This window comes from Microtus oregoni, unplaced genomic scaffold (genome assembly GCF_018167655.1).
Source record: "Microtus oregoni isolate MIOR12 unplaced genomic scaffold, Mior012 000050F_001, whole genome shotgun sequence".
Taxonomy (NCBI): domain Eukaryota; kingdom Metazoa; phylum Chordata; class Mammalia; order Rodentia; family Cricetidae; genus Microtus; species Microtus oregoni.
The window spans coordinates 272,604-344,692 of NW_024543225.1; the positions used below are offsets into that span (position 1 = coordinate 272,604).

At 38.9% G+C, this 72,089-nt stretch overlaps 1 protein-coding gene across 1 annotated transcript; it reads right to left on the minus strand.

Annotated features, from left to right (window-relative positions):
• Nucleotides 1-14,328: 14,328 nt before the first annotated feature.
• On the minus strand, nucleotides 14,329-38,715 carry LOC121436654 (PWWP domain-containing DNA repair factor 3B-like). Its single transcript, XM_041636664.1, has 5 exons — nucleotides 38,620-38,715; nucleotides 36,039-36,151; nucleotides 22,225-22,353; nucleotides 19,084-19,267; nucleotides 14,329-18,261 (listed from the first exon to the last, which is right to left on the minus strand). The coding sequence occupies exon 5, from the start codon at nucleotides 18,047-18,049 to the stop codon at nucleotides 15,929-15,931; it is 2,121 nt and encodes a 706-aa protein (XP_041492598.1). The 5' UTR covers nucleotides 18,050-18,261; nucleotides 19,084-19,267; nucleotides 22,225-22,353; nucleotides 36,039-36,151; nucleotides 38,620-38,715; the 3' UTR covers nucleotides 14,329-15,928.
• Between the last annotated feature and the right edge of the window lie 33,374 nt (nucleotides 38,716-72,089).

Consider the following 72,089-nt stretch of genomic DNA (forward strand, 5'->3'; position numbering starts at 1 on the left):
GAGCACCGGACTACAACCCCAAGGTCCAAATCAGGAGCAGATGGAGAGAGAGCATGAGCAAGGAACTCAGGACTGCGAGGGGTGCACCCACACACTGAGACAATGGGGATGTTCTATAGGGAACTCACCAAGGCCAGCTGGCCTGGGTCTGAGACTCCTTTCTTTAAAATATTTTCAGACCATTCATTTTATTTTGTGAATGTTTTACTTGTATGTATATGTGTGTATGTGCACCATGTGCATCCCTGGTGCTTGGTGCCTGCAGAAGCCAGTGGAGGATTTCAGATACCCTAGAAGTGAAATTATGGGCAGTTGTAAACCTCCATTTAGGTGCTAGGAATCAAATCTATGTCATTTCTCAGAGCAACAAGTGCTCTAAATAGCTGAGCCATTCTTTCAGCCTCCTTTGAGAGACTTTCAAGCTGTCTTTTAAAAATTGTTTCCTATGATAAATCATACTTCAGTGAATACATTAGTATAGATATCTCCTGAAGACAGTGATTTTATTTTCCTTGTTATGCACTCAGATATAGGTTTGCTAGATCATAAAATAATCTATTTTCAATTGTTTTGGATTCTCATAGCATTTTTCCAAGCGGTCATTCTAAAGGTTTTCTTCCTTTCACATCCTCATCAGCACATATTATCTCCTGTCTTTTGGGTTATAACTAACATATGCCATATGATGCTAAATTTGTTGTATCAGTTTTTATTCACTTGATTAAGAGTAATGTTGAGTGTCTTTTCATAAACCAGTTGGCCATTTCTGTGTCTTCTTTTGAGAAATGCATGTACAAGTCCTCTGACAAAGTTGCTTTAACTCTTTTTATGTTTTGAACATTAACCCTTAGTCAGTGGATAGCTTGGAAATATTTTTCCATGGATTCTGGTCTCTGTTGATTATTTCTTTTCATGTGTATTCTTAGATTGTAGAGTATTTGATTTTAATCTAAAAATGATATTGGAAATTATCAAATGAGGTTTTCTACATCATTAATTATTACTATCGCATGTGTTTTATTCTTTTGTTCTGTAAATGGGTATTTTGTATTGACTTTTGAAAATTTGCTGTCGAGCCACCATGAATTCCTGAGATAAGTCCAGTTGGTAATGATATTGTGAGTTAAAGTGACAGAGCCTTTTCTGTCTTGCAGTTTGCATGTCTCATGCAGTGTTAACTTGTAGTAGGAAGGGCATAGTAGAGCAAACCTGTTTTCATCATTGCCAAGGCATGAAAAATAGAGTCAGAGGAAGGGTTGGATCCTATCATAGCCTTCAAAGGCAAGTGTCCAATGACTGTAGTACCTCTCACTAGGTACACAGTTCTGTTCCCCACTACCTCCAAACAATCCCAAGACAGGGACTCAGCCGTTAGTAATGAACTTTAGAAAAACATTACATATCCAAACTGTAGCAGTCATGATATATGATGCTGTAAATTAGCCATTTTATTCAGTTTCTTAGTATCGTCAGAATTTTTATATCTATATTCATAAAGTACTTGCATGTAGTTTTCTTTTCATTTTTTATTTTTTCTGGCTTTAGGATTACAGTAAGAATGGCCTCATTGCCTGTATAAAGAATTATTTTATTGATAAATAATATCTATAAAACAGTAATTTTTAAAACGTAAATTTTACTGTTTTTAAACACATTTTGTTCCATATTTTCAGGAATATAAGAATGCAGGTGACCCCTAACTTATAATTGTTCATTTTTCATAGTATGTGAGCAATATATGTTCATAGAAATTATATTTCATATTTTGAATTTTTACCCTCTCAGTGCCGGAAAGTGGCAGTGGAAATAGCTGATATGCTACTGTAGACTTTATTGCTAAGCTACAGTGTTCGGTAAATAGGGGGCATGAAATGTACTTCTGAATTACTGTGTTTTCAGGTTACAACACTTTTTTATAAGGGCAATAACCCCATCACTCTCAGAGGATCCTCTGAACATGTGTATAGTAAAATGGTTACTCTAATGAAACAAGTTAGTATATCCATTGTCTCCCCTAATCACCTACTTTTCCTCACTTGCAATAAGGACAGTTAGTGATAATCCCTCATTTCAGAAAAATACTGAGTACACTTAATATTAGGTCTAGGTATCATGTTGGACATGAAATTTTCAATGTTTTATCATACATATCTGCTTATTATGTTCCATTTTATCAAAAGCTCCCCATCTCCTTCTTGCATTCTAACTTTGGAGTCACAGTTTTACCCTGTGTTTCCACACTTAACCTTTGTAGAAACCTATTGTATGTTCTTGGTTGCTTATCATTTACTTTCTCTATTGTAACCACTAAAAAAAATCCTGCTAGGATAGGTAGTCCAGCTCTCCTTTGCTTTCCCTCCCTGGGGTTACTGTTGTGTATTGTACTTGTTTGTTTACTGACTTTAAAATTGTTTTTCGTTTTGTTTGTTTTTTGAGACAGTATTTTTCTTGGTGTAGCTCTGGCTGTCTTGGAACTCTCTCTGTAGACCATGTTGTCCTTGAACTAGCAGAAATCATCCTGCCTCTGATTTCCAAATGCTAAGATTAAAGATTTGTGCCACCACACCCTACCTATTTAATGACTTTTATTGTTTATTTTTATAAAGAGTAATGAATTACATTCTTTCTTGTAATATCATTCAAGTCTTTTCTACAAGATTTCTAAGGAAGACTTGTGATTTGAAAATATTTTTTAATTATTTGAAGCCAATGAAAATATATAAAAGGAAAGGGCAAAAAGAAAAAGACTATAAGAATCCTTGTCTTGGTCTTTGTACTCACTGGGTCTAAGTTGGTGTACTCCTCCGTTTAGTTGGTTCATCAGTAACTCAGCCATAGATTTTACTACTTGAACCTGAAACCTTATGATCAGGCAGAATAGAAGACTTTAGTTTGCTGAACGTGTGTGCATATATGTGTGTGGATGTATGTGTGTATTATAAATCTAACTTGATGCAGCTCTCAGGTATAACAAGTGAAAGTGCCTTACTGTTCTTTTTCCCCAGGTACTCTTCTCTATCTTCTTCCTCCCCTGTCCCCTTGTTCTTTCTTTGGTTTGTCTAGTACTCACTCAGTCTTTTGGAATTTTTATAATGACTTTTATGTGTATGGGTGTTTTACCAATACATGTATCTAGGCACCACATGTATGAAGTGCTCACATAAGCCAGAGGAAAGCATCAGATCCCCTGGTGTTGTGGGAGCTGTGGGTTGCTTTCCTGCCACCAGCTCCTGACCACCTGGCTAGCTTATGTCCCAAAATAATGACACACAAACTGTATTCATTTAAATACTGCCTGGCCCATTAGTTTCAGCCTCTTAACCCATTTCTAATAATCTGTGTAACACCGAGGTGCGCTTACCAGGAAGATTCTAGCCTACTTCCACCCTGGGTCAGAGCTTCATCACATCTGCCTCAGAGAGCAGAGGCCTGGCATCTGAGCTCACTTCCTCTTCCTCCCAGAATTCTGTTCTGTTTACTCCACCCACCTATGTTCTAACCCATCAAGGCCAAGCAGTTTCTTTATTAGCCAATGACCTTCCTCCATCACCCTGGAATGGAAATTATACATGGTTGTTAGTCATCATGTCTGCTGGGTCTTCTGCAAATACAGCAGGTGCTCTAACCCTTCGCTCTCTCCAACCTCAGTTTTTTATTTCTTTCACAAATTAGTAGCTTGTTTATGTGTTTAATGATGCTGGCAAAGGTCGCCAAGGGGTTATTGAATCCTAAAGTTCTAAAGGAGGGACTCAAAAACACTGTGCAACCATCTCCTCTCTCTCTTTCTCCCTGTCTCTCTTCACTTCTCTCTCCTTCCCTCCCTGCCACTCTACCTTCCTTCCTTCCTTTCTCTCTCTTTCTCCCTCCTTTATTTCTTCCTTCCTTCCTTCCTTCCTTCCTTCCTTCCTTCCTTCCTTCCTTCCTTCCTTTCTTTCTTTCTTTCTTTCTTTCTTTCTCTTTTTTTTAAAGAAAAAAAACAAGGTTAGTGTAGTACTTTTAGTATTATCAGGCATTTGAACTGACATCTTAAGGTTAGTTGTACCCTAGGGGGTAAAGGATGCTAAGCAAATAATAATGCTTCGATAATCTACCACGATGCAGCTTTCTTTTTTCCCTAATGGTATCTCTTGGTGGTAATATATAGATGCTACTTATCTATTAATTATGGTTAAGAAAATCCACAAAATGATCACCTTAAGCATACTTAAGTACACAGTTCATTATTTATGAAGTATATTCATGCTGTGAAGTACATCTCCAGAAAATTTTAATCTGGCTAAACTGTAAGTCTGTTCTGCTAATAAATAATGCGTTTGACAGCTAATAAAAGGACTTGCTGTAAAGCCTGGGGACCTGAGTTTCATTGTGATGTCCCACATAGTAGAAGAAGTGAATTGAATCAACACATTATCTTCTAACTTCCACACACATGCTGTGATACATGGGCACTGGCTTCCCATACAACATAAATAAAGTGCATAAAACAAACCAAACAAGCAAAACAACCACCTCATTCCTGATCTCAGTCTCTGATAAGCGTCATTCTATACTTACATGGATGAATATTTTAGATTACATGTATGAATGAAATCATTCATCTGGTTTTATTTCATCTTGAAATTCATTTTTCATTTTTTAGCATCTGACAGGAAGCCTCCCTTTTAAGGCTGAACAATGTCCTATTGTACATATGCAATTTTCATCATTATTTTAGAGTGTAAAAATTGTTACCTGCTGAACAGTTGCAGACAAGTACTTCAGGAGGTATTTCAGAATTCATTGCCACCTTAAGCAAGTTCTTCCATTTTACTATGCACTGGGAACTTCCTGAGACAAGTGGAGGTGGAAAACTTGATGACCCTAATTCTGTGTAGACTAAGGCTAATGTGTGTGTGTGTGTGTGTGTGTGTGTGTGTGTGTGTGTCCTTATGTTTTACCAAAAAATAAAAGTAAAAAAAAAATAACCGAACATTTAAACGGGAAAAAAAATCTCCCTGAAAAGGAACACAGAGAGCAGATACATAACATGTATGTTTGTGTTTTGACTAAAGCACAGAAACACAGTTTGGATTTTGGCCATTGTATATTCAAGCATATTGAAGTTACCTGAATTTACTTTTACTTTATAAGTAGTTTTTTTACTTTAGTTAAACTTACTAATATATCCTGAAATATACTTTACAGCCAATTTTTGTTAATTTGGGTTCATCATAATGGCTGTGGTAGTTGGCACACATTTCACTAACCCAATCATAGTATGATCAGTCTTTACTGCTTGTTATCAATCTATAGTGTTTACTGTTTAATTTTTATCACTGCTTTGGTCTGTGGGGATGTGGTTGAGCAAAGTGCGCTAGTGCCTCATGGGCTTGATACCTGCTCCTTTTGAATTCTCACTGGAATGTAGCTTCTGTGTAATCTCATTAGAACCTAATAAAAGGACAAGAATAAATCTATATGTTTACAGAGCTAGAAAATTGCATGGGGGTATTTTCAGTACTTTGGTTTATATATTTAGCTATGTTCATTATCTAGAGAAAGTTAAAATATTTGATAAACCAGTTTGGTAGTGCATGCCATTAATCTCAGCACTCAGCAGTCAGAGGCAGGTTAGTTCAAAGCCAATCTGGTCTATGTACTAAGTTCTGGAATAGCAAGAACTAGACCATGGCTCAAAAACAAAACAAACAAGCAATTTATGAGTTAGATTAAAGCTTGCTTCTTATTGATGTCATAATTGAAGGTTGTAGTTAATAGGATTATCCTAAATTAATGAATATATGAATTTTCTTGTTTGCTGATCTAGTTGGCAGCATGAACCTGGGAGAACAAAGCATAAAATGAGGCAGACTAAATTCTCATGCAATGGACAACTTTATTCAAAGCCTCAGACAATTTATACTCTGAAGGTTAAGAAAAATCTCACGGACAAGCTGCATGATGTGGGATTTCCCTCTGTATGCTCGAATACCATTGATAAATAAAGAAACTGCTTTGGGTCTATAGCAGAGCTATAGGGGAACAGAGCTAGGCAGGGAAAACTAAGCTGAATTCTGGGAGAAAGGGCAGAGGCAGAGAGAACCCATGGAGCCACTGCTGGAGATAGAGTGCTGAAAATTTGGTGGTAGGCCATGACCTCATGGTGATGCACAGATCACTAGAAATGGGTTAAATTAAGAGGTTAGCCAATAAGAAGTTAGAGCTAATGGACCAAGCAGTATTTTAATTAATATAGTTTTGTGTGGTTATTTTGGTTCTATGCGTCTGGGATGAACAAGCGGCCTCCTCCTACAGCTGCATGCGGCAAAAACGTGTTTTCCCATACAGCATACATATGACAACAGGTGAAGTGAGCTCACTCCTGTCTTTCCTACCTGGGAGAAACACAAAAACACATTTCAAGAAAAATTTGGTGTTTTGAAGAAACTGAGGTCAAAAGACTCTTGTTTTCTTGGGGGTTTCTCACAAGCACTCAGAATTCCCCTTGCATGACTCCATTCCTGTGTTTCAACAGATTTTTATTTTAATGGTTGATCAACATAAGCATTTATATAATATTAATATAAGAATACATCAATGAGTCTAGAGATTTGAGGGAATGGTCTGAGGGGTTACAAGATTAATTCTGCATGTATGAGGTGTATCTATGTGGCCTGTGAGTGTATGTGTTCCTGTGTCCTAGTTTGCTTTCTGTTTCTGTGATTAAACATCATGAACAAAAGCACCTTGGCGATGAAAGGGTTTATTTGGCTCACACTTCCATGTCGCAGTCCATCATTGTGGGAAGTCAGAGCAGGAACCCAAATTGGAGCAGTGGCAGCAACCGTGGAGAAATGCTGCTTACAGGGTTTTCTACCTATGGCTTGCTCAGCCTGCTTTCCTATATATCTCAAAGGTCACACCACCCATTGTGGGAGAGGCGTTTCCAAATCAATTAATTATAGAAAATGTCCAACAGACTCACCTGGAGGCAATTTCTTCAATTGGGATTCCTTCTTCCTTGGTGTCAAGTTGACAAAATTTAACCAGCGTATGTTATGCATGTATGTATTTGAAGTGCTCTTGTGTAAGTGTGGACTGGAAAGCTCTACTGTCCATTAAATATAATGAGTTATCACCTAATGTTTTATGTGGTAAATTCATTTGAAGTTCATCTATGAGGGGATAGACTGTAAAAGGTTTGATAGCACTGCTGAATCTCATAATCCTTTAAATCAAAAGATAAAAAAGGATACAAACAACAAATCCATGACACCGTGTGTGATCATGTGATGATTGATTCTTTATGTTTAAGGAGAACATTTTATGGGTTTTTAATTAAACAGTCCTGAAAACATCCATTTATAATTTCTGTATAGAAATACTAAAAGGAGTTTCTGATTTCACACTGGTTGGTAGATTAGGAAAATCCACATTTGAGATGATAAGATTGTTTATAAGAGTTGTTTTGATTTAATGTACAATGTATAGTCAATAATGATTATGCCTTTTTTATTAGCTAAAAATGACTAATTAGTGTTCATGTAGAAAAGGATCCTATGTGATAGAAAAATTTAATGAATTTTGTACTTTATATAGGTTTATGTATATGCTTTGATGGACAAGAAGTACATTTTTTAATTTTATTTTTACTCATGTGTATGTGTGTATATCATAAATGTTTGGGTGCCTGTGGAGGCCAGAGGAGTGTATTAGATACTTTGCATTTGGAGTTACAGGTGGCTGTAAGCTGCACCAAAAGGGTGTTGGTAACTGACCTTGGGTCCCCTGGGAAACCTCAAAGCCTCCCCCCAGTTACACACTTTCTTCAGCAAGGCTATACATATCATCCTTCCCAAATAGTTCTACCAACTGGGGTTCTGACATATAAGCCTACAGGGGTCATTTTAATGATAATGGCACACACAATACATAAATGTATATGGGAACAAAATACTTACACACATGAAATAAATAAGTGTAAAAAGTATTTAAATTTACAAAACCCATAAACATTCTGGAAGTGATAGTGGGAACATATGGGAGCTGTTGCATTATAAAAATGGTGATTAGATGTGATCATATTTCTTTGCATAGGTGTCTAAAATTCTCAAGAATATAGTATAAAAAATAAGAGCCCATGTACAGAAATAAATGAAGAATGTGGAAGTTCCATTTGTGTAACTATATAGAACAGTTGAACCATGATTTACATCTTGACAAATGTGAGATACATGACAAAAAGCAGTTATCATGTTTGAAGTATAATATATACATAGGGATAATCTGATTATTCTTTGGAAAACTGACCACAAATTTGTGTCTAATAGCAACAATATTACCTACAAATTTATTTAATAGGGCTGTGAAATTAATTCATAGTTTATTTTAATTTGTAAAGACAGATTTTTTGATGTTAATCACAAATGCTCTTATTCTTGAAAACCATTGATTTTCTTAATTTCATTATTCATGGTTTAATTCCATGTAAGAATTACAACATGTTTCATATTATGTAATCTTCATCACCATTATTTTTTTCTTGTTTTATAGAATTTTCTTGAGAACAGATTTATTAGCATTTTTAGATTAATTAATGTAAAATTAGGATTATTAGTGGTAGAACTGGTTGTGGGATTGTACTAAATTTTGATCTTTTTAACTTTTTATAGCAGGATATTAGAATTCTTTGAGTATTCTACACTAACAGCTCTTTGGTATCCTGAAACTTGCAGTTCTTTGTATTCATTTGTGATTCATACTGTTCCGTCTTTTAATTGAACTTGTTATGGTTATATGAATAAATTGTGAGACTGAAAGTATTGTTACCTTTAAAAATGTGAATGTTTTATTTCTGGTTTTAGATATTTTATTGTTTCTTTCACAATTTTATGTAATATATTTTGGTCATAGTCACATCCCTCCTCCAACTTCTCTCACACATCACCTCCCCATTACCCAACTTCCTGTTTGGATTTTTGTTTGTTTACTCCTGGAATCCAATTTGTGCAGCTCAAATACCCTTGGGTATGGGGCTGGCCCTGGATTGTGTTTAACCTACCAGAGAGCTGATTTTCTCTTTCCTGGCAGCTATTAGTTGCCAAAAGCTCTCTAAGTAGAGGTGAGAATTCATTCCTATCCACTCGCATTCCATGATGGTATTTTGCCTGACTCGAGCTTGTGAAAGTCTTATGTGTGTTCCCACAAAACTTATGCATTTATATGTATGTAACATCTCTTATGAGACTGGAAAAACTGTTTCTGTATAGTCAACCATCACCTCTGTCTCTTACAATCTTTCCACCTTCTTCTCCAAGATGATCTATGACCTCGGGGAGAGTAGTGTGATAAAGATGCTTATAGGTTTCTCTAAAAATTAGTTACTTCAAATTGATTTTTATTGTTTTTAATTATGTAGGTTTGTATGTCTGCTTATGGGTATGTGAACATAAGTGTAGCTAAAGTGTATAGTTTGCATGAATATTACAAAAGTGCACTATCATATTTGAGGCCTTCATGTTCCCTCACTACTGACTCATTCCCTCATCCAGGGCAATTTCTAGTTCCCAAAAGATATGCCATTTATTTGTTATGGGAACTCCTTCAGCCAATAGTCTTTAAGATACTGGCCCAGTTTGGGCATGATCTCGTATCCTATAAATGCGGATGAAAAGCAAGCATGTCTCTCTTTGCTGCTGGATTCAGTTCCAGTTCCCAGTATATGCAGAGGACTGCAGATTGTTACCTTTACTGTGAGTTTATCCCCAAATAAATGAACCTTTGTTATACTCCATGCCGGGCTATTGTGGAACTCTTTGGTATGACAACAAACTAGTGAGTTATTTTGTCATATTGTATACATGTAATAGTGAGGCTGCTTGTTTGTTCCTGGCTGCTTAGCCCCTAAATAATCACCCAGAAACCATATTACTTGCAATAATGTTTGGCCAATAGCTTAAGCATATTTCTGACTAACTCATATCTTAAATTAACCCATTTTCATTAATCAGTTTATCACCATGAGGCTGTGGCTTACTGGGCAAAGTTCTGGCGTAGGTCTCTGGTGGGGCTGCATGACGTCACTTGACTCTGCTATTTTTCACCCAGCGTTCAGTTTAGTTTTCCCTACCTACCTCTGTCCTGCCCTGCTACAGGCTCAACTCAAGCCAGCTTTTTTTATTCATTAATTGTAATCACAGCATACAGAGGAGAATCCCACATCATATGCATGTATGTTTCTACCTCTGCTTAAGATATTTTGTATATTGCTGCAATTTTAGGATATATTTATCATATTGCACTGTACATTACTACCTCTGATCAAGATACACACACATATGTGTGTGTGTATATATATATATATATATTCTGCACATTTGTTTAAAGATTGTTCAATATTTTAATATGAAGCCTTAGTCTTTAAGCTATATAGGTATTAAGACTTGCAGGTCAATAGTCATCCATGTTTGTCATTCTTATAGACTAGTCAGGTTCTTTAGATGCATAGAGATTGTATTCCTCATGGATAGGTAATTTTTAACCACTTCAAAGAACTGTACAATATGGCATTTAAGTAACTTAGGATTCTGTTGATGTGAGACACAATTGCTCCTGGTGGTACTGATCTATTCCTGAGAGAATGTTGGGCACTGAGTTTGTTTTCTTCTTGGCAAAACTGGCCTTTGGACAAAGAACTGCCCCTCCATCGACTACTGACAAAGTGTATGGTGTCCAAACTGGACAAGCAGGATACAATCAAAAAGACTGCCAAACCTTGCCAAGACAGGGCAAGATGGTTTTGAAATTTTTCCTGCCTCTGAAAATGGTCTGTCAGATACTCTAGGCCTTAGCCAAAGTTGGTTGCCCCAGCTTTGCAAATGAGACTTTGGGTGATTGCACAGGTAACCAAGTGTCTCTGTCATTTCTTGTGCCTTTTGGAAATTGCTTGATTGCACTTCCTGTTTACTGAGGTAATATTATTTCCCTCCTCAGATCTTCGATGGGGTTGAAGAATAGACAGCCATAGTTACTTTCTCATAGTTACATGAGAATGACTTAGCCAAGAAATTTTTAATGTAAGATTTAGACTCCTTAGGATAGGATAGTTATTGTAACATTTAGCACGTTTCTTGTTTGATGTTTTTCATTCTGGTTGTAATTCTATTTTTTTTTATTGAGAAAAGGAAAAAAAAAGTTTCAGCCTCCTCCCAGCCTCCCATTTCCCTCCCCCTCCTCCCACTCTTCTTCCCCTCCCCCCGCTCCTCTCCCCCTCCCTCTCCAGTCCAAAGAGCAGTCAGGGTTCCCTGCCCTGAGGAAAGTCCAAGGTCCTCCCCGCTCCATCCATGTCTAGGAAGGTGAACATCCAAACTGGCTAGGCTCCCACAAAGCCAGAACATGAAGTAGGATCAAAACCCCGTGCCATTGTCCTTGGCTTCTCATCAGCCCTCATTGCTTGCCATGTTCAGAGAGTCCGGTTTTATCCCATGCTTTTTCAGTCATCTGGTGATGGATGGAGATAGAGACAGAGACCCACACTGGAGCACTGGACTGAGCTCCCAAGGTCCCAATGAGGAGCGGAAGGAGGGAGATGAGCAAGGAAGTCAGGACCACGAGGGGTGCACCCACCCACTGAGACAGTGGGGCTGATCTATTGGGAGCTCACCAAGGCCAGCTGGACTATGACTTAAAAAGCATGTAATTCTAATTTTTATTTGTGTTTTTGCCTCTTCTTTTTTCTGGACAATACTTGATATTTGTTCTTATTGTATATAGTTTTGTACTAGGCTTAGAACACTCTTATTTAGACAAAAGGGAAAGGTGTTGTGGGAACTTCTTCAGCCAATAATAGCCTTTACGATACCAGCCCATTTGGGGCATGGTCTCATATACTATAAAAGCAGAAGAAAAACTTGTGCAGCTCTCTTTTTTGTTGGATATGGTTCCAATTCCCAGTGCAAGCAGATGACTATGGGTTTATCCCAAAATAAATAAACCTTTGTTATACTCCATTCCAAGCTACTGTGGAAGTTTGGTAAGACAACATTTAATCACCCATGTTTTGGTTTTGCTCTATCTTTTATATGTTTAGGAATGAATACTTACCATTGATTATAGTTTCCTACTGTATTCAGTAAAGTAGCATGCTGTAGAAACTTATGACCCGTGAGTGATAAGATGCATCATGGAGCCTTGGTATGTAGCAGAGCTAGATCATCTAGGTTTGTGTAAACCCATGCTGTTGTTTTCACAATGATCAAAGTGGCAGATTCAATAGTTAAATGATTCATGTATCATATTTTTAAAATTCACTCATCCAACTTTCAACATCAGGGTTGCTACTGTATTTTTTTTTCAATTTGACTGAGTATTCTCAAAGAATTAACTGAGAAAATAAATGATACCATGTTTGTTGTCTCAATGAATTACTTTGTCATTGGGCTTCCTTAATCAAGCTTCAGAGAGCCTACTCAAATAAGGACATTTTATCTGCTTTATTCCTGAAAATCAACATCATAAATGTGACAATGTGTTGTATTTTTTTTTTTTTTGATTTTCGAGACGGGGTTTCTCTGTAGCTTTTGGTTCCTGTCCTGGAACTAGCTTTTGTAGACCAGGCTGGCCTCAAACTCATAGAGATCCGCCTGCCTCTGCCTCCTGAGTGCTTGGATTAAAGGCGTGCGCCACCACCGCCCGGCTAATGTGTTGTATTTTTAATGTCCATTTATCTTGGCTGATCCTGTCTCCTCTAAACAAAAGTATATTAAATAAAAGGAAAATGGGGATTCACCCATTAAATAAGAAATACAACTTAATTTACATTAAAGGAAGCTTCTTTTAAGTGAAGGGGAGAAAGGAAAACTATTCCCTTCTCCCAATAAAAGATGTACATTGAGTTGATATAGTCATTATACTGAATATGCGTGGCATCACAAATGAGGTTCAGATAAACCATACAAAGAGGTAAAAATGTGGTTAGGTCTAAGCATTTAGTTTTATATGAGCATTAGCTTTGCTAACATTTATTTTTACAAAAGCTCATATCAATTTAGGATTGTCAATTCACTCGCTTTGGATGTTAACTTCATATTGTATATAATCATACATTTAACTTTGTCTAAAGGGGAATATTTCTCTGATTCATTTCTAAACTCCCAGATGCTTACACATATGCTTTCAACAATTTCAAATTAACTGCTTTTGTTGGGCTGAAGGTTCAGATGATTTAGGTATTCAAGATTCTCATTTTCCTGGACAAGGTGGTTCACTCCCAATGGCAGGAAGAACAGGAGGATCAAAAGTTCACAGGGAGCCTTAAATACATTTTGAATTCCAGGCCAGTTTGTGCTTTGTGAAATTATATTTCAAAAAGTTTATTGTTTCTATCTATATTCTATGTCTCAGAATTCCATTCTTTCCTTGTTTGGATACAGATACATTGATGTATAACCCTTTGAATACTGTTCAAGTCTCCATGCAGCTTGGCAGACCCCTAAATAAAATCTGGTTTTGAAATTGAGCAGGCTTCATTTAACTAGAGATGAGAGTCATCTTTACCCAGTGGTTAGGGTAGATGGCAAAAAAGGCATTTCCCTTGGATTAAAAGCGTATGCTAAGGATCAAGCTTGAGACAAACGTATAGCCTGCATTAATATTCACATAGTCTGAAAGCAATTTGAGGAAGTCAACTAAGCTCATTCTTTTCTACAGCCCAAATAACATTTGATAAGCTATTCAAAGGACACAGGTGTCTCAGTTCAGTGTATGCCAAAAGATAGATGATATTTCTAAGGGGGTCAGATTTACCTCAAAGAGAATAACAAGGCATTCCCTAATATAAAAAAAATCTGATGCTCGTATTTTCAAATATAAGCAATCTGTAAGTTTACTATTTCTCAGTGTGATGTAACACAACATGGTCACATTAGAAACTGTCAATCTGGGTCTCATTAATATGGCACCCACAACCTACCCTCAGAACAAAGATTTAAACTGCATATACTTGATCTCCTAATTCACAGCAATGAGTAGAGTAATTAAAATGTATTAGAACCAGCATACAGAGATAACTTCCTGGGGAGACTGAAGGGGGCAATAAGTTGGAGCCAGAGGGACACAGTATATAGTGTAAATATAATGCATTTTCCTAGGATATAGAGTCTACATATTGTATAGTGTGTTGTGTCCTAACAAACTTGTAAAAGCTAGGTGAAAAATATGGGCACTGACACATTGTGTATATAAGAAGAATATTGGTAAATTTTAGACAGGATCCAAAGATGATTTCGTTACATAGAAAGCATAAACAGTCGGGAAGGTTTTCTTTTAAAACAATACAAAATCAATCATGAAAGTAAGCATTTATTTAGAATGACAATTCCTAACAAGAATTAAATGATGACAATGAGCAAAAGTTTCAAACAAATTGTGTGTGCATATATATATATATATATGCATGTACATATATTAATTTACGCAAACCACCACCATGTTGCTATACAACTAAATTAACCTATAAGGTGAAAGATATCACGGTTTCATTATAAATCAAATACCAAAACTTTGCAAATCGTACATAAACATATAGTCATGTGAAATGAACACAGAAGAACAGCCCAAGAGGGAAAGTTGTCTCACTCTATGAGGTGAAAATGTAGACAGGTTTGTGTCTACACCCTCAATACATCTTTTCCCATCAAGCTTTTTTTTTTAATATACTAGCTTTTCTAAGACTTATAAAAAATCTTGTTTCAAGTTACAAGAACATCTGATTTTGTATACATAACCATATACAGAACAACTGCCACATGTAGCAAGTAAAGAACTTTTGCTGTAACATTTTTTCCAGATTTCCAGATTCTGGTCCATCTAGTAGGTTGGAATGATTTACCAGTTGGCATTTATGTTATTGGAACCAGTTGGAACCATTCTATACATAAGCTAAGTGCTAAAGCTTGCTTGGTTTGAGACAAATGGATTTCTAACTGGAGACAGGATTCTGAACACAGTGCTTGCTTTTTCTAGTTTATACTAACTAGGTAGACCTTGACGCAGCAACCCTGGCGTGTGGAGGGGCAGTACTGTTGATATGCTAATTATAACTGTTTTCTACATGTGCTCAGATAGCTATAGTAATAAGACCTACTCACAATTATGAAGATAACCAGAAACTCATCTGTTTTAAAAACGATTCAGCATCAAAAGACAGACACTCCTCAAACTGGAATTTCAGAGAAGTGTAGAATGAACAATTCTGTTCATAGATGCCAAAAGTCATTTTCTGCATGCTGAGATGTTGTACATGCACACACACACAGAATACATGCAGATAACCCATATACTTTTTAATTTTAGATTGTTTCCTTGCAAAAGCGATTGTGGTTAGTTATGACATGTAGCAACATGTAGTCTATCTTTGGTTCTATGATTTAGAGATAATTTTCCAAAAAATAAATGAGCATGACAAGAAAAATAATTCAGCTATCTTAAGAGAAAACTTAGTATTTTATTTAAAAAACTGAGCAAAAAAATATATAACTAATATTTGTTTTCGACATCTCCTCTAATTCTCTAGCTTAAAATCTAACACCAGTGCAATTTTATCAAACTGAATGTGCATACTGTATTTACCTACACAGCAAAGACACAAAATATCATAGAACAAAATAGTAATTTCCCTTAAAATCGCTTAAGAATTATTCATTCTAAAATGTATTAAGAAATTAAACTGCTAAAAATATATTGACAATGCTGATTCTGAAAAACTGCAAGAAAATAAAGATGGATGTAGTGGTATCTGCAGATTGCACAGATCTTCCAAAAATAAAAGGACTTGTAATTCAAAGACCCTCCCTGCACATATTTTCGCCAATATTTACATGTTGGAAATTCTAGATGATTACTTTTCCAAAGTTTCCTCTAGCTTCCCTTACGGTTTCAACTCTTGGCATAATTACTGAGCTTCGTTTGCTGACGACCTCCGTCTCTTTTCGAATATGATTTTGGAATCATATAATTCTCTCTCCCTATAGCCAAGGGACGGTCCTTTCAGATACTTTGCCTCAGCCACCTTATAATCTAAGCCATCAACTACAGAAATGGAGCAAATAATCGCTTCTGGTAGAAGAACTTCCAAGATAAACTTAATTTTGTCATCTTTTATCAGAGTGAGCATCTTCTGATCGATTTGTTTATAGATTTCTTGTAGATATTTCACCACCTGATCTAGTTGATCTTCATCTTCAAAGTATGTTTCGATACAGGGTGTGAAACTCTTGGCATTCAAAAATGATTTCAGCCATCTGGATTTTTTTGTGCCCTTTAAAATGCCCAAGAGATGGCTCTCTGCACCTTTTTCATTGACAATGAAATTGACCAGGTTCTTGTTAGCACGGTCCCGAGCAGGCTTCATCCGATCAGGGAGAATTTTCTGGAAAGATATTTTCTTGGCATGGGAAGTCACAGACATTTGCTCCCCTGTGTCTTCATTGGGTAGCTTTGGAAAGATATTTCTGAAGGTGTCTTGATTGATTATTTTCCTGACTGGGTAACTGATGTCAGCAGCATAGTACTCAAAGAATGAGCCCTTAAAAGATCCACAACCTAGTCTAACTCTGTAGTCGCAAATCAGCGACACGCACCAATCGATGCTTTCACCATACTCCTCCCTAGCTTTCTCCACTAGTTCCTGCTTCTCTTTACAGTCGTATTTTTTTAATCTTCTCAAAGAGACTCTAACGCCTTTCTTTTGAGGATTCATGTTTGCCTCAACCAAAAGCACACTTGCTTTCCTCTCTTTTCGCCTAATGCTTTTTATCACTGCTGGCCAAAATGGGCATTTTTGATATTTAAACCACACTATCATTCCGGGTTCAAATGCCCGCGTCTCGTAGCGGAGAAGGAAGCGCGGAAGCTCTTCTTCATTCTCTTCATCATTGCCTAGTGCAGCTGCACTAACAGGATTTAGAGAAGGTAGCTTGTCAGAAGCTTGAGCTTCTTCCTCAAGATCTTCAAAATCTGGTCTCTGAATTAGTAGGTCACTGTTGACTGGATTACTACAGACAGGAAGTGAAACCTGAGAGTCCCCTGAGCAGCCTTCAGGGGAGGTCTCAGCATCCATTTCTGATTCCACAGAAGATTGATTCTGGCTGCCATAGAGATTCTGGCTGCCACAGAGATTCTGGCTGCCATAGAGATTCTGGCTGCCATAGAGATTCTGGCTGCCATAGAAGCATGGAATCAGATATGATGGGCCCTCTCCAGGATCGTCCATATAATCCTCTGGGAAGGTGGAGCACTCAGAGGAACCTGCTGGGGCTTCTGGGTACATGCCTTGGATCTCTTCTTTGGCTACAACCAGATCGTCTGCTGATACAATAAACTTTTCTTCTTTAATGTCTTCACTTTCCTCTTTGAATGATAAATTCACAGACATAATTGTTGAGATGTCAACCTTTTTCTTTTCTTCTTTTTTATCATCATCATCATCATCGTTTATAAACGAAGGGTAAACTGGGTACCAGCTGAAGCCCCGGGGTGGCTTTGAATCCTCTTCACCTGGAATACCCCCATAAATGGTGTACACTTGCATCTTATCGTCAGCTAGGGAATCATCACTCTCTGAGCACAGTAAAATGGAGGCTGAGTCTTCTTGGGGGCTGCTTTCCAGTTTCCGATACTTTTTAGGGGGAGGTGAATCAGACCCCTCCACCGGTTCACTTTCAGATGCTCTAGCGGTGTCTTCTTCATCTGGCATGCTTTCCTGGCTCTCATTTATCTCTGTCACCACTTCCAGCGCCATTTTCAGCGATTTTTCATAGGCTGTCTCTTCCCTAGGGAGAACTTTGACCTCTGACTGTTCTGCTAGTGAGGCCAAAATAGCTTCAACCTCGGATTTAGTTAGTGGTATTGTGTCTCTGCTGATCACGGTAATTTTCTCACCTATTGGAAGTAACTGAACTTCCAGAGAATATGCCGTTACCCTTTTACTACTTGACGCAATTTCAGACCTACATAAGACTTCTGCTGGCCATAACTGTTCTTTCCAAAAACATAGGACATAGTCACCATCCATTATGATTTAGATTAGTGTGACAAGTAGTTAGTATTACAAAGATTGGTTGACCTTGTGTCTGCAAATACAAGTGCTATCAAAACAACAGTCTTATTAAAGTTTCTTTTGGTTTGGAGCCACAAAGAGTTTATGGTTTATGTGCACTGTTTTCTTCCACAAATATGTCCCCAGGATACTTGAACATGTTGTTTGAATAAGAACTCTGGAAGATACTGAAATAGGGAAAACACTATTAATAAATAAAACTATCTTGCCAAAGTAGCAGGTGAGCAAGAACAAACAAAAGAGATAAAATAAAGAGAGCTGTGTTCGTTGAGAGACCAGATAGAAAAAAAATATCAGCCTAATGGACAGGGAGGTAACCGTGGGAAATAAACTTGTATGATAACCTCAATTCAAGAACCCTTACAGTTTTGCTAAAGAATATGCTTCATTATAGCTAGAAGTACTTGTAATTGTATGCTACGGAATCTATTCATGTCATCCAATACTTTGAGTTTTTTGTATTCCTAGTATTACTTCTGTGGTAGTGAAACTTCAAATCTAGCAACCATGAGGATCATATGGAGGGCCTCATAGAATGTTAGCCTCTGTTCTTTTTTGGGTTTTCGTGACAGGATTTCTCTGTAGCTTTGGAGCCTGTCCTGGAACTAACTCTTATAGACCAGGCTGGCCTCGAACTCACAGAGATCCACCTGCCTCTGCCTCCTGAGTGCAGGGATTAAAGGCATGTGTGACCACTGCCTAGCATTAGGCTCCATTTGTAAAGTCTTATTCAGAAGTTCTAGAATGAGCTTAAAAATTACAATTCCACGAAGTTCTAAAATGATTCCAATACTTCATTAACACTACAAGGCAGTGTTTTAGCTAAGCACAAGGCTTTGCTTCAAACTTTCAACTGACTTATGTTTATACAAAAGTTGCTTTTAAATTGTAATGCTTCAGATAGAAAGCAGGAAGCAAAGTCAAGTATCCTTTAAGATCTCATTGTATTTTCAAATGTGAAGCATCTCCTGAAATGGGACATGTCTTACCCTCTGTCACATGGATGGTGACAGTCTTGCAATGTGATCCAACTATCTTGACTCTCAAGCCAGTTGATTTCCAGGCAGCCCTTTTACCCTTGGGGGCACGTATGTAGTCACACTGCCTTTCTGGGCTCAAGTCGAATCACATGTAGAGTTCCCACAGGTCATGAGCCTCTGATATCAGTCGAGGCTGGACAAAAAGAAGACAGGGAACCAAATAAGTAAAAGGGAAGTGGTAAAAAAAAAAAGAACAACAACCTGCCTACCTAAACTCAGTGGCATGCCACTGTGAAACACAGGCATGAGATAAAATCTCAACATTAATGTAGATGTCATGTAGTGATATTTCATTTGTATTTTAATAAATAAGGCTCATCTAAAGGTCAGAAAAGCAAAGCAGCCAGCTACTGGCTCTTGCCTCTACCTTAGTCCAAAATGGCGATCCTGCCTCCAGGAATCTCAGAATGAGACTGTGTGTGAGAGCTGTCTCCTCCTGTTTTATAATTCTCTCTAGGGCTGGGATTAAGTATGTGCACCACTACCACTTGGTTTCTATGGCAACTAGTGTGTCTATTGGAATTAAAGGGGTGTGTCACCACTGCCTGGTCAGTAAGGCTGACCGTGGGGCTGTTTTACTCTCTGATCTTGAGACAAGCTTTATTTATGAAATACAAATGGAATATCACTACAATGTCATATTTGTTTTCCCTTGTATCCTTACAAGATGAAACATTCCTTACCATTCATGCTGAAATGATCTCTTTCTAGAAAAGTAGGAGGTGAGGCATGAGGGAAGGGAGGTGAGAAATTATCTTGTGTCTACTATGAATCACAGTTTAGACTTTCTGATTGAATCTTTACCTTAGTTATCAAGTGGATTTATTTAAACTTGCAATTGTTTATAATAGAATCACAGTTATATGGCACACTCTGTCTCATAGTCTAATTAATTAAAAAATAGTTTCTCTGCTTTGTTTCCCTGCTTATAACAATGATTGTCTGAAGAAAATTCAGGCTTTCTGGCACATATGCCATGTTATGACTAGAAGCAGAAATGTAGTCTGTTGGTGATATAGATAGGACTTTAACACAAGATCCTTCTTTTTTTTCATGGAGATATGTATATTCTTTTTTTAATTAATTAATTAATTAAAGATTTCTGCCTCCTCCCCGCCACCGCCTCCCATTTCCCTCCCCCTCCCCCAATCAAGTCCCCTTCCCTCATCAGCCCGAAGAGCAATCAGGGTTCCCTGCCCTGTGGGAAGTCCAAGGACCACCCACCTCCTTCCAGGTCTAGTTAGGTGAGCATCCAAACTGCCTAGGCTCCCACAAAGCCAGTATGTGCAGTAGGATCAAAACCCAGTGCCATTGTTCTTGAGTTCTCAGTAGTCCTCATTGTCCTTAACACAAGATCCTTTTTATGGAAGAAGGTTAGAAACTGTGCTAACCATCAAGAGCCTTCTTGGGTTTTTAGAATCCTTTATGCTAAGTATAAGGATTTAAGGGCTGAGGATGTGGCTCAGTGTCAGAGTGTTTGCCTGGCATCTCTAAGGTCCTAGGTTCCATTCCCTGTACCACATTTAGAAACATTAAATAAAGTACATTGAAGGGTTTGTAGTCAGGATAGAAATAGGGTAATATTTTCAGCACAGTTATTCCGATGATTCAGAAGCTCACTTAAAATTGAAATGATACCACATACATATAAAAATAAAAGTCAAGTACAACTTGACACTAATATCCACCATGAATATTCTCTTTCTAGAAAATGTTTACATCGGAGAATGAATGCCCATTTCAAACCAGGTTCAGGAACCCCCTTTAAGAGTCTGATTTCAATATGATTCTATATAAATAAGTTTTTTCCACATGATTTTACATAACTTATTAAATGAGCCTTGTAACAAGTCTGTAATATTTTATCTCAATATTTCACTGAAGATGTAAAAAAGCCCAAATATATATGGGTTGCTATTTTAAATATACAGAATGGTAAAGGCAGCCCTGATTCTCTATATAGATAATGCATATTTTTGTTAGAGATGAATTTCTGATATTTAATTGCATCCATTATAGTAACAAACATATATTGAAATAGCAAATGTAGTTACTGTTCCATAATTTTCTCTATTTATCAGGTTTTATATTTCTCAGAAGCTTTGGAGGCTTCTGTTTTCTATTTACCAGCTATGTAATACTACAGAGTTTGCAAGTATAATATAATATTCTTTATATGGCTTATAGGAATAAGCCAAATGTGTCATTTTGGCCATACACTTAGATGATACAGAAAAATAATTTTTGGCAATCTAGGTTCACCACGTGAAGTGAAAGGAGGACACACACAGAGTTAGTTATAATCAAAACAGCAACTAAGCTACTCATTTGACCAGATGTAGGGAAACTTTCACTCCTGGCAAAAATAAGTATGGTTTAGAAGCATTTAAGTATGTTTATAAATGCATGTGTGCCTGAAACAAAATGAGTATGCTGTTTGAAATACATTTTTCTTTCACAATCAAATAACCGTAAGGCAATCTACACTCTAATGGTATTGAAATGGGATAAACTTATTACAAATAGAACAGCAGCCTGACTACCCAGAAATGCTGAATGCTAACACAGGAGTTTCTGTCACTTTTCTCCAACCACACATATATACACACATAGATTATGTGCCCATGTCTTCACTCAACTGCACATTTGGTCCCCTTCCTATACTCCTACGCATGGAACATATACACACTTTTCTGTGTATTCCAATTAGCAGACGCATCAATACACTGTTGTTGAATACTTTTGTCAGTTTTAGTTCTGTGTAAATGAATAAATGTTTGAAACTTCAGAGAATAACAGAACGCCTTGTAATATTAACAGGGTCTGCCAAGTTAGGAAATTAGCGTGACCGGCCATGCTGCACTGAAGCCTTAATTTAGAGGCTGTAATCTGATCACTCTTTCCCCTCTGTGGACTTAAAAAACCTTGGGAGACACAAAAGTTCCAGAGGATTAATTCCGTCAAAATGCCAGCAATTCTTTAAAAATCACACAGTGTTCCTTCCACTCCAGGATCATCCTTCCTATTTTCTCATTTTTGATCCCAGAGCTCTGAGAAGTCACTAGAAAATAAATTTAAGTCAGACATTACCTTGATGCTTCTTGTCAGCTGCAGTCTGGTAAAATGCGGCTCCTCCCCCAAGGCTGGCAGAGTAGAACTCACAGGCACAGCTCCAAGAAGGCTCCGCCTCCGCAGTGACGCCGAGCAGAAGGCCACTCCCTGAATTACAGGAGAGACAGTTGCCAAGAAAAACTGCTGAAGTGTGGAGACGTGGAAAGTGGAAATGTCTCCCCTTACAGAACTCTACAGTGTAAGAGCAACAAGGGTCTGTCCAAGTTCCATTCAAAGCCTGAGAGTGTATGATGTCTTGAGGAGGTAGCAAAAGCACTTTATCTCACAAGAAAACCCCAGTTTAAATATTCTTACACATTTTAACTAGCCTTCTCTGGCATCCTATGTCTATAAGTGATTATTTTCTCTTTTTTATTAGTATGTCTTCATCGCAAAATAAAGGGCTTCATTATGAACTTTTCCATATATGCCTATCATGTGCCTTGCTCTTTATATATCCCTCGTTGTCCTTTCTTGCTCCTACTTCCCACTCTGAATGATCCCTTTCCTCTTCCCTGTGGCATCCCCCCGACTCATACACATGCGTACACAGTATACGAAAAACCCCCATACTCTACTTAGAATAAGAATACAACAGAGCCTCTTTCGGCACATAACATCACCCAGCCCAGCCTGTCTGGGCACTGGGTCCGAATCCTTGGGGCACCCAAGCGGGCGGGAGTCCCTTTGTTTCGATCGCCTGTCTGCACCAAGCAGGGTAGGCGCTTTGTTTGCGACCTGCCCAACCAGCACGGAGACCTGATCTCTCAGCGCCAGGAGAGCCAACGTTGGGGAGAGCCAGCTTTGGGTAGGTAAGGAGACCTGATCCGGTAAAAGAAGATCCATAAGGGAGCATTTGGAAGAAGAGATGGGCAGACGCCAAGGCAAGAATTCACCCAACAAGCTGAAAAGCAACATGAAGCCACCAGAAACCAGCGACCTCACAACGGGAGGACTTGAACACCTTAATCAAGAAGAAGTAGAAAAGATTGACTTTATGAAAGTGATTGATGCCCTTAAACAGCATGTAAAAAACGCGCTTATAGAAATGGATGAGAAATATAAAAGAAAGTTTGAAGAATTGAATAAATCAGTGAATAATACCCTAGAAAACCAAGGAAAAACAATCAAACAGATAATGGAAACAGTTCAAGACTTGAAAACTGAAATGGAGGCAAAGAAGAAAACACAAACAGAGGGCCGGCTGGACATGGAAAATTTAAGTAAACAAACAAAGTCTAAAGAAACAAGCATAACCAACAGAATACAAGAGTTAGAAGAAAGAATCTCAGATTCTGAAGATACCATAGAGAAAATAAACACACTGATCAAAGAAAACAGCAAATCCAACAAACTCTCATCACAAAACATTCAGGAAATATGGGACACAATAAAAAGACCAAACCTAAGAATAATAGGAGTAGAAGAAGGAGAAGAAGTGCAGCTCAATGGTCCAGAAAATATATTTAATAAAATTATAGAAGAAAACTTTCCCAACCTAAAGAAAGATATACCTATGAAGGTTCAAGAAGCATACAGAACACCGAATAGGCTGGATCAAAAAAAAAATCCCCTCGCCATATAATTATCAAAACACAAAGCATACAGAATAAGGAAAGAATATTAAGAGCTGCAAAGGAAAAAGGCCAAATTACTTATAAAGGTAAACCTATCAGACTTACACCTGACTTCTCCATGGAAACCATGAAAGCCAGAAGGTCCTGGATAGATGTTCTGCAGAAACTGAGAGACCATGGATGCAAGCCCAGATTACTATACCCAGCCAAGGTTTCGTTCACTATAAATGGAGAAAACAAAATTTTCCAGGATAAAAACAAATTTAAACAATACGGAGCCACAAATCCAGCCTTACAGAAAATAATAGAAGGAAAATCACTAACTAAGGAGTCCAACAATGACCACAATACCTCAGACATCTAGAGACCCTTCACATACACAAAACAAAGAAGGGAAACACACAAACTCTACGACTAAAATATGACCGGAGTTAACAACCACTGGTCATTAATATCACTTAATGTCAATGGACTCAACTCACCTATTAAAAGGCACAGGCTAAGAAACTGGATACGAAAACAGGATCCAACATTCTGCTGTTTACAAGAAACACACCTCAACCACAAAGACAGGCACCTACTCAGAGTAAAAGGCTGGGAAAAGGCTTATCAAGCAAATGGACCTAAGAAACAAGCAGGTGTGGCCATACTAATCTCTAACAAAGTAGACTTCAAACTTAAATCAATCAGAAGAGATGGAGAGGGGCATTTTATACTCATAACAGGAACAGTTCATCAGGATGAAGTCTCAATCCTGAACATCTATGCCCCTAATATAAAAGCACCCACGTACATAAAAGAAACATTGCTAAAACTCAAGGCAGCCATCAAACCGCACACACTAATAGTAGGAGACTTCAACACTCCTCTCTCACCAATGGACAGGTCAATCAGACAGAAACCTAACAGAGAAACAAGAGAATTAATGGAGGTAATGAATCAAATGGACTTAACAGACATCTATAGATTATTCCACCCAAATAGGAAAGAATATACCTTCTTCTCTGCAGCTCATGGAACCTTCTCAAAAATCGACCACATAGTCGGTAACAAAGCAAACATCCACAGTTACAAAAAAATATTAGTAACCACCTGTGTCTTATCAGATCACCATGGATCAAAGTTAGAATTCAACAACAATCCTAACCCCAGAAAGCCTACAAATTCATGGAAACTGAACAGTCAACTACTGAACCATACCTGGATTAAGGAAGAAATTAAGAAAAAAATTAAAGTCTTCCTGGAATTCAATGAAAATAAAGAAACAACATACTTAAACTTATGGGACACTATGAAAGCAGTCCTAAGAGGAAAGTTCATAGCACTAAGTGCCCACTTAAAGAAAATAGAGAAAGCTCACATTGGAGACTTAACAGCCCACCTGAAAGCTCTAGAAAAAAAAAGAAACAGACTCACCTAGGAGGAGTAGAAGACTGGAAATAATCAAACTGAGGGCTGAAATCAACAAAATAGAAACACAGAAAACAATACAAAGAATCAATGAAACAAAAAGCTGGTTCCTGGAGAAAATCAACAAGATTGATAAACCCCTATCCAAACTAATCAAACGGCAGAGAGAGAATTTGCAAATTAATAAGATCAGAAATGAAAAGGGGGACAACCACAGACACAGAGGAAATTCAGAGAATCATTAGATCTTACTACAAAAGCCTATATGCCACAAAACTGGAAAATGTAAAGGAAACGGACACTTTTTTAGATAAATACCATATACCAAAGTTAAACCAGGACCAGGTGAACAACCTAAATAGACCTGTTAGTCGCGAAGAATTAGAAGAGGTTATCAAAAACCTCCCTACCAAAAAAAGCCCAGGACCAGATGGCTTCAATGCGGAATTCTTCCAGAACTTCCAAGAAGAACTAATACCTATACTCCTTAATGTATTTCACAATATAGAAACAGAAGAGGCATTGCCAAATTCCTTTTATGAAGCTACATTTACCCTGATACCAAAACCGCACAAAGACTCAACCAAGAAAGAAAATTACAGACCAATCTCACTCATGAACATCGATGCAAAAATCCTCAACAAAATACTGGCAAACCGTATCCAAGAACACATTAGAAAAATTAACCATTATGATCAAGTAGGCTTCATCCCAGGGATGCAGGGCTGGTTCAACATACGAGAATCTATCAATGTAATCCATCATATAAATAAACTGAAAGAAAAAAAATATATGATCATTTCACTAGATGCTGAAAAAGCATTTGACAAAATTCAACACCCCTTTATGATAAAAGTATTGGAGAGATTAGGGATACAAGGGACATACCTAAATATAATAAAAGCTATATACAGCAAGCCGACAGCTAACATCAAATTAAATGGAGAGAAACTTAAAGCCATCCCACTAAACTCAGGAACACGACAAGGCTGTCCACTCTCGCCATACCTCTTCAATATAGTGCTTGAAGTTCTAGCAATAGCAATAAGACAACATAAGGGGATCAAGGGGATTCGAATTGGAAAGGAAGAAGTGAAACTTTTGTTATTTGCAGATGATATGATAGTGTACATAAGGGACCCCCAAAACTCCACCAAAGAACATTTACAGCTGATAAGCACCATTAGTAATGTGGCAGGATACAAGATCAACTCCAAAAAATCAGTCGCCCTTCTATATACAAAGGATACGGAAGCAGAGAGGGAAATCAGAGAAGCTTCACCTTTCACGATAGCCACAAACAGCATAAAATATCTTGGGGTAACTCTAACCAAGGAAGTGAAAGATCAATTTGACAAGAACTTTAAGGCATTGAAGAAAGAAACTGAGGAGTATACCAGAAAATGGAAGGACCTCCCTTGCTCTTGGATTGGGAGGATCAACATAGTAAAAATGGCAATTCTACCAAAGGCAATTTATAGATTCAATGCAATCCCCATCAAGATCCCATCAAAATTCTTCACAGATCTTGAGAGGGCAATAATCAACTTTATATGGAAAAACAAAAAACCCAGGATAGCCAAAACAATCCTATACAATAAAGGATTGTCTGGAGGCATTACCATCCCTGACTTCAAACTCTATTACAGAGCTACAGTGATGAAAACAGTGTGGTACTGGCATAAAAACAGAGAAGTCGACCAATGGAATCGTATAGAAGACCCGAATTTTGACCCACAAACCTATGAACACCTCATTTTTGATAAAGGAGCTAAAAGTATACAATGGAAAAAAGAAAGCATCTTCAACAAATGGTGCTGGCATAACTGAATGTCAATCTGTAGAAGAATGAAAATATACCCATATCTATCACCATGCACAAAACTCAAGTTCAAATGGATTAAAGACCTCACTATCAGTCAGAACACATTGAACCTGATAGAAGAGAAATTAGGAAGTACCCTACAGGAGATGGGCACAGGAGATCGCTTCCTATGTGTAACCCCAACAGCACAGACATTAAGGGCAACATTGAATAAATGGGACCTACTAAAACTGAGAAGCTTCTGTAAAGCAAAGGACACTGTCACCAAGACAAAAAGGCAACCTATTGACTGGGAGAAGATCTTCACCAACCCCGCAACAGACAAAGGTCTGATCTCTAACATATATAGAGAACTCAGGAAACTAGACCTTAAAATGCTAATTAACCCAATTAAAAAATGGGGCACTGAACTGAATAGAGAATTTTCAGCAGAGGAAGTTCAAATGGCCAAAAGACACTTAAGGTCATGCTCAACCTCCTTAGCGATCAGGGAAATGCAAATCAAAACAACTTTGAGATATCATCTTACACCTGTCAGAATGGCTAAAATCAAAAACTCCAATGATAGCCTTTGCTGGAGAGGCTGTGGAGGAAGGGGTACCCTCATCCATTGCTGGTGGGAATGCAATCTTGTGCAACCACTTTGGAAATCGGTGTTTCGGTTTCTCAGGAAATTCGGGATCAACCTACCCCTGGACCCAGCAATACCACTCCTGGGAATATACCCAAGAGATGCCCTATCATATGACAAGAGCATTTGTTCAACTATGTTCATAGCAGTATTATTTGTAATAGCCAGAACCTGGAAACAACCTAGATGCCCTTCAACGGAAGAATGGATGAATAAAGTGTGGAATATCTACACATTAGAGTACTATGCTGCGGTAAAAAACAATGACTTCTCAAATTTTCCATGCAAATGGATGGAAATAGAAAACACTATACTGAGTGAGGTAACCCAGAACCAAAAAGATGAATATGGGATGTACTCACTCATAATTGGGTTCTAGCCATAAACAAGGGTCACGGAGTCTACAATTGGTGATCCCAAAGAAGCTAAGTAAGAAGGTGAACCAAAGGAAAAACATATAGTTGTCCTCTTGGCTATGGGAAGTAGACAAAATTGCCGGGGAGAAAATTGAGATCTTGGGGGTGGGGTAGGATGGGGTAAGGGGAGATGGGGAGAGAAAAGGGATAAGGGGAGAATGGGGGGAACTTGGGGAAAAAGGAGGATTGGGATAAAGGAAGGTTAGATAGGGGAGCACGGAAGCACAATTCTTAGTTAAGGGAGCCACCTTAGAGTTGGCAAGAGACTTGAACCTAGAGTGGCTCCCAGATGCCCAAGCCGAGGTCCCCGGTTAGTTCCTTGGGCAGCTGAGGATAGGGAACCTGAAATGACCCTATCCTATAGCAATACTGACGAATATCTTGCATATCATCATAGAACCTTCATCTGGTGATGGATGGAGATAGAGACAGAGACCCACACTGGAGCACTGGATTGAGCTACCAAGGTCCCAATGAGGAGCAGAAGGAGGGAGAACATGAGCAAAGAAGTCAGGACCACGAGGGGTGCACCCACCCACTGAGACTGTGGAGCTGATCTATTGGGAGCTCACCAAGGCCAGCTGGACTGTGACTGAAAAAGCATGGGATAAAACCGGACTCTCTGAACATGGCGAACAATGAGGGCTGATGAGAAGCCAAGGACAATGGCACGGGGTTTTGAACCTACGTAATGTGATGGCTTTGTGGGAGCCTTGCCAGTTTGGATGTTCACCTTCCTAGATATGGACGGAGTGGGGAGGACCTAGGAGTTACCACAGGGCAGGGAACCCTGACTGCTCTTTGGACTTGAGAGGGAGGGGGAGAGGAGTGGGGGGAGGGGGAGAAGGATGGGAGGAGGGGGAGATGGGTGGGAGGAGGGGGTGGGAAATGGGAGGCTGGGAGGAGGTGGAAACTTGTTTTTTTTTCTCCTTTTCTCAATAAAAAAAATGAAAAAAAAAAAGAATACAACAGAAGAAGAAAACTATATGCCAAATTCTCAGAAGAACATTGATGCAAAATTCCTTAATAAAATACTTATAAATAAAACATATTTATAGGTGAACTGAAAACCATGCTGGTATCTAAGAAATGGTGAAGACGGACAGTCTTGCAGACAGTTTTAATGGCTGTGTCTGGCAAATATCACCGCTGTCCTCTAACCAGAACACAGGTATGGAAGGCAGACTACAGTAGAGCCTGGAGAATGTCGTTTCCTTCTGACTGAGGAAGAAAGTGAAAAGTTTGGTGAACACGTAGCACTCTCTCTGCCACATAAAGGTTTTTTTTTTCTTTTCTTTCCATTTTTACTGATGTCTTTTGCATGTCTAACTGCATGGCTGTGAAGATTCTGAAGGCAATGCTACCACAAGCACATACGCTGCTAGACTGGGCTTTCTGCCTCACTTTCGCTACTTTTCATGTTCACTGTAAATTGACCACGATAGACAGATACAGATTGGAAAGCTATTCGGAACTAAAAAGAATGATGTAACTCACTTGAGATGGCAGATCTTAAGCCCCTAGCAGACCTACACATTCTGCTAGCAACTTATGAAACACTGAACTTGTGTCTTAGTTATGTCCCTGGATTTACCTGTCTGTCCTTTGAATAGCAGCACAAAAATAGTTGATCTTATAGTGCTAAACAAAAATGAATCACTTTTACAGAATACTAAATATTATTATTTAGCCTAAAGAGGATTACTTGGCTAATGTACTATATTATTTTATTTAAACGAAGAGGGTTATTTGATTATACACTTTATAACATTTTTCTGCCTATTAATTTACATGCCCAAGGGCATATAAATAGTTATTACAATTTAAAACTATACTTTGTTGTCTATTTCCTATAGTATGCACAAATCAGTCAATATTGTACCTATTCCATGGATATAATTTTATTTTACTGTTTTGTAGAAGGCTATAAAGGGTGATAAATACTAATAAATGCTAAAATTATATTAGTGCTATTATTATGAATTAGATGATATAAAAATCATATATAATACCTATAATTTTTACATGCCAGGCAATAGTATTAGTATTTGACTGGCAATTCACTAAAAACCAGATAATTTATTTCATTCTACATAAATATTATTAGTATTAGCATTGAGGATAGATGCCAGTGATTTATTGCCACATGCTAGACTGTCTATTAAGCCATCTACATATATTACAAAATATTGTTGGAAAGTCTCTAAAGTTTGAATGTATCCCCCAAAGTTCATGTTTTGGAAATGTACATCCTCAATGCCTAAGTGCTGAGAAGTGAGAGACCTTTACGTGTTGGTTAAAACCTTAATGAACCTATTCTACAGCCGTGCAGCAGTGGTTTATTCATTGTGGGAATGGGGTCCAGAGAAAACGATGAACTTGGGTCTCTCTTTCTTTTTATATGCTACTTTTGTGACCTTACAAAGGTCTCTGGCAGACATGGTCTCTCAGTTTTTCATTATTTCAGCCTGTACAACGGTGAGTCAGACATATGCCCATTGTGAAGAAATGCTCTAGTCTCAAGTACCCTGTTAGAACAGTGCAAATGGACTGAAGTGGTGAGCGTTTTCAGCATTCTCATTTTGTAAATGAGGTATTAGAGAGATTAAGGAATGTTTACAAGAAGGTCCACCGTGTATTTGGCACAGGACATTTCGACCTAGGTACTCTGACTCCAGAGTTAATGTTTGTAATCACTAAGACACATTGAAAATCCTTTGTTGCAAATAAAAAATGTTCTATACCTGTGCGTGGGATGAATAGCTGAGAAAAATAATTAATCTTAAAGCATTATGTGCTGAGTCACTGGAACATAAAAGAAAATGTTGTACCTGATTCTGCATTTAGCTTGCCTCCCTCTTTGCTCCTCTCCCATCCTCTTCTATTTCTCCTCCATTTGACTAAGACATTCTCAAACAATCATGGCAGTGAGTGACATCCTATCATCTTTGCCAAAGTTTACGCTAATTGCAAATGAGGTGTAGCCTGCACGCCAGGGCTCTGCAATGGAGTGGGCTACTTAGAATCTGTCCACCACAGCACCATATGATTTATTATGCATGACATTTTCAAAATAATAGAAGGGTAATAATAGTGAAAAGATCACTGATGCTGGTGTTCCAGATGGGAGAGGGTGTAGCTTTAAAGGGGCAGCACAAGGAAATCATGGGGGTGATGCAATACTGACTTTTGACTGTAGTGGTGGTTATAAGAACCAGAATATATGTTAAAGCTCAAGTATAATACATGATGCTTTAAAATACAGTTTGAATCTATAATAATACAAAGAATAAAAATGTAAACACAACATAATAATAACTGGCATACAAAAATCAACTCTATAAATATACTTTAGGAACCACCTGTTTCTAGGATGTGTTTAATATAAATAGCAAGAATAACACATGCATACATTACTAAAAAGCACCAGAAGTACTTTCTCTTAAGTACAAGAAGCATAAGAAAATGTAATTACCAATTTAACAAACTTAACAATGACAACTCTCTAGATATCTTATAAGGTCCTAGCTATCCCTCAGTCTATCATGATAGAACTATGTTAAATTAAGTTTCAAAAGCTGATGAACTTTGTGGTAGCATGAATAAAAATGGCCCCATAGGCTCATATATATGAATACTTAGTCATTGGGGAATAGAACTGTTTGGGAAGGATTAGGAGGTATGGCCTTGTTGGAGGAACTGTTTCCCTAGGGATGGGCTTTGAGGTTCTCTCTCTCTCTCTCTCTCTCTCTCTCTCTCTCTCTCTCTCTCTCTCTCTCTCTCTCTCTCTCTCTGTTTGTGTGTGTGTGTTTGTGGTAGTTGGTGAGCAATAGCTGCCTTCCAAAGTTCACCCAGAGATTCAAATTGGAGCTTACCTGCTACTAGGAGAGGGAAGACTACTGAGAAAGCTCTAGCTATCAAGGTCCAGGCCCAAAGGCACCCCCAAACATTGGGACTACCCTGTCTAAGACTTGCTGCCTCATTGGGAACCTAGTACTAGTGGGCAAAATGGGAAGAACATGAAGATAGAGAGAGATCCCCTTCTGGTAGTACAGGTATATAGGGGCTGATGAAAATTTAGGGCAAGGAATCGAGGACCAAAATCTTGTAGTGCACCAGCCTCTACTTGAAAAACCAATACTGCAAACTAGTAAGAATAAAGTGATAAAATATAAGGAACAACGTCAAACAAATTTTTATGAAACCAGTATTTACCCAATACCAACAGCACAATAAAAAGTACTGAAAGCTACAGACTAGTATCTCTTATAAACATAAAGCAAAAATCTTCACCAAATACTACTTCTTGAAACAATGGCAGTTATAAATGACCTATCAAGATCAAATGAAACTCATTCTGGGGAATGGAAGGATTGTTCAACATCACCAAATCCATCAATTCAATTGACCATCCTAGAAGACCTAAAATGGTAGAAAATCATGCAGACAAAGAATCTAACAACATTCCACAAACATTCAGGATAACAACACTGAGCACGTTATAAAACAAATGAATCTTCTTCAATCAGATCACTAGTATTTACAAAAGCCATACCGTTACCGTTATACATAGTGGTGATACGTGGCATGCCCTTCTGCTAAAACAAAAACATAGTAAAAGTATCTGCATTGAGCATTTCTAGTCAACATTGGGCTGGAGGCCCCCGTGAATATAATGTGGCCTTGAAAATAAATTAATTTTATATGTCCTGGAAAGGAAAAGTAAAACTGCCTTTGTCGATAACATGAATGATCTATAAAAAGAATCCTAATGAATCAATTAATCTAGAGTTGACTGTGTTTCTATACAACAAAGACTTAAGGTTAAAGTTCTTAAACTCCATGTATAATTTTATTTAAAAAATATACAAGAAACACGTATGGGAGACAGCTTAGTTGGTGAAGTGTTTGCATTGCAAGCACAACGTGAATTGGTTCCCTATGGCCCACATTGAAAAAGCCAGGTGTTGTGGTTTGTGCTTGTAATACAGTACCTGGATGGCAGAGACAGATGGATTCCCCAGGGCTTGCTGGGCAGCCACACTTACCTATTTGGCAAGTTTTGGGTCAAGGAGAGATTTCATCTCAAAAAAAAAATCAAAAACAGAAACAAAAACAAAAAACTAAATGCAAGATTAGTATGTTAGAAACTTTAATTAACATGCTCATGCAAATAATTAAAGATCTAAATAAATAGGACTAAATACCATGTGAATTGACAGAAACACGAATTTTAGGGTGTAACACCTCCCATACATATCTATAATCACTGTAACTTTAATAAAAATGAGGTGGAAAAACATGGGACGTAGAGGAGCCAGTGTGATTTCACACTGTAAAGACCCGAGTTTATCCCAAGTACCTATGTAAAAGCCAGATACAATGGCTTGTGCCTGCCATCCCAGTCTGTGAAGGGAGACAGGAGGATTTTGGGAGCTGGCCACTCATCTAGAGAAGACAAGGAAACTCCAGGTTCAATAAGATACCTGATATCAAAAACATATGAAGAGTGATTGAGGAAGACACCCAGTGAAGACGTCAGGCCTCCACATACATAAATGCACACACAAGCATGTGACACCCCCACCATGAACATAGACAATTCAATAAAAGAAAAAAGCTTGAATAAATAATTTGAATGCAAGACACTAGAAAACAGTCATTTAAAAAAGAGAGATGGGGGTCAGTGGAATGGTTCAGTAGTTTATAGTGCCTGCTGCTCTTTCAGAGGACTTGAGTTCAGTTCCTAGCCATAACGTCAGGTGACTCACAACTGCCTCCAAGATCTAACACTTTTTTTTCGGCCTCCCTAGGTCTCTACACAGAGAGGTGAGCACACATGCATGCGAGCACACAAACATATCTTTAAAAAGGACAAAATTACTTGGCACCAGGTCAAGACATAAGATTGTGATTAGGAGAATTACTTAAATCATTTAAAAATGGTCCTTTTATAATGTCCCAGTACACAGTCCTTATCGTAGCCAATGTATAAAAGGAATCAGTATGTGTGCTGGTGACAAATGAGAGACGGGCAAGGGCAAGGAGAGCTGGGAGAACCCAGGGGTACCATTTCCATTGAGGGAGTACTCTGGGATCTTTCAAAGTTTATTCTAAGGACTCTTCTTTTAACTTACCTAACTCGTCTGTGCTGTTTTATCTACCCATACCAGCCAGCCAGAATTCAGGGCCTGAGTCTCCTATACTGGCCTAGATAACACAATAACCTATCATTAAGAGGGTGACAGTCAGAGGTTTGGAATGACTGGCATGGCTACTTATCGACAGGATTCTTTTCAAGGGTCTCTAGTGAGTCATACAGTTTGGCTTGGACATGGCCGTCTTCCAAAAGTAGCTATCATTGTGAACATTTGCCTAATTTGATTATAGAGCTTTAGCACATACATTTTCCTCAAATTATAATAGAGTCATTCTCAAATAAACTCAGAGCTTGAAAATATCAGTTAAACTGCATTTGAGGTAATCTATGGACACAGTGGAATACACAGACAGACACGCACATGCCAGAATCACTGGTAGAGATGGTTATGGCTGTTAATACCTATTATTCCAGCACTAGGGAGGCAGAGACAAGAAAACAGCTGCAAATTCTAGGCTGATCTGGTCTATATAGCCAGTATCAGGCCAGCCTGTACTCTAGAGTGAGACCTTACCTCTAAAAATCAAACCACATGGGGCTGAAGGGATGTCTCAGTATGAAGAGTACTGGCTTTTCCTTCCGAGGCCCTGAGCTTGAAAGCCAGCAGCCATGTGGTGGTGCACACACCCACTGTAACCTTGTGCCAGGGGATCAACCAGGGATCCATCACCCTTCTTTGGTCTTTAAGGGTATTGCACACAAGTGTTGCACAGACATACCTCATACGCCTGTACACACAAAATAAACAAGCAAGCAAGCAAGCAAGCAAACAAAAAGAACACTGGCAATAGTGCACTGAACCAAACAGTTTTATGTTTCCTGTCGTTACCACATGACTGACTAAAAGCTGTCTTGATTCTCCTTCCAGCTGTGTTCCCAGCAAAGCCTTTTGGATACTTCTGCTGGACACCTCTGCAGCTGCATTGCCTTTCAAGGGCTCAGAGGGATCACAGGTCAACTGTCCACATCACTTGCTAATGTGGAGAAACCCTGTCTCGAAAAGCCAAAAAAACAAAAACAAAAACAAAAACAAAAAAAACCACACAAAACCACAGAGAAACCCTGTCTCGAAAAACCAAAAAAAAAAAAAAAAAAAACACACACACACACACACAAAAGCCGGGGCTTGCAGTAAGAGCTGCAGGCCTCTTCCCTCAGGCCGGCTCCTGGTCGCCTGGCTAGCTTATACCCTGAAATAACAACACACAAACTGTATTTATTTAAACACTGCCTAGCCCATTTCTATTAATGTGTGTAGCACCAAGGTTTGCTTACCGGGAAGATTCTAGCTTACATCCATCCTGGGTCGGAGCTTCCACGCGTCTCCTCAGAGAGCAGAGCTAAAGCGCGTATGAGCTCACTTCCGCTTCCTCCCAGCATTCTGTTCGGTTTACTCCACCCACCTAAAGGCTGGCCTATGAAATGCGCCGAGGCAGCTTCTTTATTAGCCAATGACCTTCCTCCATCAGGGGCTCTCTGCTCTTACCCAGGATTGAGGCAGCCGAGTGGCACTACACGCTTTGGAAAACATGCAAAGGCAAAGCACGACCTTCTCCCGAAGGCCAGTGGGGTCTGTAGCATACTAAGGTTGAAGAGACACAAATCAAAGCAGCACCAGGAGGAACCGTCTGTACTTATCTCTTTCCCAGCCTTACGAAGAGCGGCTTGTAATTTGATACGCCACGGCTACCAAACCAGAAAAAAGCTGTACTCCAGATCTCCAACTTCATATGTTCTTAACATGAAATGCTTTATGAAAAGGGAAGATTCTTACCTTCAGCCACGTGAACTGTGGTGCTCTGGTCCTGCGATCCGGCTGTCTCACCCAAGCCACTTTCTCAACAGAGCCTTTGCTCTGCTGGACAGTCCTGCAGCTGCTTCGCCTTTCTAGGATGCAAAAGGATCACAGGTAAACTGCCCATATCACTTACAGATGGGATATGAACTGAGGCTGCTTCAAAAAGGAACAGAGAAGCAAACCAATAAAGTCGGTCTTTTAAAAGTGTAAATGAATTCCCCTAACGAAACTCTTGTAGGCGTGCCGTCTTGGTCACAGATAGAGACTGAAGAGAACCAAAGCAGCCGGAGCTTTCTGTCTCCTTTGGGCCAAACCTTATGAACTCCAATTTTGAAATGTTTAGAGTCCTCACAGCCGTCTTGAATGGGGCTTTGTCTTCCTTACACAACAGCTTGTGAAATGAATTTTCACTATATACTACATGCTGTCTTAGATTTTCCTAACACAAAATAGGTTTCATGGTTTGCTTTGCTCATTTTATAAAAAACGCTTGTGTGTGTGTGTGGGGGGGGGGGGGGGATTAGGCTATCTGGCAAGCGCCATCTTGTGTCCAGAAGCAGAACTGTCACTAGCATATCCCAGCCTGCAGCTTTCTCGGGCTTCTAGAATATACCAAACAGAAAATCAGAGCTTTGTCATGCATTGCATAAAAGACAGGGTCCAAATGTCCTCATCCCCAAAGTTCTGGACTGTAAAATAAATTTCATGCCTATTGAAAATATAAAATATGAGAAAGCTACAAAAATAATTTTAGAAAGATAACTCTACTAATAATTGACTATATACCTTATATATTTTAGATATACTCACAAACTCATACTATCACAAGCCAATCGTTTTTAATTTTTCATTTGGTTTTGAGTCTGGGTTTTGGTTCTTTGATTTGCTCTGCAATCCAGGCTGATCTGGAAATCACTATGCAGTGCCTAGCTAACTTGGAAACGCAAGGCCATCCTCCTGCCTTAGACTCTTGAATGCTCAGATTCCAGATGTAAAACACCATGCCTTGCAGCCAGTGCAGGTCATTAATGCATTGTTTCAAATTCTATTTTCCCCCAACTTTGAAGCATTTTATTGCAAGGTTTAGTTTCTGATATCATTATAAAATGATCAAATCTAGATTAAAGATTATTTTAAATCCAGCCTGTTTGCTTAAGCCTATATTCCCATCATTCATTCAATGGGCTGAAGTATGAGGATTGCCACAAAGCCAGCCTGAAGCCACATAGTTCCCGGTGAGCCTGGTCTATAGTCTGTCTTCAACAACAACAACATCAACAACAACAACAACAAGGCTACTTTAAAACAGTAAGACCACTTCTATCTCCAGTACATAAAAATTCCATTAGTAGTAGGCTGACCCCCTTTTTTTCTGATTTGATTATACACATTAATCAATTAACAAAATTGTATTTTTTTCTCCTTAAACAACTTAAAACGCTGCTTGTCATTCTAAACTTACTTTTTTTTTTTCACGATTTCTACTTTGCCGACAGCTTTTCAAATCACCAAAGCTTCATCCTTTTATTTGCCTGCTACGTATAACGGTCCATAGCATTGAAGTAGCATGCTGCACAGGACTTTTAAAACTGCTTAGGGAAATAAACCCAGTCCCCTATCTCACGTTTAAACTGAGCTAATGCTGAAAAAATAATGGTTCCTGCTCATCACTGCTATACCTGTGGCCTGACAGGAGCCCTCCCAAGCAGGATGCACGCAGGGCTGTAGTCTACACAACTTGATTTCTTGCTTGACTGGGTCCAAAAAGAAAGAATTAAAAAAAAAAAAAAAACCTCTCTCAGCAAAAGAAATGGATTATGAGAGCACTTACCTCTGTGTGTACTGTGTGTGTTCACGCGCGTGTATGTTTGAAGTGAAATAGGTATGCGATCTCAGCATCATTTGGCTTTTCTAATTATAAAAATTATCGGAATAAAGCAATTCAGAAAACGCTGAAAGCATTTCTTCTTCTTTTTTTTTTTTTTAAATAGATTACGTCTCACCTCGCCACCAACCAAGTAGACCCAAAACACTCAGAGACGCAAGGAGTCTAGTTTCTCGCCCCCGCCCCCAGTCAGGAAAACGCGCATTTTTTTTTACAAGTGATATCACTCAACAGCGTATTTAAATCTTGTTCCAAGCCCATGCACCTTTCTGTGTCATTCATTTTATGATTGCGTTTTCTGACAGTAATTTTTTTGGCCGAATGCAAATGTTTAAAACAACATCGTATTTAAAAACAACAACAACAACAAAAAAAAAAAAAAAACAAAACAAAACTGTACCAGAGATGAAAACATAGAATGCCACATAAGAAAATGAACATGAACGGCATGCCTCACTGAAGACTTAATTTAGAAGCTGCTGATCACCTCTCCCCACACTACGGACTTTCAAATTATCCGAAAACCCCAAATTCCAGAGGATTAATTTTACCCGAGTAACGACAAATCTATCCAAACATTTCTAATTTCTAATTTCTATTTTCTTTTCCCACCTTTCCCCTCAAAGCGCGAAGAAATTCCCAGAAAATAAAGGGCTTAAAGACAGCCATTACCTCCTGGCTCCCAGTCTGCTGCCAAGGCCGGGAGAAGTGCAGCCCCTCCCCCAGGACAGGAGCCTCAGCGAGCGAGAGCGAGCCTCCCACAGCTTCCCACAAGCTGGCAGAGGCTCCTCCCCTTCTCCTGCTGGGGGCTGCAGGGGAGCGAGCGCCCCTCTGGGATGGCCTTCAACTCAAAACCCAGACTTGTTTCCATCTGGGGAAAAAAAAAATTGAAAAAAAAAAAACAAAAAAACTCCAAAGCAGAATGGCAACATGTGTCCCTTGGTTTGCATTCAAAGCACCAGGGTGGATGACACCCCTCCCCAGAAAATGCAGATATGCCTTTACCATATATTAAAGACCCAGATAATATCTTTCAGATAATATCTTTTTGCATCATACATAGTTGTTTTTATTTTTCTTTCTTCTTCTCCCCCCCCCCCCCCCCCCGCTTTTGCCTCTCCAACCATATTATTTCTGCAAACTCTATTAAGGTCCAGCTGCTCAAAAATGTATAAGAAAGATCTTGCCAGGTCCTCATTTGTAACTGGGGTGAATTAATAATACCTTATCTTGGGGGAGAATTAAGCCTTTGCAAGATTAATTTTCCTGGTCCTGAGATATGTGCCTTCTCCCACTTGCATGTGTGTTCTCTGTCCAACCCCGTGTGTGTGTGTCTGTGTGTGTGTGTGTGTGTGTGTGTGTGTGTGTGTGTGTGTGTGTGTGTTAATCAGGTCTTCTTATTCATCCTTTCAGAAACCTTAGCACATTTTAGTCATTTCTAAATATGAAACATGAATTAAAATTCTTTCAAGAAATACATGTATCTAATACTGAAGTTAGCGAGGAAAGCCTTGTAGTAAAACATAGCATAAGCTAAAGCGGAAAACTCAACAAACTTGGCACAAGGGTTTCAATGCAAAAACATCTCTGCTCTAAAGTCGCTCTTACGCAGCTGTGGGGCCTCCCATCTGTAAATCAAGCACTGAGGAAACTGAGACAGGAAGCTTGGGGGGGGGGTGGCGGCTGAAGGGAGCCCGAGTGAGAACCTATGTCAAAAACTAATACCCCCCCCCCCATAAAAAAAAACAATACAATGTCAAGGGCAGCCTAAGGTAGCTCTTACATGTTGATTAGAAACAAACAGCAAAATAAAAATAAACGGACAAAGGACAAGAGGACATGAATAGTTCATGAAATTCGAAGGGAACAGTCTGCTTCTTTTTAAGTAGCCTCCTGCAGCACAAATCTAAGTATCTCGGTTCTCAAACCTGTTTGGCAGTATTTACTTCAATTTGGTGCTCGGTCTGTCATAAGGCCCACTTGGTTTTAGTGTTCTGCAACTTACCATTGGACTAAAGCCTACACTTTAACCCCTCCATACAACTGTTTTATACCAATTTATTCAATGGAGAAAGGCAAATCATCTTTATTGGAGCTCCTTAAAACCCAAATATTCAAAATGGAAACAGAGCAGCACATGAAAGATAACCACTGACTTTAATAATCAAAATAACGCGAAAGTAACGAGCACTAAGACTTTGCTTTCCTCTTTTAGGCCAGTTGGACTGAAACACAGCAAAGAAACTACTAAATAAACAGTCAGCAAGATTACAAGGAAACAGAAACGTGTGCCTGCTGCAAACCCAGGTAAGGGACAAGAAAAAAAACAGCCAAAGTAAGTCTATCTGACTCCTTCCTTCCCAGTGACTTCTCCCCAGTGCATCCATTGCCTTGGGGCTTAGATCCCGCCTGTTTGCTAGTCTGCAGGTTGGGTCATTTACTCTCTGACTGTAACTGTGAGGAAGTCAGTGGTGTTGCTGTCATCTCAGTAATCCCTATACTTCTCCACATACTCTCCCTCTTATAATTGGTGCACTATATCTTTGTGTTGACCATAATCTGCATGGTTGCATCTCCTCGGCCTTAGTCACTGGGGCAAGTCTTTCTCTGCTGCTGAAGCCTAGTTCCAGCTTCACCTGCTCCGGTAATGGAGCCGAATGTCATGATCTTATGCAGTGAAGTGCTCATTTCTCTCCACTTTATTAATGATTAGCCATCCTTTGTTCCTGTGCTCTGCTTTTAACAGCCAGATCCAGATGGGAAAGCTGTGTTGCTGTCTTCCTTTGTTACGCTTTATTTTTTTAATTCCAAAATGTCCAAGAAGTTAAGACGAAAATTTAGAATTTTCTTTTCCTTTAACCCTGACTTGTTGCTTCCTCGGGGGAGCTGTAGCTTACATGCTGCCTGTGGATAACAATTATGAGCTTTACATCTCTTAAGATAATGTTATGCTAAGTTTAAAACAAAAAAAATGTAAAATGTTGAACAACCCCATTAATTACCACAGTGAACAGGTAACATGAATCTCTTACTCATTTTAACAACCAAGAATAGAGAAACTGAGCTGGACTGTTAGGAAAGCTCTTCCCGCAATAACAAACTGGAAGGGAAAAAAAAAGGCTTGCAATCGAAACTCTACAAAAAGAAGAGTTCATCCAGGGATCCTAAGCAGAAGGGTCAGGCAAGTTCAAAATGATTCTGTAACCTATCCTGAAAAGAGCATCCATGGCTTGTTGGTGAGGTGTGGGTCTCTGTGGGTAGGATCCAATGTCAGAATTTACAATGCTTCAGTAAAGGCATTATGGTAATAGCTTTCAAATAGGAAGTCAGACAGTTCTGAGTTTGAAATCTTTATTACCTTTGTGGAAACAGTTTCCAATTCTTCACACAAATTTAGGTTGTCATTTCCACATCGCAGACAGCCCATTAAACGAAGATTAATGCGTCACACAAATCTTTAATGTTAACCTAGGTTGTTCAATATCCAATAGTAACTGCATTTCGTGATGTGATAATAATAAATTGCAGACACCTGCAGTGTTTCCCAAGAAGCCTTATGATAGGTGAAAGAGATGCTAAATGGTTCTTACTTCCCAGTAGCTTCTCTTTGATCCCCTGAAAATTCACGAGGTAGCTTGACAAAAGAAATATTTTCAATGACTGATAACTTGGTTAAATTAAAACATGGCCCCAAAGAAAGGGGGCTAGATAAAAAGTTTACTTTGTCAAGTTCAAAGGACAATGAAGAGGCCAGACAAGGTTAGGGTCAGAAAAACAAACAGAAGCAGGCAGAAGGCAGGGCAGACAAAACCAGAGAGTACTAAGATAACACAAACAGGACACCTTATCTTTATTTTTTTTCTGCTGTGAAAGAAGAAATGTATGTAGGAGGGTATTTGGCAGTGTGGGGGATATTGTTTGTGTTCCTGAACGACTGGATACTTTTAAGCTTCTTTGGTTATACTGGGGAATGTTTTCTGAGCTGCGACTGCTGCCCTGTTTACCCAAGATAACTGAAGAAAATCTCATGGACAAAGGACAGAGGGCTGAACTTCAACAACACAGCATAAACTTTGGAGTCAGAGATTTGAGACAGTTGCTGGAAGAGAGGTGAATGGGTTGAAGCGGTATGAATACTATTCAAGAAAGCACACAAATTTCCTTCTAAGGAAAGCTTTGGGGCCTTGAAGGTTTCTGAAGCAAGTTACTAAGTTACCTTAGTAACTGTAGTATGTGATGACAACCTAGAGACCTTCTCAAGGACTTAGAAGTCCGCTTCACAGCTCTGGATGGCCACTAGCATGGCTTCTGTTTAAAACAAGATGGACTTTCACAAAACTGTGACCTTTAATTCCCTTTCTTCTGGATTCAGAACAGGGATTATATATAATCTGTACCTGCGAATTTCCAACTGAAAGCAGCTTTACTACAAAGGGGAGGTTTACATTGAAAACGCCACAGACACAAAATGCAGTGACCTTTGTGACCCCCAAATGTCTCTAAGCGTCAGAAGTTTGTTGACATCAGAAGAGCCTTACTTGGTACATGGACTGTGATCCAGCTGTTTTGATGGCCACTCCAGCCCCAGTGGTCTCACAGGACAACTCGCCCACGTCAACTGCAAGTCTGATATCAACTGAGGCTGGGCAAAAGGAAGACAGAAAATCAAATCAATAAAATGAAAAACAAATGTGGAGAAACTGCCTAGCCAGACTCCAGTTGTTCCGTGGCACAGACGTGAGGAGAAATCACATCCCTGATAACCGCATGACACCCCGATTTTTCCCTCTTACTCACATAGGTTGAAATCACTTTTTAGGACAGCTCTGTATGTGTTTCATGCTGAAATCACCTCCATTCAGAAAGTTAAGAGGTTGAGACATAAAAGAAGGGACCAATCATTGCCTTGTGCGCTCTCCCGGCCAAGTTCTGGCAAACTACCTTGGCTTTTTGTTTGCCTGCTTGTTTGTTCTTTGGTACTCTGTGGATAAATCCTCATAGCACTCACTGTCTTTGTGTGGAGTTTCCCAGGTTTATACAACAGGTATATTCAGTCACACCCTATGTGAATGCTCAAAACCTGCTAAAGCAAAATAGAATTTATTATGTGTCTACTTTATAAAAACAATTGCCTGGAAAACATTTAGTAAACCTGGTAAGCGCCATCTTTTGACCAAAAGCAGAACTGCAGTAAGTTGCAAGTGGGGGGGCACAATGATCCTGTAAAGAGTAGCTTTCTCAAGTTTCCAGAATTGTTTTCCCAGTCTCTCTCTCTCTGTCTCTCTGTCTCTCTCCTTTTCTTCTGTGTGTGTGTCTGTTATGAAAACAAAACAAAACACAAAAACGGGATAATAACCCTCATTTTAGGGTGTGGATGATAGAATAATGTTTATTTTCTACTCAGGTTTAGATTCCAAATACAATAGTGATCAAAATATGATAGTTTTCTTCACATATTAATGTACATTTATGTATAATATATGTAACGTATAAAGTACACTTATGTACTTATAATTTGAATGTTTTTGAAATTATACTGCTTATCCCATCAATAATATATTTGCTATTTTTCCATATCAATAATTTTCACATTATTATTTTGTGAACCATTTTAAAGATTTTCCATATCTCTAAATTTGAAATTTTCTTCTAATAAATACAGCTCAAATATGCTATTTTTAAAACTGAAGAGACATAATACCTAAGTTGAAATAACTTCTTTCTCTCCAACTTTACTTACATTCCCATTTTCAAATTACCATTTACGTAGTCATTTTTCTCTTCCACTCATTCTATTAATGTACAGCATTCATTTTTTTTGTAAAAGATTTGATATTATATTATGCAGAAGTTTCTGGAGTTGCTTAATTTTAAAATGCACCTTAAACCTATTCTCTTAGCATTACATTTAGTGTTATTTCATTCTTGAATTTCTTTCATTAATCGAGTGTGTGTGCATGTGGAGGTGGGGAGCAACTGACTGGGTCTGCATGCCCTGGCTTGCTTATGGAGAGCAGAGGAATTCTGGATAGCCAGTTCTCTCTGTCCACCTTTACACGGGCTCTGGAGATGGAAGGCAGATACACAGCCTTGCACAGCAAGCGCATTTCTGAGTCATCAGGCCAGCCTGTGGCTACGTCATTCTTTTCACAACTAAATAGTATTCAATGATACGATTTTGCTTGCCCACACATTATCTCCCACATAGGGCTCTTCAATATAGTGTTGGAGCATTTTCTAAATTCTTTCTCGAGACTATATAAATATTTTCTGTTTGAACCAGAGTCTGGACTGTAGCCTGACTATCTGAATTTTAAGCAAACATAAGGAATTGGGTAAGCAGCCTTCTCAGAGCAGCAGGAATATCCAGCAGCAGCTTAAGACAATGGAATTATGTGGGCATCTGCTCAAGCACCTGTAACAAAACAATTTCTTCCCTTTTCAGCTACATCTTTATTCCTGAGTGTAAAAATACATAAAGTGTAAATCAAAGACCACACATCTTTAGTATGCAGTGCCTGAGCTGCTTACAACTTTGCTTTTATTATTCCACCCCATGTACACTTGAATGAGCTTCTTGAAATTACATTTATTCAATCTTCATACATAGTTCCCAAGTAGCTTTTCCCCTCTGACTTTAAATTTTCATCTCAGTTCATTTATGCTGATGGATACAGCACGCTCAGGGAGCATGGAAATACATTGAACATCCCCTTCAATAGTCTTTAATATGAGACATCCTTTATTATAAGTCACATTGTTGATTCTGTTTAGTTTAGTGATATGTTTACTGCTTTATGATCTCTCAGGTTTTGGCTTTGAGAAAAGGCTTAGTGTAGCCTGGACTAAGTATTGGACACTGGCTTTTAACGTCTGATCATCGCGGCCCTCCTCCCAAGCACTGGGATTCCAGGTTTTTCACACCCCCATGCCAGTCTCTCACTCTTACCGTCTTTAAATTTTAATACCTTTCTGGATTCATCCCTTTCATATATAAGCAGATGTAGATCATCTTTGTGTTTATTTGCAAGTATTTAAAATTTGATTTTAAAAAACAACAACAGCAACACGGAATTGACAACTAAATTTCCAGCTCACTGAGGCACTGGAATCGCAAATTATACTTTGCTGTATACTATTATACAAATGCCACCACAACACTAGTATCTGTGGGAAATATAATGAAAGCCAGCATCCTGAACACTTTAAATGTTCATTTATGACATCAAAACTTTTTTCAAAATAAGAAAGATTAATTTGCTAAGATTTTTCTAAACATTTACCATAGCCACGACTGCTTTTGGGCTGAAATACCAAATGATCCATTCAAAAGTTATTGTTTGCAACCTCATGGAGAATGATTTCCTACAGGTGAAATCTGATCGCCACCTCTCTCCCGGTGGACTTTTCAAAACCCTGGCATTCAAAGCTCAGTTATCATTTCTCTCCTAGAAACGACTGGCACAAAGCGACACTCCTTTTCCGTGACTTTAAACCGGCAGCCGCGACTTTTTCTCACCTTTAACACTCAAATGTTCTTCAGATCTCGGGAAACATCAACTTTGCAGACAGCCAAGGCCATGGCCTGAACTCTCAGCCCTGAGCCACCGCCGCCTTAGCCTCTCCGCAGTTTTTCCCAGCAAGCAGCCAGCGAATGGTGGGCCCAAGCCTCCAAAGCCAGCAGAAGAGCAGCTCCTCCCTCAGGCTCCAGGGGTTTCCCCGCCTTCCCCTCAGCTCAAGGATACTCCGCCCCTAACCGTGATGGAGGGGTGGAAAAAAAAAAGAAAACCTCAAGGTCTTTGCAAGCCCTGAGAGGAAAGTACACAAGTAAAAACCAATGCACAGCTCAAGAGAAGAAAATCTTCTTTTAAAGAACTTTGAAGTGTGGGGGCCAGGGACATAGCTTTGCTTTCCATTCATATACAGGAGATGAGTGACCCCTGAAGGGAGAGAAAAGGGGAAGAGGCAGCTGCTGTTTTCATATAACAAAGATGGTAGTTAGAATAGTCCTCATTGGGTTTTTGCTTGTTTCTTTTTATGTTTTGTTTTGGATCTTTGTGTGTGTGTGTGTGTGTGTGTGTGTCCGTCTCTTGTACTTGCTTCTCTTCCCCTTCTCCATCTTTTTTTCCTTCCTCCCTTTCTCTCTTTATTTTTCTCTTGTAAGAGCGAGCGTGCAACTCTTGATGCTGCACACACCCATCTTAAATGCATTGTCCCCCTGCCTCAGTTGCACCAGTGTAACTATAGGTGACTCAATCGCAGCAGCGAATCAGGTAACTTCTGCTGAAACCCCTTCCACGTCTGATCATACTGAAATTGGAAAGAAATATGTGTGTCAGCAATAAGAGAAAGCAGAAGAAAGGGCATGAGGTTGGGTGGGTGGGTGGAGTGGTGGGAGGATTTGGGAAGAGTTGAGGGAGAAGAAACAATGAGGAGATTGTATTGTAGGAAAATTTTATTTTCAATTAAAATATATAAAACTAATAAGACTTACTGAGGTATGGTGGTATATATTTTGTAATCAATCATTTCATTAGGGAAGCCCACGATGGCTACGCAATGGAACACTTTCAAAAGAGTGAACAAGAAGCCAAATTCAATAATCACCCAGAAATGGAGATGTGCTTTCTAATGCAAATCATCAGATAAACAAAAATACTACTAAACTTGTCTTTACATTTCATTAGGAAAAAAAAAACAAAACTTCACAACAGAGTAGAATAGGTGGCCTGGGAAATAACCAGACAATTCCCAACATTCTCCCTTCGTTCTGATGATTAAGCCCCATGAAGAACGTTTCCACCATGCAGCTCTGTGGCCATTTTCTACTTGTTGACATAAGCGCGACAACTTGAATTTAATCCTAGAAGCCACGTAAAAGCAGAAAGAGAGAACTGACTTTGCAAAGTTGTCCCCTGACCCTACTACACATAGGGCTGTGACACACACACACACACACACACACACACACACACTCACATGAGTAAAATATTTTCAATTCATTTTTAACATTTATTATGTGCATGTGTGCGTGTGTGTGTCCCTTTCATGGCTCACATGTGAAGAACTTTAGGGAGTCAGTTTCCTCCTCCCACTGTGTGATCTAGAAGCTGAGCTCAGGTCATAAGGCCTCAGCAGGAAGCCCTTTTCCCCACTAGACCACTCTTGGCTCCCGTCTGATTGTGATCTTGGAAAGATTTCAGTCTTCTACCGCTGCAAATAATGTTAACTATAGATTTTCCATAGATGCCCTTGATCACAAAAAAATCCATCTCAGTTCTCGGATTTATTTTTTAAGCAAGCACATTTTCCAGATAACTTGCCAACCACAAATTACATTTTGTGTATGGTGAGACACTGAATATCCTCTGCCATAGAAAGCTTCAAATATACATTATGCTACACTAAGTATACTGTACATTAAGTCACTAGAGTCTATTAATCTTATAAGTGAAAGTGTGCACTGTTGACTGAAGCACAATTAATAAAACTCAGAGAAATTGGGGTTCAACCTAAAGGTCAGAAAAGCAAAACAGCCAACCATTGTCTCTTACCTCTACCTCAGTCTGAAATGGTGATCCTGCCTCCAAATATCTCAGAATGAGACTGAGTCTGAGAGCTGTTTCGCCCCATTTTGTAATCCTCTCTAGTTCTGGGATTAAGGGCATGCACCATTACCGCCTGGTTTCTATGGCAAATTAGTATGGCTACTGGGATTAAAAGTGTCTGTCATTGCTGCCCGGTCTGTAAGACTGGACAGTGCAGCTGTTTTACTTTCCCGATCCCCATGCAAGCTTTTTATTAAATATTTTTTAAAAACTAAGCAAACATAAATATGACAAAATATATAATACTGTAAATACAAATATTGGTAAGGAAAAAAATGTCAGGTTCATACGTAAGTTGTAAACAAAATTTCTGAAAATGTTTGGACATCACTGCCAAAAACAAAGCATCAGAGAGACAAACCAAAAACAGTTAAAGCTTTCAGAAGAAAAAAGACATTTGTGCATGATTGTGGGGAAATGGCTTCCGCTAAAGCTTGTGGGGCTCTAGAGAGAACATAAGCCGATCCCATGGAGCATAGGAAGTAAACGTTCTGAGTTTATTTTCTTTGAATTTTTATTTGTTTTATAAAGTTCAATTTACAAGTGTTTAAAAGCATATGATAAAATATTACTACTATATTTATAAAATTATATATTTGACAGAAGTCAAATTATTTGAGAATGAGTGTCAAAATTCTTTAGATTGGTGTCAAGTAAATATATGAAACATAGGCCTTACAATCCACATAGTCTTCTCAATTGTCTTCCAGATTTGCAAGGTTTGGGATTTATCATTTCAAAAAGAACAACCTCAGTTTCTATATACTGGGCTCACTGATCAGAAAGGCTAATGAATTCAAGTGTTCAAGGTAAGAATAAATTGAACCTCAACTTGCCAAGTCTTGGCAAAAATTTGCTTCTTAAAAATTTCAAACAATATAAGAAGGTATATAGCCAGAAAGTCAGTCATTCTGTATATACTTTAATATTATAAGGCTCAGGTTTTAGTCTTGATTCTATTTTTCTTTAATACCAGTCTAAATTTAATTTCTGACGTCTTCAAATAAATTTAAGACTTTGAATAAAAAGTAAAAAATTTTGTATCTAGGAAATTCCAAAGAGTGTAAAAACTGATAAAAACATAGCATCAAACTGATCAAGTTTCATATAAACAATCTTATCTACATTCTTATTAACAGCACTTCTTTTTGGAAGCTTAAGTTAAAATGATAAAATCAATATTGTGTATGAATAATTTCCTAATGTATTAAGTGATTAATAATAATAATAATTTATATGTAGGGGCTAGAGTGGTGGTTCGGCAGTTAAGAGCACCTGTTGTTCCTCCAGAGGACTGGGATTCAGTTCCCAGCACCGACCTGGTGGCTCATAACCATCTGTAACTCCAATCACAGGAGATCTGATGCCCTCTTCTTGCCTCCACCGGCACTAGACATACATGTAATGTACAGACATACATGCAGGCAAAACACCCTTACCCATAAAAATGAATTAATTAAAAAGTTATACATAAACTATTCTTTAATATGTATTTAAGTGTATCTATGGTTACATGTGTCTGTATGTTTCAATACACACATACAATGTATTAATGTACTATGTATTTCAGAAGCAATAGAATAGAGGGGGTAAAAATAAAGTGAAAAATAATCTTAGAATATATAATTTATTCTCATAATGAGAATAGATTTATTGTTTATTTTTGTATTCCCATCATAGTAGTGAAATATTTGACATCTTCCATGTGCTTAAGTCTTCAAGTGCTTTGCAGGATATGGTGGTGAATACCTTAAATCTCAACACTCTGGAGGCAGAGGCTGGCTAATTTCTGTGAGTTCAAGGCCAGCCTTGTCTATAAAGCAACCAAGGCTGTTACGCAGAGAAACCCTGTCTCAAAAAAAAAAAATACAAAAAGAAAAGAACAGTTTTTCAGTGTACCAAATTTAATTTATATCCTTTAATTCTGATTCATATAAATAGATTCTTTATTTCACAAAAAGATAAATTTTAGGATCTTTCGGCGCCAGGAGACCCAGCATTGGGGTGAGTTTCTGGCCCACGGCGCCAGCCAGGGACGGGGAGCTCGGGGGTTTCTTGGCCCCCTGTCCTGCTTGGGCTCTCTGCTGCCTCTTTCTTCCTGGCCCACCCAGCTTCCGTCCAGAGCCCTCCCCACTTCGCCCCCACTGTCCTCTTTTGGCGCGTAGCATCGCCCAGCACAGCCTATCTGGGCGCTGGGTCCGAGTACCCGGGGCTCCCGGGCGGGCAGCAGTTCCTTTGTTTCTGTGGCCTGCCTGCACCAAGCGGGGTAGGCGCTTTGTCTGCGGGCTGCCCAACCAGCACGGAGGCCTGATCTTTCGGCGCCAGGAGACCCAGCATTGGGGTGAGTTTCTGGCCCACGGCGCCAGCCTGGGACGGGGAGCTCGGGGGTTTCTTGGCCCCCTGTCCTGCTTGGGCTCTCTGCAGGGCCTACTCCCCGGGTGCTGCCTCTTTCTTCCTGGCCCACCCAGCTTCCGTCCAGAGCCCTCCCCACTTCGCCCCCACTGTCCTCTTTTGGCGCGTGGCATCGCCCAGCTTATCTGGGCGCTGAGTCCGAGTAGCCGGGGCTCCCGGGGGGCAGCGGTTCCTTTGTTTCTGTGGCCTGCCTGCACCAAGCGGGGTAGGCGCTTTGTCTGCGAGCTGCCCAACCAGCACGGAGGCCTGATCTTTCGGCGCCAGGAGACCCAGCATTGGGGTGAGTTTCTGGCCCACGGCGCCAGCCTGGGACGGGGAGCTCGGGGGTTTCTTGGCCCCCTGTCCTGCTTGGGCTCTCTGCTGCCTCTTTCTTCCTGGCCCACCCAGCTTCCGTCCAGAGCCCTCCCCACTTTGCCCCCACTGCCCTCTTTAGGCGCGTGGCATCGCCCAGCCCAGCCTATCTGGGCGCAGGGTCCGAGTATCCGGGGCTCCCGGGCGGACAGCAGTTCCTTTGTTTCTGTGGCCTGCCTGCACCAAGCGGGGTAGGCGCTTTGTCTGCGAGCTGCCCAACCAGCACGGAGGCCTGATCTTTCGGTGCCAGGAGACCCAGCATTGGGAGAGCCAACATTGGGGAGAGACAGCGTTTGGTAGGCAAGGAGACCTAATCCGGTAAAAGAAGATCCATAGGGAGCATTTGGAAGAAGAGATGGGCCGACGTCAAGGCAAGAATTCGCCCAACAAGCTGAAAAGCAACATGAAGCTACCAGAAACAAGCGACCTCACAACGGGAGGACAAGAACCCCTTAATCAAGAGGAAGGAGAAAAGATTGACTTCATGAAAGTGATTGACACCCTTAAACAGCATGTAAAAAACGCCCTTATAGAAATGGATGAGAAATATAACAGAAAGTTTGAAGAATTGAATAAATCAGTGAATGATACCCTAGAAAACCAAGGAAAAACAATCAAACAGATAATGGAAACAGTTCAAGACCTGAAAACTGAAATGGAGGCAAAGAAGAAAACACAAACAGAGGGCCGTCTGGACATGGAAAATCTAGGTAAACGAATAGAGACTACAGAAACAAGCATAACCAGCAGAATACAAGAGATAGAAGAAAGACTCTCGGATTCTGAAGATACCATAGAGAAAATAAACACACTGATCAAAGAAAACAGCAAGTCCAACAAACTCTCATCACAAAACATTCAGGAAATATGGGACACAATAAAAAGACCAAACCTAAGAATAATAGGAGTAGAAGAAGGAGAAGAAGGGCAGCTCAATGGTCCAGAAAATCTATTTAATAAAATTATAGAAGAAAACTTTCCCAACCTAAGGAAAGATTTTCCTATGAAGGTGCAAGAAGCATACAGAACACCGAATAGGCTGGATCAAAAAAAAACATCCCCTCGCCATATAATTATCAAAACACAAAGCATACAGAATAAGGAAAGAATATTAAGAGCTGCAAAGGAAAAAGGCCAAATTACTTATAAAGGTAAACCTATCAGACTTACACCTGACTTCTCCATGGAAACCATGAAAGCCAGAAGGTCCTGGATAGATGTACTGCAGAAACTGAGAGACCATGGGTGCAAGCCCAGATTACTATACCCAGCCAAGCTTTCATTCACTATAAATGGAGAAAATAAAATTTTCCAGGATAAAAACAAATTTAAACAATACGCAGCCACAAATCCAGCCTTACAGAAAGTAATTGAAGGAAAATCACTAACCAAGGAGTCCAACAATGACCACAATACCTCAGACATCTAGAGACCCTTCACATACACAAAACAAAGAAGGGAAACACACAAACTCTACGACTAAAAAAAAATGACCGGAGTTAACAACCACTGGTCATTAATATCACTTAATGTCAATGGACTCAACTCACCTATAAAAAGGCACAGGCTAAGAGATTGGATAAGAAAACAGGATCCAACATTCTGCTGTTTACAAGAAACACACCTCAACCACAAAGACAGGCACCTACTCAGAGTAAAGGGCTGGGAAAAGGCCTATCAAGCAAATGGTCCCAAGAAACAGGCAGGTGTGGCCATACTAATCTCTAACAAAGTTGACTTTAAACTTAAATCAATCAGAAGAGATGGAGAGGGGCATTTTATACTCATAACAGGAACAGTTCATCAGGATGAAGTCTCAATCCTGAACATCTATGCCCCTAATATAAAAGCACCCACGTACATAAAAGAAACATTGCTAAAATTCAAGGCAGACATAAAACCGCACACACTAATAGTAGGAGACTTCAACACTCCTCTCTCACCAATGGACAGGTCAATCAGACAGGAACCTAACAGAGAAATAAGAGAATTAGTGGAGGTAATGAATCAAATGGACTTAACAGACATCTATAGAACATTCCATCCAAATAGGAAAGAATATACCTTCTTCTCTGCAGCTCATGGAACCTTCTCGAAAATTGACCACATAGTCGGTAACAAAGCAAACATCCACAGTTACAAAAAAATATTAGTAACCACCTGTGTCTTATCAGATCACCATGGATTAAAGTTAGAATTCAACAATAATGCTACCCCCAGAAAGCATACAAAGTCATGGAAACTGAACAGTCAACTATTGAACCATAGCTGGATTAAGGAAGAAATAAAGAAAGAAATTAAAGTCTTCCTGGAATTCAATGAAAATAAAGAAACAACATACTCAAACTTATGGGACACTATGAAAGCAGTCCTAAGAGGAAAGTTCATAGCACTAAGTGCCCACTTAAAGAAAACAGAGAAAGCTCACATTGGAGACTTAACAGCCCACCTGAAAGCTCTAGAAAAAAAAGAAGCAGACTCACCTAGGAGGAGTAGAAGACTGGAAATAATCAAAATGAGGGCTGAAATCAACAAAATAGAAACACAGAAAACAATACAAAAAATCAATGAAACAAAAAGCTGGTTCCTGGAGAAAATCAACAAGATTGACAAACCACTATCCAAGCTAATCAAACGGCAGAGAGAGAATTTGCAAATTAATAAGATCAGAAATGAAAAGGGGGACATAACCACAGACACAGAGGAAATTCAGAGAATCATTAGATCTTACTACAAAAGCCTATATGCCACAAAATTGGAAAATGTAAAGGAAATGGATACTTTTTTAGATAAATATCATATACCAAAGTTAAATCAGGACCTGGTGAACAATCTAAATAGACCTGTTAGTCGCGAAGAATTAGAAGAGGTTATCAAAAACCTCCCTACCAAAAAAAGCCCAGGACCAGATGGTTTCAATGCGGAATTCTACCAGATCTTCCAAGAAGATCTAATACCTATACTCCTTAATGTATTCCACAAGATAGAAACAGAAGGGTCATTACCAAACTCCTTTTATGAAGCCACAATTACTCTGATACCAAAACCACTCAAAGACTCAACCAGGAAAGAGAACTACAGGCCAATCTCACTCATGAATATCGACGCAAAAATCCTCAACAAAATACTGGCAAATCGAATCCAAGAACACATCCGAAAAATTATCCATTATGATCAAGTAGGCTTCATTCCTGAGATGCAGGGCTGGTTCAACATACGAAAATCTATCAATGTAATCCAGCATATAAATAAACTGAAAGAAAAAAACCATATGATCATTTCATTAGATGCTGAAAAAGCATTTGACAAAATTCAACATCCATTTATGTTAAAAGTCTTGGAGAGATTAGGGATACAAGGGTCATACCTAAATATAATAAAAGCTATATACAGCAAGCCGACAGCTAACATCAAATTAAACGGAGAGAAACTCAAAGCCATCCCACTTAACTCAGGAACACGACAAGGCTGTCCACTCTCCCCATACCTCTTCAATATAGTGCTTGAAGTTCTAGCAATAGCAATAAGACAACATAATGGGATCAAGGGGATTCGAATTGGAAAGGAAGAAGTTAAACTTTCGTTATTTGCAGATGATATGATAGTGTACATAAGCGACCCCAAAAACTCCACCAAAGAACTCCTACAGCTGATAAACAGCTTTAGTAATGTGGCAGGATACAAGATCAACTCCAAAAAATCAGTCGCCCTCTTATACACAAAGGATATGGAAGCAGAGAGGGAAATCAGAGAAGCTTCACCATTCACAATAGCCAAAAACAGCATAAAATATCTTGGGGTACATCTAACCAAGGAAGTGAAAGATCTATTTGACAAGAACTTTAAGGCATTGAAGAAAGAAATTGAAGAGGATACCAAAAAATGGATGGACCTCCCTTGCTCTTGGATTGGGAGGATCAACATAGTAAAAATGGCAATTCTACCAAAGGCTATTTATAGATTCAATGCAATCCCCATCAAGATCCCATCAAAATTCTTCACAGATCTGGAGAGAACAATAATCAACTTTATATGGAAAAACAAAAAACCCAGGATAGCCAAAACAATCCTATACAATAAAGGATCTTCTGGAGGCATTACCATCCCTGACTTCAAACTCTATTACAGAGTTACAGTAATGAAAACAGTGTGGTACTGGCATAAAAACAGAGAAGTCGACCAATGGAATCGTATAGAAGACCCGGATTTTATCCCACAAACCTATGAACACCTGATTTTCGATAAAGGAGCTAAAAGTATAAAATGGAAGAAAGAAAGCATCTTCAACAAATGGTGCTGGCACAACTGGAAGTCATCTTGTAGAAGAATGAAAATAGACCCTTATCTCTCACCGTGCACAAAACTCAAGTCCAAATGGATTAAAGACCTCAATATCAGCCCGAACACACTGAACCTGATAGAAGAGAAAGTGGGAAGTACCCTACAGGAGCTGGGCACAGGAGATCGCTTCCTATGTATAACCCCAGAAGCACAGACATTAAGGGCAACATTGAATAAATGGGACCTACTTAAACTGAGAAGCTTCTGTAAAGCAAAGGACATAGTCAATAAGACACAAAGGCAACCTACTGATTGGGAGAAGATCTTCACCAACCCCACAACAGACAAAGGTCTGATCTCCAAAATATATAGAGAACTCAAGAAACTAGACTTTAAAATGCTAATTAACCCAATTAAAAAATGGGGCACTGAATTGAACAGAGAATTCTCAGCAGAGGAAGTTCAAATGGCCAAAAGACACTTAAAGTCGTGCTCAACTTCCTTAGCAATCAGGGAAATGCAAATCAAAACAACTTTGAGATATCATCTTACACCTGTCAGAATGGCTAAAGTCAAAAACACCAAGGATAACCTTTGCTGGAGAGGCTGTGGAGGAACGGGTACCCTCATCCATTGCTGGTGGGAATGCCATCTTGTGCAACCACTGTGGAAGTCAGTGTTTCGGTTTCTCAGGAAATTCGGGATCAACTTACCCCTGGACCCAGCAATACCACTCCTGGGAATATACCCAAGAGATGCTCTATCATATGACAAAAGCATTTGTTCAACTATGTTCATAGCAGTATTATTTGTAATAGCCAGAACCTGGAAACAACCTAGATGCCCTTCAATGGAAGAATGGATGAAGAAAGTATGGAATATATACACGCTAGAGTACTACGCTGCGGTAAAAAACAATGACTTCTCGAATTTTGCAGGCAAATGGATGGAAATAGAAAACACTATCCTGAGTGAGGTGTCCCAGACCCAAAAAGATGAACATGGGATGTACTCGCTCATAATTGGTTTCTAGCCATAAATTAGGGCCACGGAGTCTACAATAGGTGAACCTAAAGAAGCTAAGTAAGAAGGTGAACCCAAGGAAAAACATATAGTTATCCTCTTGGCTAAGGGAAGTAGACCCAATTGCCGGGGAGAAAATTATGATCTTGGGGGTGGGGTGGGATGGGGGTAAGGGGAGATGGGGAGAGAAAAGGTAGAAGGGAAGGAGGGGGAACTTGGGGAATCAGGAGAATTGGGATAAAGGAAAGGTGGATAGGGGAGCACGGAACCACAATTCTTAGTTAAGGGAACCACTTTAGGGTGAGCAAGAGATTTGACCCTAGAGGGGCTCCCAAGTGCCCAACATGAGGTTCCCAGTTAGTTCCTTGGGTAGCTGCGGATTGGGAACCTGAAATGACCCTATCCTAGAGCAATACTGACGAATATCTTGCATATCATCATAGAACCTTCATCTGGTGATGGATGGAGACAGAGACAGAGACCCACACTGGAGCACTGGACTGAGCTCCCAAGGTCCCAATGAGGAGCAGAAGGAGGGAGAACATGAGCAAAGAAGTCGGGACCACGAGGCGTGCACCCACCCACTGAGACAGTGGAGCTGATCTACTGGGAGCTCACCAAGGCCAGCTGGACTGTGACCGAAAAAGCATGGGATAAAACCGGACTCTCTGAACATGGCGAACAATGAGGGCTGATGAGACGCCAAGGACAATGGCACGGGGTTTTGATCCTACTTAATGTGCTGGCTTTGTGGAAGCCTAGCCAGTTTGGATGTTCACCTTCCTAGATATGGACGGAGGGGGGAGGACCTAGGACTTACCACAGGGCAGGGAACCTGGACTGCTCTGTGGTCTGGAGAGGGAGGGGGAGAGGAGTGGGGGGAGGGGTAGAAGGGTGGGAGGAGGGGGAGAAGGGTGGGAGGAGGGGGAGGGAAATGGGAGGCTGGGAGGAGGTGGAAACTTGTTTTTTGTTTATGTTTTTTTTCTTCTTTTCTTAATAAAAAAAATTATTAAAAAAAATAAAAAAAAATTTGAGAATAAAACATTAGTTGACAAACTGAAAGATGATAATAGATAACATTTACTTTAAAATGGTATTTTTTATGTCTTTCTAGTACATTCTTCTATTTTTCACCTTACAGCCAAATTCCCCGATAGCTTTCTTGGCCTTCACACAGAAAGTGAACTCATTCAGTTGAGGCCAAAATTTAGCACAGGTGCTGACTTGCATGATGCTGAAGTGCCTTTTTTGCAGGATACCAGGACTTCCTAATAAAAGTCAAAGAGAATTTTTTTGTTTGGAGATTATTATGATATAGAGAAATCAAAAACATATATGAAATATAAAAAAGATAAAACCTCAATTGATAAAAAGAAAATTCTTTGATCATATTCCACTCTCTTCATCATTACTACTCACCTCTCATGAGGGACCAGCTCGGTAACCAGCAGTCATATAGTTGTATGTGTTTTTCTTGTTCTTGACTTTCTTCCAGGCAAATAGGAAACACCAAAGATTGAAAATGTATTGGCTCCTTCAGGAAGAGTAGTCCTGGTCCTAAAGGTCCCCTGGGACCTAAGTATGGCAAAGAACGCTGGATACCTACAGTTTCACCTTGTGTAGGATCCTGAAGATCAACCAGACCCACTTGGACTAAAGCCAGAGATTCTGACCGTTTTCTGGAGGAAAATTTATCAAGAGTTTTATTATTTTTACTTTTCATCGAAAAGTAATCAAGATGTCACATTGATTACATGAAATTGCATGTGTACACTAAAATACTGCTTATAAACCTCTTATCTTTGGTTTTAGTGATATTTCAGTTTTATATAGATTCTGTTCATTCTAGTCATTTATATTAGCATTAAACATATACCATAACCCATACAAGACAAGTACTCACAATCCTCCTGTCTCAGTTTTGATTATTTGGTTTTAGAGGATCGCAAACTTGTGCCAAGTGGATGAAACCTGGTTATAATTATTTATATTACCTGGATTAGAAACATAAGACTTTGCTGATCATAAAGTATGGAGAGGCTCTGTACACATGAACATATTTAGAATCTAAAGATGACTATTACAATGAAGCAATAAATTATTGTATTAATATTTTCTGGACTTAAAATCGTTGTACTAATTGAAAATTAAATACAATGAATTTATGTGACTTTTGCTTGATGTAAAGCCAAGTAAGTCTTAAATAGAAACAATGCAAAATGAAGAAACTCTAATATTTGATTTGAAATGAGCACCTACCACAATTTTACACAATTAATAATATAAAATTATGATAATTTTCACAACTTATAGATAAATTTATGAGAATATTGAAAGTATCCTGATAAGATAAAGAGTAATCTTATAAAAGCATAAGGTAAAAATATAAGGGAGAATACAATAAGCTTCATAACCAAAGTCAAAAATTGTTCTCATCTATCCAGGGGGAAAGCTTTCATATGAGATAAGAAAATTGATCACAGTTATAGTAAGGGAATAGAGCAAGGTTGAATTAGGGAACTATGAATACTAAGAAACCATGTTTTAAAAGAACATATTTATCAACATTCTCAAATTTACATCAATGTGTGATATATCTTAATTTTTAAAGCGTCTTGTGAGACTTACATAAAATTGGCACATCGGGCAGAAGTGAGGACCCACATTTCATTAAGAATAGAACCAGCACAGAAGTGGGAGTAAGACATCTGCATAGAAACCATCCATGGGAATTCACCTATTTCAGCTTCCCAACAGTCAGGACAGTGGGGAACAAGGCCAGAGCGTACACCACATACTAGAGAGTACAATAATATTGGAAGAATTAGTGTTTTCTTCTGTTAGAATATTTTTACTTTTTATATTCATAGTTAAGAAAAGAATGTCTGGGCATTTGATACCTTTAACTTTGATTAAATATGAGTATATATTTGACTAAGTTATTACAAATTTCATTATATGAAGACAGAATATCATTGTACATTCAATAAAAATGTCAATTATGCGTATTAATTCCTTAAGTGGAATTATAACTCATTGTTAAGCAGTGTGTAGTTTGAAACACTATTATACTTTCATGCCAAAATTGGTGGTTACATATCTCTTTTATTGGAATTGAAGCCTGCTTAAAATGAGGGAAACCACACCTGGTTTTAAAAATTGACCTAATTAATCATATTCAGTGCTAGTGAAATCATGGTTGTTAGGAAAAAGCTCACTAATTTACTAAACCACTACAGTCCTTTGATAAAACTGTTGAGTTTTATCAAGATTGGTTTTTACACCCACAGTCAGTTATAGTTCTCACTCTCAGAAACAAAAGTACTCTTTGAAAACAAACAGAGACCAGTAAAAGAAGTCTGTGTGAATTACAGTGTTGAAGAAATTATGATATCTTGGAACGCAGAAAGTGTTTGCTTAGTCCAGATGAAGAGACTGTCATCTAAAGTTAATAATTTCAACATGCTATAACTTGCCTGTGGTATCATGAGAAACAACAGCTGTCTTGTAGAGCCACAGTTTTTGGAGATTATCATTCCATGTCATACTCAGGTGACATTCAGACAAGGAAATATTGAGTTTTGTATGCCTTTTTGATAATGGTTCCAGTGAAAGATTATCTTGTGGATCAGACTGAGGTGGCAATATTGGGGTAGGTTCTTCACTGAAAAGCATTTCTGGAAAAGCATGGACACATACAGTTTAGGATGAATAATGGTGTATTATATAATATTGAGGACCATAACCACTGCAGTAAATATCAGAAGTGTTTGAAGGAAGGAAAATGGGATACCCCAGGCAGAAAGAAAAGATGAAAAAATTCAAAACAAAGAAAACGTGAATGAAGTGAAGTTTGTGAATCCAGGTAACAGTACTGGGAGATGTGACTTTGAGGAATGTAAGGTGATATATAGGTTACTTTGGGGATTTGGGCCTCAGAATGAATTATGCACTCAAAATGATTAGATATGTGGTTACTTCAGAGAACATCTTGTATAGAAGTACTGAAAGTTTCGAAAATAGGTGTCCATGAATGTGCCATTGGAAATTTACTGGCTAAAGAGAGATGATCACCTTGAAAATATAACTGTCTAGTACCTGGAAAGGAGTCTCTGTCATTTGAAATAAAAAATACTGTAGGAGGAAAAAAAAAAAAAATAAAGATAAATTTTATTTGTCTTTTGGCTTGATGTTTTTTTGTGCCCTGTTTATCCTAAGTATCACATTGTCATTGCAGTTCATGGCTAGAACTGTTTCTATTCCCACATAATTACTAACCAGGAGCTACACTGTTCAGCTGTCTGGGTCAGGCACGTTCAGGGTGATATGACCGTAGATAACTGTTCTGTTCTCTTTGGTATCTATGTTCCAATTTTATTCGAGCAGCCGCCTTCCCCTAACAGTCTCTTTTATTTTCTTCTTCTGAATTGGACTCTAAATTTAGAATAATAAAACTGTCAAGGTGTTTCTTACATTAAAATCATCTTTATCAGTTTCCAGATGGCTAGAAATTAATATAAAAGTCTCTTTCTCACCTTATAAAAAGAAAGATGAAAGATATACTTCAGCATACTTTGTGTCTTCCATATTTATAATTAGATTCAAAGTATCAAAAAGCTACTATCTGTTTTTCATATGTTGGGGGAAAATATCCTATCAAGAGGAGAAAATCAGTCTTTCCTAAATTAATTTGTATAGCTAAAGGGTTATTGGTATACATATGTTTCAGTGATAGATAAAGACATTTTCTAATTTATATACACAGAAAGGTACCATAATGTTTTACAAATATATATTATTCCATTTCAAGGAAATATTATTATTTGATTGGTAATTACAATCATGATTATACTTTATGATAATATTAAAAATTCTTAGTGATTTGTTAGCTGAATCCATAAAACATTCTGATGTTTAATTATGACAATTAGTGCCTAGTTCCTCAGTAAAAGGTCATGACTAGGTCCATAGATTTATGCCTTATATCCAACATGAAAGGCAATTCTCCATTTTCATATACTTAATCACTTTAATAAGTGAATCTGTGCCTGTCTCTCTTTCATCTACCTATGTAGTTTTGGGGTACCTGTCACAATCTGCAGGACAAGGGCTAGGGTTAACTGAAAAAGACATTAAAAAGTCTTAGAACCACAATGAAACATATTAAACAAAGTATCTGTGATTCAGATTTTTCCAGACTTTTGGAAAGAAATCACTTGTTATATTCAAGATAAATGGAACAAGAAGTAGTTACTTGAGACTTAGGGAGAGTCAAATGAAAGGAATGATAAAAATGTAATTCTGATTGGTCATACTGGGATGTTTTGCATTTTGTATTTGGTATCTCTATTCTGACGTTCCAATACAAGTTTTATCTTAAAAAACATCCCCTCTCACATTTTTTATTCTAGCTCTCAATAATCACATAGAACAGAAAAATCTCACTCTTTTAAGCTGTCTGAAATTCAAGTTGCTACCCAAAAGTCTATGGAAAGAATACTGTATGACACATACTGCCAAATCTGAAGATAGACCAGATATTATGCTATCATCCGTCCATCAGAAACCAGAACCAAATGTTGAAATACGAAGCGGCGGGCTGTGTCCTGCCACCCAGCTAGCTTTACCCGAAATAATTACACGGAAACTGTATTCTTTTAAACACTGCCTGACCCATTAGTTTCAGTTTCTTATTGGCTAGCTTTTACATATTGATCTAACCCATTTCTATTAATCTGTGTAGCCCACGAGCTGGCTTACCAGGAATGATCTTAACCTGCGTCTGTCTGGAGTGGGAGAATCATGGCGACTCCCTGACTCAGCTTCTTTCTCCCAGCATTCCGTTCTGTTTACTCCGCCTACCTAAGGGTTGGCCTATCAAATGGGTCTAGGCAGTTTCTTTATTAATAAGAAATTACTCCCACATCATTTCCCCTTTTTCTGTTTAAACAAAAAAGAAAGGCTTTAACTTTAACATAGTAAAATTACATATAGCAAAACAGTTATCAAGTAAGAATTATAGTTACAATATTTATATCTATTTTATCTTTTATCATAACTAAGGAAAACTATAACTATCTATTCATTCTTCAACTCCATCAAAGACTCCAGAAGGATATAATACTACCTAAGTAAACAAGAAATAAGAAAACTCTGGAAATGACAGAGACATCTTGCTGCCTGGACAGTCACCCAAAGTTCTTTTGTATGGTTGGGGCATCCATCTTCAGCCTTCAGGCCCATAGTATCCAGCAGACATTTCCATGAAGCAGGAAATTTCAAAGACAGTTCAGTCACTATCTGCTGTGTCCTGCAGAATGTCTCGCAGACTCTTTCATGAGTCATGAACCCCAAAAGACCGTCTCACCTTTAGGCAAGTTCAGCAGTCCTCTCTCTGCGGGTTCTCTGTGTCCATTTTATGCAACAGTCCAGGCAAGAGCAGTTTCTTGCCCAAATGGCTATCCAACTCCATAAGGATCCTCTTCGATGCCCATCTTCCTCTCGAAGTAGATTGGTGCCACCAGGAGCAGATATGTCTCATTGTCATGAAAAGTCCTAAGTTATTAAAACATTAAATGCCATATTCTGCAGTCTTTGAAAGATATGAAGAATGTCTATCTAACTGAAATGTATCTCTATATATCTAGAAAATCTAACTAACATGACTACAAGCTTGGCTATTATTGATGATTAACCATTAACCTATATTTCTTAATTATACATTACATTTTTAAATGAACTACACAATCACAATACCTTAATCAAGATCAGAAATACATATACATATAACAAAATTGACTGTAAAATCCACACCAATGCAAATTATTCATACCTATATCATTTCCCCCTTTAAATGTAAAAGAACATTTATAAACAATATTTTGGGAACATGGGCGCAGTTTTTTCTCTCCAAACTGCTTCCTGCTGAATGGGGGCGCTGTTAATCAGATCATTTAGGGTGTAACCTGTGTGCCAGGTTTATCTCAGTTGCCAGTTGAGTGAAGTTATTTTTTGTGGGTGTTCACAGGAACTTTTCAGGAGGTCGTGGTCTATCATACCATATCGGGATAGATGCAATCCATAGGGTCTGGTCCTCTGTGAAAACAAAAGACCCTTTCCAAAGCATCATATCCTTAGACCCAAATTCTGAAGTCATACCCTCATGATATCCGTTTTGGTTCCACTTGGCAGCCCATAGAATGAAATGTCTCTCTGTACTTAGCTCCTTCACAGTCAAAAATTTTAAAGAAAACACAATGTACATAATCCAGACTCTCTGTGAATTTTCCATTTTTACGTGGCTTATTTTTCTTTATTTCTTTTAATCTCTTAACTATCTGTACTCTGTCTCTTTAAAGACTTTACCTTTTTTTTAAACCATTAACTTTATTTTCTATATTCTTTTTCTTCTCTCTCTCAAGTCTATGTGCATTCATCCAACAGTGTGGTCTTTTATGTCTGAATCTGTTTTATTGTGAATCTGTAACATTTTTTTACTATCCAGGAACATTTCTTAAAATGTTAAGCAGTTCTTAAAATCTTAAGTTGCGCCATGTACAGGTAATACGGTACCGCCTGTGTCCTGCCCAGTTGAAACCTTAAATGCACTGTTTTTATGGTAATTACGGTAGTTCCTGCCTGAGACCAGCACAGTTCAGCATGGCAGAGCTGAGCCAAGCTGCTCCTGCCTCAGAGCCATTTGGTGCCCCTGAGCCACACACAGTTCCAGGCACACAGCAGTCCACATTGCCATCAAGCAAGCCCTAGAGCTTTACTCCAAATGCTCCATTCAAAAGCTCTGTCTCCCACAGGAGCCAGACAGAGATCGTAATGGCGGCACAGCCCAGAAAGCCGGCATTTTAAAACAGCCAGTTTTTTCCTGCTGCTGAGTCAGGACAATTTCTTTGCGGCACGCAACCCACAAACAGCAAAAAGCTGTCTTAAATTCTCTCTCTCTCCTTTTTAAGCCCTCTCAGGTTTTACGTGGAGTTCATTGTGCGCCAAAATGAAGGTGTAAGTCACAAACAATGCCACACCAATTCGGGGTTATGATTATTAGGGTGGTATTTATTTAAAGGGGAAAAAACTTACAGATCACTGTCCCAGGCAACAGCCCTCTATGCAACCAGGAAAGGAGTCTAGTGGCAGGCGGAGCAGGAAGTGAAGAGAGAGAGAAGAGGGAAGTGGCCGCTTTTTTAAAGGGAGAGAAACCACGCCCCAGTGGGCTGGTACCTCAGAGGTGATAGGCTGGAGGAGTGGGAGGACCTCCCGCAACAACCAAAATTGCCTTTTCTTACATTAATAACTTTTAATGTAAGAAATAATTTTGAATATAAATTTTCAGGAGAATAGAAAACTTACTAATGAGGCTAGGTACATAGGAGACTATCCATTAGGACCATTGCTTGACTTTGCTTTCATGTTACCAGTGAACCATATGAGAGGAAGGTTACATATTTTATTATTTTTAATATGACAGACATTCTAACCAATACGAATTTGTTTCTCAGGTCAGCCATTTACTTATACATTTTAAGTGATTTAATTAACCACCATGTACCTTAGTTCATTCATTAACCTTAAGAGTTCCAAATATTCAAAACAATACCTGAAATCAGAATTGTTTGCTGTAACCATATCAATATCTATATATGTCTTTCTCTGTAACCCAGGCTATCCTGGAACATTTTATGTAGCACAGGCTAGTTTAGAAGTAACAGCAATCTGCTTGCTTTTCCAAAGGTCCTGAGTTCAATTCCCAGCAACCACATGGTGGCTCACAGCCATCTGTAATGAGATTGGGTGCTCTTTTCTGGCCTGTGGGCATACATACAGGCAGAATACTGTATACTTAATAAATAAATTAATAATAAGTATACTATTAAAAAATAGAAGTAACAACAATCCTCCTAACTCAGCTTCTCAAATGCTGGGATTACAGATGCGAACCAATTACCTGGTTTGGAAAAGCTACATATGTGGGTCTCTCCATCTATATCTGATTCTTGTGCCTTTTCTTGGTCTCTTTTTCTTTTATTTGCCTGTATTGTCCTTTTCTGATGAGTTAGGTTTTGTTTTATATTATATGTTTTATTTTATTATTATTCCTTAGAAGCCTGTTTGTTTCCTTTCTTTTTTTAGTAAGTAAATTTATTTATCTATTTTACATCCTGACCATGGTTTCCCCTCCCTCCTCTCCTACCATTCCCTTCTTCTACCTCTCCTGTCCCCCCTCCCATCCCCAATCTATTCCTCTTCCATTTATGTTCAGAAAGGGGCAGGTCTCCTTTCTGATTAAGGCATGATTAAGTTGAGGTAGGGCTAAGTACCTCCCCTTGTAGTAAGGTTGGGCAAGACAACCCAGTACAAGGAGTGGGTGTGAAATGGCATTTCAATGTTTTAATTTTCAATTTTCTGCAAAGGTCAAATGTCAAATGAGGGAGAAAGGAACATATATTGTTTATTGGACATTTTGTTTTACTCTTTTTTTAAGTTGGCCATTGGTTTAGTTGTCAGTGCTTTTTTTGGTTCACGTGTAGGAATTTCTTATATATTACAGATACTAATCCTTTGTCAGGCTGTGGCCCATCTGGTGTCTTGATTCTACTAATTGCAATTTTAAATTGATATTATTATTTGATGCCTGTCTTATTTTTTCTTAGACTATAAGCCCGTGAAAAGAGGGATGCCCCTTGTAATAGATTCAGTATTTAATGCATGCCAGGAAGTCAATAAATATTTCTGGCTGAACAAAAAATAGAAAGGCTACACATAAAATTAAAGTTATTTAGTCTAAATTGACAAACATACCTACTACCCATATAAGAACTGTAGTTGATAAGTTTTTTAAAAGGATTTCTAGGAAACTTATTTTGGCCTATTTACCAAGAAGTCTCTGTTTTATGGTAATCAAAGTGTGTCTCTTAAACCAGTGGGTTGCTCTCATCTGCAACCTCAGCATTCAGGAGGCAGAGACAAGAATTGTGAGTTTAGGGCCAGCCAGGGCTACCTGTTGTGATCCAGACCAACCTGGCCTACAGAAGGAGACCTTGTCTTCCCTCCCTGCCTGCCTGCCAAATGTCTCATATCTGTAAGATGAGAAGACCATGAAAGCTCCAAAAACTATGGGGGTTGCCATACCATAGTAATTGGGCACAGAAAGCAAATGGAAGTCAATGGCCTGATTTGTGTTTTCTTGCCTTGGAGGAGGGAATGCTAATAGAAACCACACAATGCATGTCTGGAATAATAAGGATCATTTAAAACAGAGATTTGGATGATTTTCACAACCTTTCTGGAAAAGTTATTGACATGAGGGCTTTATGGCACACTCCTGAATTCCAAGCACTTTGAGAGACTAAGAAAGAAGGATCAGATGTTTAAGTCCTCTCTTAGATACATGACAAGTTTGATGCCAGCCTGGGCTACATGAGACCTGGTCCCTCAAAAATATTACTTCACTTAGTAAGGAATTTTATCAGTTCCATCAATGATCCTGAAAAGGTCAGTTTTTAAAAATAATTCATTTTGGCTAGATATCCTGCCTATTTACCATGTTTTCTTTTTATTTATTTATTTTTTAAAAGAAAACAAACGATCTTTTTTTCATTATACATACCAATCCAAGTTCCCACTCCCTCCCATCCTCCCATTCCCTCCACATACCCTCCCACCCCACCCCCATCCAATCCTCAGAGAGGGTAAGGTACTTCGCTCTGCGGAAGGTCCAAGGCCCTCCCCACTATATTTAGGCTGAGCAAGGTATCCCTCCAAAGAGAATAGGTCCCCCAAAAGCCAGTACATGCAATAGGGATAAATCCTGGTGCCACTGCCAGTGGCCCCTCAGTCTGCTCCAGCCATGCACCTGTCAACCACACTCAGAGGAACTAATTTGGTCCTATGCTTGTTCCTTCCTAATCTGGTTGGAGTTTGTGAGTTCGCATTAGCTCAGGCAGACTGTTTCAGTGGGTGTCCCCATCATGGTCTTGATCTCTTTGCTCATATTCTCACTCCTCCCACTCTTCAACTGGACTTTGGGAGCTCAGTCCAGTGCCACGTTTTCATTATCCTTTCATCAGTTGATGGGCCTCTAAGCTGATTCCATTTCTTTTTTGTTATTAGTAGAGCACCAATAAAAATGCATGTACTAGTATATCTGTGTCAAGATATACAGTCTTTTATGCATATTCTTAGGATTGGTAGAGCTAGAACCTATGACAACCCTATTTTCAATTTTTGGAGAAGCCTCTACATTGATTTCCATGTACTGTAATCTGTTTATATGCCTACGAATACCAACAAGGGCTCAGAAAGTCAAGTACGGCATGTTTTCTTACATATACACATCCTAGTTTGTAATACTTGCATATGTGTATTTCTCTAGGAGTGAATGTGAATAGAGGCCAGAAAACTGGGACAGACACATGAAAGGGAAACAAAGAGGTGTTAAGTGGGGGATGGGGAGGGTATCAGAATACATGGGAATAAAAGTGGAAGAGGGAGTATTAGGGGTAGAATGGTACAAATGGAAACAGGAGGCATAGGGATACAGGGAGAAGAATGGAGGGGGAATCAACTAAAATGAAATAGTATCTTATTATATATAATAATTAAAAAGAAATTTTACCTTTAATCCCAGCACTTGGGAGGCAGAGGCAGGCGGATCTCTGTGAGTTCGAGAACAGCCTGGTCTACAAGAGCTAGTTCCAGGACAGGCTCCAAAGCCACAGAGAAACCTTGTCTCGAAAACCCCAAAAAAAAAAAAAAGAAATTTTAAAATAAAAATACAAACAGTAGTATCAGGGTGTGGTATTTTAATTACAGAAAAAGGTTTAGTAATGCTACAATAAGATTTGTATATATTTGATAAATGATATTATATATTTCATCCAGGGTATATAGGAAAAGATCATACTCTAAATGTCTAGATTAATGGACAAATTTATTTGTTATCAGTGAGATTGATTTACTAGTTGGGTATAGTGGTACATTTCTAATATCGATATTTGGAAGGCTAAAGCAGGAGTATGTTGAGTTCCAGGACAAGGGCTTCACAGCAAGTTCCCAGATCACACTGAGCTATATAGCAAAATATTCCTCAGGGTGCTCCCCCCCCCCGCCTCTCTCTCTCTCTCTCTCTCTCTCTCTCTCTCTCTCTCTCTCTCTCTCTCTCTCTCTCACACACACACACACACACACACACACACACACACAACACACACATAAACACACACACACACAAAGAGAGAGAGAGAGAGAGAGAGAGAGAGAGAGAGAGAGAGAGAGAAAGAGAGATGGGGAGGAGACTACCCTTGTCAACAAAGAGTTCTAGTTCTAGGGCAGCCTGAGTACCATAGGGAGACCTTGTCTTAAGCAGGATTGATCTACTTGATAATTTTACTTGGAAATTTGTTCTAGGTGTTGAACACCGAGGGACAATGTAAAAATAATCATATGAAATGAGTAAGGATAAACTTTGCTGATGGTAATAGCTCTAATAACAATACAAATAAGCCCATGTCTAAGAAGCCCCTTATATTTAATTCTTAAATGACAATAACTTAAAATGCTTTTGAGGGAAAGAGACCAAAAAATGTGGCTAAACTAAGGAATGTGCAGACCTCGTCTTCTGCATCTCTGAAAATAATCCCCCACCCCCACTCTGCTTCTAATCTCCATGAACTCTCTTTCATGCTTTCTTCTTAGCTGTTCCAATTACACAGCATTCTTGGGGATGAAACTTTTTGTCTCAAGCCTTACCATTTGCTACTTGACTGCACTGTTTTTATCTGATAGCCAGCATGTACTGTACTGCCCAATCTCCTTTAGTTGGCTTGCCAAGAACATTATGTGTTCAAGACCTTATGAACAGATGATTTCTTATTTACTGCAAAATTTTACCTTTTGATGTAAGCATCCCTAGTCCCTCTGTTTCAGTATTTTTCCTGTTCTGGAATACTCTAAACTGTGTTTGTGTGTGTTATGGTAAGCATTCCTAGTCTCCAAATCTCTAGACATCCTATTTTGATATGTTAGTGCTCTTTCTGTTCTAGGTTACTCTTTGAGATTTGTGCATGTGTGTGTGCATTCCTGTGCTGCTGAAATAATAAAATAGAACACTGTTGGAGGTAAATTTATCGAAAGCAAAATTTTCTCAGGTTTTATAACAAACCATAAGTCACAGTACTCAACAAATAGCCAACACTGGCTCTAAACAAAGAATAGGACCATAGAGTGCACATTGGCTAAACATGAGCCCTCCTTAAGGACTTAAGTTCAAGAATAGGAGAAATATGCTGTTGAGCTCTTGAAAACCAAGAAAATGCGGTCGGTCCATATATCACTTCCAGAGCCAAATGGGGCCAATAAATCTCTGTTCAATGTGTGTGACCAGGGGAGAGGGGAATAGAGATCTGCTACCCGAAGTACACGTCAGTTCTCTCTTGGGCCCACTTGACTTCATTCCTGGAGTTGCCTTTGGTGGTTGTTTCATGGTCCTGGTTTCTTTTGCACCTCTACTTTTACACGACATTCACTTTCATAGCTTTACACAATGGCCTCTTGGGACATCTTTGTAGGAGCTCCAGCCCTGCCACACATTGTCTTGCCTCGGTAGCCATCAGGAACTTTGATTTCCTTAATGTAATGATTGTTCTATCTTTTTAAGAGACAAACCACGCCCACTCCCTCCCTCATCCACTGAGGCAAGCTGATCTTCAGCTTCCAGCTCTCTCTTTTCTAACTCCCTCTCGGAGAGGCAGCTATGGTCTTTCCTCTTTCTCTCTTTCTCTCTCTCTCTCTCTGCTCTTCTCTCCTTCTTTTCCCCACCCCCCTCCATAACCACTTAATAAATATCCAACCTCACTCTGCATGGTGTGCCTATCCGTCTGTCTCTTGCCCACCCACCACTGCCACATGACTCGCCGATGGGGACCAGCCACCTTCAGAGACCTGCTGTGTGATCTCATGTACCATCCCTGCCTGGGACTGGCTGCTCTAGGAACCTGCTGCCCCCTGCCTGCTGCCACATGGGGACCTGCAGTGTTTCTGCTGCCTGCCGCTGCTGGGGATCCTGCAGCATTTTTTAATAATCCATTACACTTACTCTTAGCATCTCTCATTCAATAAAACAAGTATAACGTGGATGATGCCAGCAAGTTACACTGCTAATCTGAGATTGAGCCTGTCCAGCTAAATCTTTGTTCAATTTGCCTTTGTTTGCTGACCCTGGAGAAACACTTCCATAGGCATCTGTTTTCCAACAGGAAGTACCTTCAGCACCATCTCAGGTTTTATAACAAACCTGTTTAGGTTTCTCCCTTCAAATAAATTCCTCTTTACACAAGTAGGAATATTTAAAAAGTGAGGCCTTATTCCCAAAGTACCTTTCCTATTATCACATGATTTAATGGAACTAATCAATTTAACAATTACCTCTGCATTTCTGTTCACCTTGTCTACAATTTTAAGCCCTTCCACACCCCTTTCCTTGAAAAAACCATACATTTTTTTTCTTACCTTTCTCCACTTGCTGTTCTTGCTCACTGTTGACCTGGATAAGAGAGGTGAACAGTAATTGTGTCACAGCCTGAATGTTATCTGCTCTCAAGGTTCCCTATGCCAAACAAATTGGTTTATTACTTTTGATTTTAAGAGCTCAGGATACAGGCAGAAAACAGACACATTCTCTGCTAGAACATCAGATAAATAGCTTCTAGCTCAACTTCTGTGAGAGTCAGTCTTCCCTGAAATATTATAAACTAGGTTTACAGTATCTGTATGTCTGAACATTTTGGTTTTCCTAACTCTCACAAGAATGCATCATTAAGCTTAGCTTGATGTGTTCTAGTGATTTTATAGTTCTAAGTTTCAGAATGTTCTATATTCCTCCCATGAAGCAGTTCTAATGGCCTAAAATCTACCTGGCTGTGTTTTCAAAGCAATGTCCTATTTCTTATTAGTGATTTTCTGTATTAGTGACTTTTCTTTTTACCATAGCCAAAAGACCAGAGAAGAGTCAAATTATGGAGTAGACTTTATTTAACCTAGAGTCTGAGGGAATCTAAGTGCATCTTAGTGGAGAAGTCATGACAGGAGGCACATGGTGGAGCTGGCCTAACTGTGTCCACATTCTGTAAGCAGACTGCTCATCTCACTTTTTCAGTCCATGGGATGATTCTGCACACATTCTGGGAACGTCATCTTTTTGGTTTAGCATTTCTGGCAGCACCTTTTTAAATATACCCAAAGAAAAATTTGTAGCCACACTGTTTCTAACTCCATCAAGTGTGCTGTAAATGCCTTAACCACTGAGATATCTCCCTAGGCAAGTGCCTGATTTTTATGGTAGCCATTTAGAGTGAATGAATGATGTAATTGCACAATATAGGTATCTCAGAGTTACTATTGCTGTGATAAAACACCAAGATAAAAAACAGCTTAGGGAGAAAATGGATTTATTAGGCTTACACTTCCACATCAGCGTTCATCATTGAAAGGAGGTCAGGACGGGCACTCAAACAGGGCAAGAACCTGAAGGATGGGACTATGCAGAGGCCATGGAGGGGTGCTGTTTACTACCTTGTTCAACCTGCTTTCTTATAGAACTCAGGACCTCCAGCCCAAGGGTGGCCCCACTCACTGTGGGCTAGACCCTCATACATTAATCACTAATGAAGTAAATGCACTATTGGGTAGTCTGCCTACAGCTATAGCTTCTGGAGATATTTTCTCAATTGAGGTTACCTCCTTTCATATGACTATGGCTTCTCTCAAGATGACATAAAACTAGCTTTCACAAGATATATTGGTACATTACCACATTTCTACTACTTCCAATCCAATCCTTGCCTATCTCCCCCAAATATTCTCTGTTAATTTTTGGTATTTTCCATTCTTTTAACATATTGATTAAATTTATTCCATTTAAAAAATAGAACAATAAGATTGATGGAACCATGATTTTGACTTTGACCCCAAACACCCATCTTGACAAGTTTTTACATAACTTCAAGTAAATAAACATTATTTAGCAATAATATATTGTCATCTCTTATGGATAGACCATTTGTAATTGTGCAGATGTATATGTTTCTCCCACATTTGTTTGTTTGAATTTAAACCCCCATGTGATAATACAGAGAGGAATGGTCTTTTGGGAATTGAATAATTTAGAAGCTTTCTACCTTGTAAATGGTATTAATGCTTTTATAAAAGAGGCCCCATAATAATTTGGCTGAAAGTCATGTTTGAATTTTGAGATTAATGCTACACATAGCCTTCATCAGAAATGCTTCTTACTGTAGCAGACAGCAGTTAATGTAGAAATCCATAACCAGCTAATGTAGAGAGATTACATGATGGTAGAATGCTCAGCCCTAAATGAGACAGTTATATCACTCTTTCCCAGACTCAGAAAACGTCAAAGAAGAGGGCTGGATTGCTCGGGAGAGGGCTTAGAGCTTAAGC

Coding starts and splice junctions, on each gene's coding strand:
- LOC121436654 (XM_041636664.1), bottom strand. CDS start 18,049: ATGGATGGTGACTATGTCCTATGTTTTTGGAAAGAACAGTTATGGCCA.